The following is a 72,089-nucleotide window of genomic DNA, read 5'->3' as shown; positions in this document are numbered from 1 at the left end:
AACAATTTTTTTGTCCATCTGTTTATATTTTAAAGAATGAAGTTGTTGTGTTGTCAAGCATATTTTGGTAAATTTCAGAATTTATTTTAGCATTTATGAAGACTATATCAGTCTTAGTTCTCGCATCGAAACCTACCATATCATAACAGAGCAACCTCTTTGAACGCGTTAATGTCTTAAATCATGACAAAACTATCTTTACCCTAAAAGAATAGATAATTTAACATTTCTTCGTCGAATTTTACGCCGTAAATTTGGCCTAACACCTTTTTAAAAAGCGAATTTTAAATGTTCTTTAATGCGTCATTTTGACAGCTTTAGTTTTACTTTTAATTTAGAAGATTTTAAAGAATTTTAATTTAGAAAACTTTTTTACGACATTCCATACTGTTCTGAATGAAACAGGAAGTGAGGATGTAATTGCTACTGGAGCTGCAAATTCTTTAATCACTGCTGTAATAATTCGACGTTGAGAAACAGAAGTTAGCCTCTGGACGTATGCTCTTTTATTTCTTCCTGTAGGTAACCTATTGAATTCGACAAAAAAAAAAATGGCTTAAAACGATCTAAGACATAATAATTCTACTATTAATCGTCTTTCACTTAAAAGCCGCATTTAGAAAAAACAACAATTTTTGATTTTTTCTTCCTCCATCAAATCTCTGATTCTGTCTACTATTAACAAAAATCTAACCTAATATTAAAAACAACAAAAAATGCACAGTAAAATTTTCGAATAAACTAAGTAAGAGGTAATTTTAAGTTTTTTGAGGCGGATCACATTTGAATATTTATCTCCTTTGATTCTTATTAGTTTAAAAAAAAATGGTCTCAAGTATTTTTTAATAATTCAATTAACAGTTTTTGTTTTAATTTTTTTTTAAAAAAATGCTTTGATGAAATTTTTTTAACTATCACACAATGAAAAAAAATCACAATGACATTGTTCTAGATCTTAATAAAGAGTTAGTTATTATTAATATAATAGGGGACGCTGATCCCTACTCGCTTAGCTCACCAATACCCACAGTTGCTGCAATCGTTTTTTGTTTCGAAACGATGAGCAGATTGTTATATGTTTAATAACCATTAAATATTCAATTTAACGGTTACAAACTATTTTATTGTATCAATGCTAACATGGATGCACTGATTTATTTTCCAAAACTTTAAACCTGATCGTTTTCGTTGGTTACTATTGCAACTTCATCTACTTTTTTTTTTATTTTCTTCAATATTCTTATTTAATTTTTGCTATTTAAGAAAACTCTTCAAATATTTTTCGCTATGGAGACAAATTAGCAATAATGCAAAAAGTTTTCTTAATAATGTTTGACAATTTTGTATTTTATTTTAATTGCACTTGTTAAATGGGCACAGATTCTCCTAAAGCCTGCGATAAAAATAAATATCACTTATGTAGAGTAAACCATTAATTAATTTAGATGCCAATATGTATCTCAGCCGTGATGGCTAATGGGATAGAGCGTTCGCTTTCCAATGAGAGGAAACTGGTTCGAATCCCAGCGATGGCTGGTCGATACGAATTCTGAATTCGGCCTGCACCGACCACAATGCTAACATAAAAATATGTTATTATACTCAGTGGTAGACGGATCATGGGTTAGAGCAGGGGCGGATCCAGAAATTTTTCCTGGGGGAGTCGTAGACTTAGATTCCCGCTCCTCCCACGATTAATTTTTTTCATACAAAAAATTTTTTTTAATGTTTTTTTTTAGAAAAAAAAAACTGGGGTTTTTAATGCTAGTCTTCTTACTTATTTTTTTCATAATGAGCAATAGAACAATACATAAATAATTCAAGTATTCAAAATCTTTAAATTGTAAATGAAATGCGTTTTTTAGAAACTTTGGCAAATCTGTCAATGATTTTCTCAACATCCAAATCAATTTATCGATGAATGTTTAATAATGCGAGTCCATTTCATCGTTCTTGATTTTGACTTGCTCTAAGCCAAGTTTTGAGACGTCCAAGAGTTGAAAAGGAACGTTCTGCTGTTGCTGCACTAACTGACAAAGTTATTAAAATTCTCAACAACATATTGATTGATGGGTACACATCGATATCACGTGCATTAATAATCTTGGAAAGATCGTTGGGCTCTTAAGTCCTGGTTCTGTTTCACGCTGTCATTTTGCCACCCAAAGACGAAATTCTGTTTCGAAAATACTTTTATCTTTTAAATAATAAAAGTAATGATATAAAAAAAATTTGTTCACACAAGGACCACTCAAATATATATAAATTGTACTCAATTCACTGTTTAATTTGTATTTAGGCTATTTATTGTAAATTCAGAATATACATTTTTTAGATACTTAGTACTTAACATTATGATAGTACTTACCATTATGAATGTGACGGCTTCACGTGAGGAAGGGAAACTTCCCATACTATCAATGCTGAATCGTAACGATCTTTCCCCTCACCTTTGGCGCTGAAGATGTAATGCAGGAAAGCTACCGTCAAGAGCGCCTGAAGAACACTCGCAGATCATATTTCTCCGTTAATTATAATCGGATTCGATTTTGCTTTTAAATTTTCTTCAATTCTCAAATTTCTTTTGTAAACTATTAAAAAAATTATTATTTATTATATTATCTCCCAATACTTGATCCCTTGTCTTCTGGGTTGGGTTAAAAATTAAAAGACTACGGAGTTGAACACTAGTAGTCGTAAACCCAAATAATTGGGTCAACTGTTCAACGACGGTTATAAAAAAATGTTTCTTAACTTATTAAACGTTATGTTTATCAGAGCAATATGTTTAGCGATTTGCTTACCAAAGTATATCTTAGTGATATTTTATCAGAAAATACTGTGTGTTAAGATATCTTATTAATTACTAAATACAAAACACTGATTTTAGTTGTGAAAATGCAATTTAGAATTTAAGGAAAAAAAAGAAATAATAGCAGATAATACCAAGATAAAAAAATGTTAAATAAATATTACTGGTTATTACCCTTAAATTTTCAAAGAAATATTTTGCAATTTTAATAATTTTTATTAATTTTATTCTGATGACTAACACGTAATCTGGATCTTCATGTGCAAAAACAGAATCATGCTCTGTGATTTTTCTGGCCAATAAGAATGCACCTTGCAAAAATGGAAAAAGATTTGTGGCAATCAGGTTGTATGATATTAATTGAAGAAAACACAATTCATTTCTATAAACGAGGCACAAGTTTGCTTCTTTTAAGTTTTATTCAGCATCTTATGATAAATTCTTAAGGACTAGGTTTCTCTTTCTTATTTTTATCAACGTCTTGGGGTTTGTCCATCCGGCCGTAGTTTTGCTAGCAGTTATATTATGAAGAATCCACGCATTTTCGTTGACTCCCGCTATTTAATTGTGCACAGAAACTGAACAGCTCCTTATCTCGTTCCCTTCAACATATTTAGTAGAAAAAAGATTTAGTTCAGTCATTCATCTTCTCACAAAACAAGGAATTAGGTAGGACATTTGCTTCAAAGGAGACCTGCGCTTAAATCTAACGAACAAAAAGCTTTTTATTCAAGCTTTTACGAAATCCACCAGGCACAAGGCAATCATTGAAGAGGTAAAAATAAACAAGTCAGTTTCAAAATTTTCATCTTTTTTCTTCAAATTCTAGTTAACGTTTTCAATTCTTCCAGATAACATTAAAAAATTCATTTTAAAAAATGTATTCTTCTTTTGATTATTTCGTTTCAAATATTACCTCATTTAAAAAAAATGAAAAGGTACACATTTTTTTAAAAAATTTCAAAAGTGACTGGATAAAACTGCTACATTATTTACTTTTTAAGTTGTTAATATGAATTAAAATCAGAAATAATTTAGCACATTTTCAGTATTATTAAGAGATGCTCGCTAGCGACAATGCATGGTCTTTTTTTCAAGCAAAAAAAAGGGGCTATATGCATTAGTCAAACCCTAGAGGGGGGCGATGGGCCACAAAAGGTTGGGAACCAATGATGTGCCCCAGGTCCGAATCTCAGTGATGGCTGGTTGATGCGAATTCTGCTCCCAGCTCGCACCGACCACAGTGCTGACGTAAAATATTCTCAGTGGTAAACGGATCGTCGGTTAGATTCTCCTTGTCGTAGGGCTAACCGATTGAAGGTTTCGTGGTGTATCGCAAATACTAGTTAGTAACATCGAAAAGTCCTCAACGAAGCCCAATGTATGAGCCAGGAGTTCCCTTGTCTTCTGGATTGGGTTAAAAATTACTATGCTACAGAATTAAACATTCATAGTCATAATCTCAGAATTCGGTTTGCTGTTCAACTCTAGTTTTATATAAAAAATATATATATATATTTTAGTACATAAAAGCGAAACCCAGGACATAAAAGCAAAAAGCTGTTACTGTAGTTTTCACTTTTTAGCATGCTGGCCCCTGAAAATTTGGTTCTGGCTCGCAGAAGTTGATGGATTAATTTAAGATGGAAATCCAAGAAGGTCTACTTGCAACCGAGAAGTTGGCAACTGAACTAGACAGGCACAAATTGTACTAGAGGACATTGCCAATTAGTTTTTATGAACTTGGCTACTGTAAAAAGATAAAAAATAAACAGAATAATTAACATGTTCATTGCAATAAATAAATACTAAATAGAAAAGCTTTCCATGCAGAAATAAGGCGCGAAATCCCTTCGTCTAATAAGTTTAAATGTAAAAAAATGAAGTGGGCAATTGAATTAGACTGCAACTGTTTGTACTGTTTGAAGGTATAAGGGTAAGGTTAAAGGTAAGGCGTATAAAGGTAACTACTAAAGGTAGTAGTATAAGGTAATTAGTTCAGCATGCCAGCATCATTACAGCAAAGTACAACAAAAGTAAAAGTATAATTTATTGTACTGAAGGGAATTGGAATATTTTGTTTGTTTGTTTAAATGTGACAAAAATGAAGTTGACAATTGAGTTAGACTGAGACTGACTATACTGTTTAAAAGTATAAAGATAAGGTTAAAGGTAAGGCGTGTAAAGGTAACTACTAAAGGTAGTATAAGGTAATAAGTCCAACAACAGTACAGCAGAGTACAACAAAAGTAAAAGTATAATTCATGGTACTGAAGGGGATTGGGATTTTTCTTTTTTTATTTATTTTTTGTTTGAATGTGAGCAAAATGAAGCTGACAATTGAGTTAGATTGAAACTGACTATACTATTTAAAGGTATAAAGGTAAGGCTTTACACGCCTTACCGGTAACTACTAAAGGTAGTATACGGTAATAAGTCCAACAACAGTACAGCAAAGTACGACAAAAGTAAATGCATAATTGATTGTACTGAAGGGCATTGGAATTTTTTTTTGTTCGAATGTGAAAAAAAAATGAAGCTGACAATTGAGTTAGACTGAAATTGACTGTACTGTCGAAAGGTATAAATGTAAGGTTAAAGGTAAGGCGTGTAAAGAAAACTACTAAAGATAGTATAAGGTAAGTCCAACAACAGTACAGCAAAAGTAAAAGTATCATTGATTGTACTGAAGGGCATTGGGATTTTTTTATGCATTTGTTGGTTAAAGTATAAAGGTGACAAAGGTGCATTAGAACTACCTCAATGAAAAAAAAAATTAAGGGAGAAAAAGGGTGCGGAACCGCCTTAAGTGCGAAAAAACAAATAACATGAATAAATAGAAAATTTTCCTCGCATCATGGAAGACATGTGGAAAAGATAAACACATTTTCCTCGTCGTCAAAGTGGTCGATTCTTGATTTAGAATCATTCTGGTCTTAATCTGAGATGGGTAGGAGGCGCTTGACTGCACACTCGTGGCTGCAAAGCTGGGGCAATGCTCTAGGGGAAAAGGGAAAAAAAAAAGTTTTTTCAAAGGAAGAAAAAGTGCTTTTTCTGGTGGCATACAATCCGGTCCCTAACAAAAGTGAAATTTCGTCGCTTTATTTAAGGTCAGTGTTACTGTCTCGTGATTGGGTCTCTCTCACAGAAAGCCATCCTAACAAATGTAAGCTTTTTCCTGACGTCAGTCTCGTCAGGGTTCACATACACCAGTTGTTTTTCCGCGTGTAGACTTTAAAGACAACACCCAGCGAGTTATTCCATTCACTTTGCCTTTGTTTTCATTCTTCTTCCACCAGCGATGGCTTTCACCAGATTTCTAGTTTTCTTTGCGGGTAAGTTTCTGTTTCATCTCCTTCCTTCGTACCCTTCGGCTTTCTCTCTGTGGATGTTGAGGTGAAAGTAATAGAAACGATCTCAAAGATGGAAGCTAATTTTAAATATTAAAGCCCGGCTTTCTATATTATAGTGTTTTGAAAAGTGCCTTAATGATAGGCTTTGGATATTTGAATATAAGTGGTAACTAGTCATTGAAAAAAATTATTTTAACAGAGTGTGCAACCAGAATTTTCAACAAAAAATAAGCACCTTTTAAATACTTTTGAAACACTCAAAAAATATTTTTAAACAAAAAAAATTCATAATTAGGATCTGTGCAGTAATAAAATTTTTTTTTCCTCTGTCGCTTAAAGTTCTTTATTTATAAACATAAAATCAATAAAATTTAGAAACAGTTTCAAAAACTTTACATAATCATCATAAAATAACTCGTTTCTGATTTAAATTGCAGAGAAAATTGTGAAAATCATGCATTTTTTGCAATTTAAAACAACAATCGATACGGTAAAGAAAAAATTTCTTTTTAAAAGATAGAAAATTAAGCACTTTTTACAAACCCCGAATTAAAAAAGCACCTTTAAGGGCCTTTAAAAAACGTAAATAATCACCTTTAAGAACTTTTTTGAAACGCTACGCACCCTGTTTAATTTTCTCACAAAATAATATACTTGCCAACTCCGCTCCCAATTTTGGCGGGAGAGTTTTCTTGAGTATTCCAAGTGGTTGCAAATTTTATCTAAACCACTATATCTAAACAATTTAAACCTATTAAAGTATTAATTATAGTAAATATAAGACCTGTTAACCATGTACTGAAACTTTTAACCCATTATTGCCCAACTACTAAAAGTGGTTTATATATGAAGCACATCAATATGAAGAGAAAAAAATGGTCGTACAGAGTTGTTTACATCAAATGGATATTTCTTTTTGTTGTTTATCAATACTTATCACTTTAATAAAGCACTATGTCTTAACATAAATCCTAAGGATAAGACACTTTTTCTTTTTTTGAAAGTAAAATGAAATCATCGTTTCAAATGGAAGCTAGGCACAAAGGAGTTCAGCTCGGGAAAAATTAAGAAGAAAAGTTAAGCATAATCTTTGCTATTACTTTATTATAAGGAGCTGGAACTTTGGGTTAGCAAGAATAAGCATAAGCTGAGAAAATCAGAGATGTATCAATTTTTTCAGCTGTTAAAAAATCATGAAGCAACTTTGTCCCCTTTAAGTACTAAAAAAAATAATATTGTGCTAACATTTTAGGAGAACTTTTGTTGCCGCATCATCTTACAAAAAATTAATGTGTGCTAATGTACTCTAAACGAACCAAGATTTTAATTTAAAGCCTACCAAATACAGACATTTCACTTTATTTTAAGAACAACGTTGTGACCAGTTTTAGAGCTAGATATTATAACGCATATTTTTGAATAAGATATTTTAACTACGGTGAATGGTTAACATTACGCCGTAGTTAAAATATCTCATTCAGAAATATGCAAAAAATAGAAATTGGTAGAATTCCTATAATTTTTTTTTTATTTCTTGAAAGAGGCTGCTATAATTTTCAACACCAACTCCTGCCCTATGAGAATAATCACAGTATAATAATGTAGCTAAGTCTGATAAGTAAAAAATTTTCATTTTGCTAGCGTTTAATTTTTTGAAAATCACGCCTGCTTGACATTCAAATTCAAATTTTTCAATTATAAGCATAAAGTTAAAGAACACAAAAATCATACTTAGCAATGATATATGCTAACGATGTGCTATCAGATTTTATCTCAAATATAAAAGAATACGTTTTTTTCTTCTTTTTTTCCCCCTGTGGTCTGATAATTGAAGTAGTAACTAAATGTATTCCAGGGTTTTTTAAATTATCGGGCTAAACTCCCAAGACGGCGCGTACTTCTTCAGGTAATCTATTAAGGAATAAAATTCGATAAAGGAAAATATTTATAATATGTAATTTTTATAATATCTAACTCTTAACTTAAAATTCTGCATTAAATGATTCTTTAAAATTAAAGTCGAGGTTGAAGCGAAAACTAATCAATAAATTTAATCAAAATTTCGTCATTCTTTATTTTAATATTTTATTTCGAGAGTTGCCATTGTTTTACGAGAAATATTTCATATCACTTATGGGAAAGGAATAATGATAGACATAAATTTTTGTTTTTCTTTCTTCTAGAAAAAAGCTATCTTTAAAATAATTAAGTTAACAGTTTTTATAATTTTTTTAAAATTTTTTGTCTCAATTATTGATTTTATATAATTAAAGCTACCTTGATTGTAATTTTTGATAATTTTCTCTTTTTTTTTAAACATTAGTTATTCAAAAATATTCATTTTTGCTGAAAAAATACTTTTATTTGAAAGTTTATTTAAAAATATAATATTGGTGTTAATCAGATTGGCTGCGTATCAAAATAAAAACAGGATATTCGGAAATTATCATTCCATAATGTATAACTATAGATTCCGAGTCAAAAATAAAATTAAAAATATATATACTCACTAAAAGTTTCAGATTAATATTTTAGTGAAGAAATCTGTGCTAAATCATTAGTGACGAAAGCGGAATGAAAAATTTTTAAAACCGCTTTTGTTAGTCTTCTAATAATCTCATTTCAATTCCTCTCTGTCTCCTCCTGCAATCAAACAAGTTTTCTATTTCTTTCTTCCCATTTGTGATTCTTTAGATTTCGATAGAGTTTTTCTTTTTTCCTTGCTTGGATATTGATCTGGGACTTCTAATATGTACTAGACCAATATGTACTAATACTTTATTTTCTAAAAATATATTTTAAGCGTGGGGATTACGAAACACCACTACATAATTAAACAAGGTGCGCGGCGTTTTTAAAAAGTGCTTAAAGGTGCTTATTTTCGAAAATTTGTTTTTAAAATGTGCCTCATTTTCCCTTATCGAAAATGGGATTTTTTTCTTCTTTACTATATCGATTTTCGTTACGTATTATGCAAAAACACAGTTTTCACATTGTACTATTCAACATTTTCACAATTCATTCAAACACAATGCATTTTGGCGTACTGTCGGTCCGCATGAGCGTCTACTGAGCTGGTTTCAGTGGAAAGGATTATTGCCCTCCCATGTGCAGCTCTGCTGCATTTTGCAAGATATTCTCCATTTCAGGCTTCATTTTCTACCCTCCGAAATGAGCCGAAAGATCTCCCGATCTTTTCATGGTGGCTAATATGATCAAAAAAACGAGTTCTTTGTCAGAAACTATAGTTATTTTATTATGATCATGTAAAGTCTTTGAAAATTATTTCGCATTTTGTTAATATATATAGTGCTCAAAAATATTTTTAAGTGCTTCAAAAGTACTTAAAAGGAGCTTATTTTCTGTTGAAAGATTTGGCTACGCACCCTGTAAAAGCTTAGTAATTTTTGTTTCCTACTGTTGCTTTAATAAATCAAGCTGCAATTATTTCATTGGTGTCATACGATATTGGTAACCAAAATATTTGTGCCATTACTTTTAATTTTCTTTCTAACAAATATCATTATAATGTGATTTATTTCTATCCACTGATAAAAAAATATTTTTATCACTTAGCTGTTATCGTCGCTGCTCTTGGCCAGACCCACCTTCAACATCAGTATGAACAGCAACAGCAGCAGCAACAACAGCAACAGCAGTGCAATATTGAAGAGTGTCTCTTGAAGCTTCGTGACCCTGACCCTGTCAACGAGGGCGACATCAAAATATTTTGCGCGTAAGTACGGTGCAAATTTAACAGGATTTAATTAAGAATTCTTTATGCGAATTTATGAAAGTTATTTCAGGGGTTTTATTATGGAAATAACTATCATGTTTATCTCTTAGTACTCGAGATCCTTCTGGAAAAAAAAGAAAAAAAACGAGCGTAACCACAAAAAATTTAGTGGGCGTACCCTATAATACCTGGAGACTATAAAATAAAGTGGTCACTAAGCATTAAGAAGTAAAAATTTTAACGTTTTCGAGTGCAAAGGGTGAGAAAGTGTAGTAAAAGCATAAATAATGTATAATTAATAGTAAAAATACGACTATGATTAATTACGCAGAATTATTTTTGCTGTTGAACTTCCGTCAGATAATTATTTCCATGGTATTACTTGTTTTTTTTTAAAATTATAAACTACAATTTTTTTCCATTAAATTATTATCTGTAACAAACTATGATAATCTTGTTGGTAAGTAATTTACAGGCGACAGTCTTTTCGAGTGCAAAGGGTGAAAAAGGGTAGTAAAAGCATAAATAATTAGGTAAAAATACGACTATGACTAATTACATAGAATTACTTTTGTTGTTGATATTCCGCCAGATAATTATTTCCATGGTATTCCTTGTTTGTTTGTTTTTTAAATTAAAAACTATAATTTTTTTTCCAATAAATTACTATTTGTAGCGAATTATAATAATCTTGATGGAATTAATAATCCCAAGAAAACTGAACGGAAAGATATATGAAGATGAAATTTCATACGATACGTAACGAAGATAATTTTTCTATAGTCTTAATAAACGATTTACTAAATTTACGCAACATCCCGTACGTTCACGTACGGACGTTTTGCGATTGAATGTGCTAAACGACGTTGAAATGCTGAATCTCTATAAAAAGTTTCTGGCTGTACATTTACAGCATCATTAAGGACTTTTACGGCATCATTAGCTCATTTGAGGAAATATTTCAGTGTGGAAAAATTTCTTTTGCTCAGATAAAATAAATATATCGATACTAGGGCTAAGCTCCCTGCTCACTGACGCACACCAATGATTGATTGATTTCTTGCTCATTTTTTCTAAGTAATCATTTTTTGAAAAAACATTTAAAACTAAAAGTATATTGTTATAACAAATTTGGTGAGTTCACAACTGTAATTTAATATTTTTGCTTATCAAACGGACGGATGTATATTTTAAATTCAATTTATTGCATTCATCACTTTGAGCATGAAGCTGAAAGTTAAGTTCAGAATCATTAAATGTCTTTAACCGTTATTCATACTAACATATTAATGTAATTTGCACCAAAAAATAATAATTGTAAAACGGTTAATAAGATCAGGCACCGATTTAAATTACTTTACCTTAAAATGTAACATAGAATTAAGTTATTCTAATAAGAATAAAAATAATTCTCTTAAACTTTTAATTTTGAAAACAATCAAAATTAAAAACACAATAATAACAGTACAGGTAAATACCTTCACAGTAGGGATACAAAAGTATTTATAGGAAAACAATACCTTTAAGAATTATATCAATTTTATGCTGATGACAACCAAACCAATATGAAAATTAATGTACTGGAAAAAAAATTTTTAATTTAGGAACTCTCTGATCTGAGATTTGATTTATCTACGGCACCACATTTTGCAACCTTTTGATCAGTTTTATATTTTTTCAGTATCGTCGTACCTGTACTTCGGGAAATATTGCCCATCTAGTAGATCTTTCCCAAAGATTCAGGATTTAATCCTGATTAGCATTATGATGGGAATATACCCGGTCACTTAATCCAGTGCAAAAGAAAGCGGGGACGTAACGTAAACTAGACTGAAGGCGGTATGTCCTGTCATAGTCTGAAAAGGAAAACAGAAGCTGCTCAAAAGCGTGTCTTCTTTGGAAGAGACAACACTTTTAGCTCATTTTCTTCAAAATTTTAAATTACATGAGCAATATGATGGTATCCCGTTTTTAATAATTATTAAAATGCGTTTCTCGACTCTAAATTAATTTAATATATTCAACTGCATTTGTATTTTTGGAAAATGAGGAAAAGCATTTATTTTTATTGTAGCACAAGTCAAAAGCTGTAATCGACCCAATTACGACTTAAAAGAATCGCACGTGTTGATCAGGACATGACAAACACTTCCCAATGATACTAAATAACACAATTTGTGTTACAATAATCCAAAATTTTATTGGATTATTATTATTCGAAGTTTTAAATTATTATGGCCATATTAGGATATTATTCAAAGCATGAAATTATCTTCAACAATATGCTTAAAGTATCATGCTTTTAATAACAATTATCATGCGTTCCATGACTCTAGATTAATTTAATACATTCAGCAGGATTTTTATTGTTGGCAAACTAGGAAAAATTTATAATCTCTTGCCATCCAAGCCAAGAGCAGTAATCGATCCAAAATACGACTTAAAAGAATCATAAGTGTTGATAAGAACAGGACAAACACTTCCCAATGATACTAAATAACACAATTTGTGTTACAATAATCCATAATTTCATTGTTCCACAGCCGAAATAAGCTGTTACGGTTAAATTATCTTGCGTCTTTAAGACAACAAAATTCGCAGTGATGAACGATTCTGGCATAGATTTGTCTGGTTCTGGCATAGACTTCTCCAGGTAAAAAAAAAATTGACTCGTTTTCTTTTCAAGCAAATTAATTTTAGAAAAACTACTCATCGGGAAATAATGAGGGACGCAAACTTTCCTCTCCCCCATTTCTACTTCGAAAACTGTCAAATTTCGGCTTTATAGATAATCATTCATTGACGCAAATAACTTTTTCGCTGTCACCAAACTGATTAATTGCCTCTGAGAAGCGAAGTTAGTTTCTTGCTTCACTGCACGTTGAGGTTGTAAATAAGATGATGACAATTTGTTGTACTTTATTTGTGCTTGTGTTGTGAACATGGATGATGATTCACACTCCATACTTCTGATTCATTTGGGCCACTATATTAGTTCATACGCCTAGTTAAGTTCTTCTTAAAAGTTACAGTTCAATGATTCTATGATTTATGATTGAACCCTTCCCTCCCCTCAAAAAAATAATAACAAATGAACAAGTAAATAATAAAGGCCATCGTGCTAAATTTTATTAGTTCTGGTTTAAATAATAAACGAGATGATTATCGTTTGTACTGATTTGTAAATTAATTATGTATATAGAGGCTTATTAAATCATAACCACCTCATTTAATCACGCTGCTAAATGCAATGGTAATAAAATGAAATAAATAAATAAAGTAAAATAAAAACTCTAAAATATGGGAAGCTAGCAAGTTTTACGAAGTCTAATGATAACAAACGTTCTCTATTTGTCTGTTTCGTGTTTTTGATAACTGTTTAATACATTGAATCAATTATTGAATGGTTAAGAATAGTAGAGTAAATAGTTGCCACTATTTTTGTTCGCGAGGCAAACTAAATGCATTTTTTAGTACAGAACTGTAGATATCATGCAAAAAATTACATTAAATCGACAAAATAGCAATTGTTTGAAAGAAAAATGTGCTTGTTTTTCTTAACATAATATTTTTACAATGATGCTTTAAATTGATTCTAATGAGCCTGGAATGATGCGTTGTCAATAAACAAACCCACAAAAAATGAATAAATTGAAAATTAAAACCATAACAGTTAAGAAAGTAAATAAGAAATGTAACTAAATTTTCACCGTAAAAAATTTTAATTTTCTTTAACTTGTTTACGTTCGTGTATCAATTAGTTAACATTGTAATGCAATACGTTAAAAAAATACTATATTAACGCAAATAAGAAGTACACAAAAAAATTCTCCTAAGTAAAAACCCATTACATTTGTGTTTAAATATAAAAGTATTGCATATTAACTCGTGCAAAACATGTCAGTATTAAAACACTACAGTGTGTCGAATAATTTGGTCTAATTATTATAATATACTAACGTAATACCTGATATAATAAATATTCCATATTTATATAATATATCATCTAATTTATCCAATCGTCTAATTTACATCATATATCGTCTAATTTAATTAATTGATACACAAACGTAAACAAGTGCAAACCGGTATGAGTCGCGTAAAAGCAATAAAGCTGCAAAGTATCACCTGATAATTAAGATTTTATATAGAATCTTATAGTGCATCTATTGCCCTTTATGGGTGATATTTTACGTAAGGAAAATGCGGATGATTCATCTGCTGCTATGTGATTTATGTCTGCGCAAGACTGAAAACCAACAGAATTCATGAACTGAAACTGAGCCATGGTTTGAGTGTAATATCATAGTGTAAGCTACTCCTTTTGCGCTTTTCTACCTGTTCCTGTCAGACAGGATCGCATTTCGTAGATGTCATATATGAGTATAATCGAACTTTCTAATTGTTAAACATTTATGCCATCAGTTGAAATGTGCTCTTTTTCTTTTTTACCATTTCATAGACGAACTGCTGAGGGCCTAGGTTGTTTGGACCGTTGTCTGGATTCACCCCTCTACCAAGCCACCAGTCCTTTCGTGATGGGAGGTGTCAAGCAATTGCTATCTGAGATTTGTGCACCAGGATCAAGTCTCGGAAAACGTGAGTATCCTTATTTTGATAGATTAAAAGCCATTGGAACGGCGGCGGAGGACGGGGAGAAAAGCATTGACACTAAAACCATGTCATTTCTTGCTTTTACTCCTGATAATCTAGACTAGAAATAGGGATAATCTAGACTTAACAGTTATTACATATGTATTACATGTGAAATTTCTTTCTGCCGTGTGAAATTAAACTTCTAAAGTTTCGTCTGATTTTATTTATAACACATCAGAAATGTGATAAAACATACAGTCTTGTTTATAAACATACAAGAAACAGACAAGTTAAATCTTTCATTAAATTTTAGTAGTTATGGCTATTTCACTTTCCCCGAAAACAAGCCAGGAAAGAAATTGTTATACTACTATTTTTTTCGTACTTAAAGTTTGAATTTTTAAATTTATATTTGATAGGTAGGTACTTTATTTGCGTTACACTAGAGCTGCACGAAGGGCTATTGGCAACGGTCTGGGAAACATCCATAAGGATGATCCGAAGACCTACCATCACAATTTTGATCCTCTGCAGAGGGGATGGCTCCCCTGTTTGGTAGCCCGACTACCTGAGCGCGAAGTACTTTACGGTAGAACAGTTTACCGAGGACCAGAACCTCACACCCTCGGTCTCTACGCAGGCTGATCAAAGTGGTCACCCACCCACTTACTGACAGCAGCCAGTGATGCTCGACTTCGGCATTCTACTGAGAACCATGTCTTTACGATCAATCCACTGCGGGACAAATTTATATTTGAATTTACTGTTTTAGCCACCATAACAAATCAATAGTTCAAACATATCAATAAAAACTGTTGTTTAGGCAGATATACTTTTAAGTATTAAAGAAGTAGCTTAGTAATCAGAAAAATGTTCCTTCTTTGATTAGTATGCTTTTCCCAATGACAGTAGAAGTTGGCAGCCATGGAAATGAAAATTATATTATATTGTGGCGTAACTACCACTACAAATATTAAATACCAAATTTCTAGTATATAACACATGTTAACTTGGTTATATTATGAGGTACCGTTTGATAGATTAAAGTAGACATAGTAGATGATTAAAATCCCTTCAATATCACGGCTACATATTTATTTAGACTTATATTTGCAACATCATATACAGTTTTATGATATGATTTATCAGAATAATGAATGTAAGCACCATTTTTATTTATTCCGCAATAGGCTACTTGCAAGAATCTAAATGCCTCAATCACCAGAACACTACCGTAATGGATTGCGCTGCTTCAATGATTGATAAATATCCCGCTCTCATCCAAAGACCTGATCCAGACTCAATCATCAAAGTTTTCTGTTGGTAAGCATGTAATCTCATACATATAAATAATGCATGCAGGGAACTGGGACAATAGAATGATAAGCCACATTTTGAAATTGCTTGGTGATTAGTTTAAGTTCAAAACACCATGAATTTGTAAAATACGTATCAGGAAACAATACGAAAAGTTTAAAGCAAAAAGGTCAACTTAAAAAATATAAGACACATCACTATATTGCTTCAAGCCCTGTATATTAAAAATCATTTTGAAATGTGATGCGAAATGATTAAAAAACGAGTTTAAATCAAAAAGATTATTAAATAATAATTGCTGACATCCGTAACTTAAAAAACTAAGTATTCGATTAAAAATTTCTTTGATACAAATTAAATTTATAAACACGTTTATTAATTTTGAGGTTTGGATTTCTTAAATGAAAGGAGTTTTTCGCTTTGAAAATGATATTAATTTCGCAAGGTTTTGTTATAAAGAATAAGAATTCAATTATTTTTAAGTCTATAAAGACAATGTTTTTATACTACTAAATTTTTAAAATATCATCAAAAGCGGAGTTATTCATTAAAATGATTTATGCACTAAAACGTTTAGTATGAAAAAAATTTAAAGAAATAAAGTAATCGTTAAAAGAGTAATACAATTTAAAAATTACATAAATAACCAGAAACAAAGGAGAAAGTTGTGGGATCTTAGAACTTTTTAAGAGACCGCTAACTGGCATAACGAACTTTTTTCTTTTTCTACATTTCTAAATCTTGTTCTTCTGGTTCTATTAACATAAAATAAAAAATATAAAAAAAAAAAAAACGATTTCTCAACACTATATTCGTCTAACAGAACAGGGTTTCGAAACTATTTAACTTTCCTTTATATATAAAAAAAGATTCGACCCGAGTTCTTATTTCGTTTTGACTAAAGAATGAAATGATTTTAAATTGTTAGACGTGCATAATATAATTATGTAATCGAACCAAGAGCCATAAGGAAATATTTTCTTTTTAAACAAAATCATTAAACGAAATTTGATAATTTAAGAAAATATTTTTCATCAACAAAAATATCTAACATTTATAAAAATACACATGTTTGCGAAACTTTTCATCAACTTTAATAAATCAATCTAAGTTTGTATTTTTTTCACATTCATTAAAATAATCTTAAAGAATATTATTCTAAAATAAATAAAATCTGCATTTAAGATAATATGACCCCCCCCCCCCCCCCCNGCCCCCCCCCCCCGCAACTAAAATGATATCTAACCAAAAGGTATCATGGTAGAACTATATTTTAACCCTTATCATTCCAAGAGCTAAATGAAATGATTTTTAAGCAACTTCATAAGTTAAATAACAGGTTAAATATTTTTCTCTATTTATTTTAAGGAAGGAAATAAAGTTTCCTTGACTATCACAGCTGTTTTAAACATATATAACTATACATTACAAACATTTATACTTTTTATAACACGAAAAAAAAATGGCAGTCATTGATTTCTTTTATCCGAAAAAACAAGTAATTAAAAAAAAAAAACATTTAAAGCCAATTCCTACTAAGGTCAACAGAGAAAAACTTTATTTCAGTTACTTTTTATTAAATAATTACAATTTTTTCACCCATATAAAACTAAAATTAGTTAATTAAATTTAATTAATGAATTAATTTTTGAAAAAACTGCATTAACATCAAGTGTCATCCACTACAAGTTCAAAAAAATGTATTTGAACTTGAGTGTATGAATAGAAAGTATTTTATTAACGATTGAAAATTTGAACAAGATATATATAGAGAGTGTGAACTAATAGTTGGAATTGAATAAAGGATAAACTATTTTTTCTACAAGTTTTCTTTTTTTAAATTCTCCTTAACGTGACAGTTTCACTGGGTAGTATTACTATCGGATGAAATAATAAAGGTAGATACATAAATAAAAATCTCATTATAATAGGAATTTCTGTGTAATACAACTTTTTTTTCATCTCATTCTTTTAGTTCCATTGATCGAACCGGTGAGTGTATCTCTGAACGAGTTCACAAAGACTGTGGCAGAAGTGCCTCAAAACTTGTCTCTGAAATGATGGGAAAAGCCTTTTATCCTATCAATCAAGTGATCTGCTATTACAACGATCCATCCAAATGCCCACAATTCTAAGAGCAAAAGAAGAACACTTCAATGCAGAACAGTATTAATCATGCTCTATTTTCACAGTAAAATCACACTATTCCCAAGCATCAAATTCATGAAATATCACCCTACCAAAAAATCATCGTTGTAAAAATGTTACGCAACATTTAATAATTTCGATGGAACATTACCTCACGTATCATCTACGTCAAAATTCTAAATAATTAAAACCTTCAATGATTAAAAAAATATCATTACGCTAATAAAAAATCTTCGTAAATATTCTATACAAGTAAAATTTTTAACGATTAGTGGAACATCTCCACACGATTAAAATATAGCAAAAATTCTAAAAATTTAAATTTCCAGTGATTAAAAAATATGAGCATTGGAATTAAGAACAACATTCACATTTCTTATTAAATTATAATTGAATGCTGTCGTTGCAATTCTAACTAGTAATAAACATTCAGTAACAGTAACTATAAAACAAAATCTATCATAGCTCTACAAATTAACATCGATATTAACCGAGACATATTCAGAAGTATTAAATTTGAGCTAAAAATTTAATTTTTAGTAATTGAACACATAAAATTCTTTACCAAACCCAAATTGTAACTTTAAACAGTATTTTGTCGCATAATTAACGAAATAGTAAGCAAACAAGGCATATTTAAATCTTTACTCATGCAATATAGAATACCCAGCATTTCTTTAACTGAATTCGCTTTTACTTTCTTTTTAAAGCAAGCGTCATTTTATTGTCTGAGGATTCGATCTCAATTACTAAATATGTATGAATCATAGTATAAAAAAAACACCAATTTTTTTCTTCAAAAATGTAAAATTTGTTTCTATAAATAAAAAAATATTTCTTAAGAAAGTGCTACTAAAACTAAATAGGTCACGCAATTTAAAATAATATTGCAGGATTTTTAATAACTAAAACGCAATAAATCAAATAATTTCAAGAATTTAGTACTCTGATAAATTTGTTATTTACCAAAATTAATATTTAATTTAGATCAATATTAAAATCGCAAAGAAATTTCGCGAGATTTTATTGTTCTTAAAAAACAAAACAAAAAGCAAATTGATCTCATCTATGTATTATATTTTTTCATCTAAGTCCATCCTTCTAAGTCGGAAAATTCATCATGAGTCGTTTACCAGGATTGATCCTGTTTTAGATTCATTTGTAAACATCTTGTAAATAAAGATTCCTTTTGTATTTCTTTCATTGATGTCTTTATTTCATTAAACGAAATTGTAATATTTTTAAGATACGAAGTGTTCTGCTGACCATTGCTTGATGTTGTATTATTAATATATATTATTCTCAAGCAACAGTTTTACCTTGGCCCCGTTGGGCTCAATATGGCTCTTATATGAACATGCACCGATAGATCAATATTAGGTTATCTAGATTTTTTAATATTGGTCCTCTACAGGTTCAATATCGGCTTATATTGGCTGAATAATGAATATAAAATATGGGGAGAATCTACCTATTCTATAGAGGGCCGATATTGGATATAAAGTGGCTGTAAAGTATCGGAGGAATAGGTCAATTCTATATAGGCCCAATATCGGAAGAATAACGGGCCCTTGTTGAGCCAAGATTCGTGAATATTGGATGAGGCCCCAAGTTATTTCGCTGCTAGGGATTTGGTTAATGTGGAAAAAGGGACCACGCTGAATAACTTTTGATCTTAATGATAGAATCTTTACTTTCTAGGATTCAATAGTTGGAGGGAATGCATCAAATATGCTGAGTAATTAGTGCAAACGATATTTTAAGTTACGAAGTCTGGCACAAAACCCTACTTTCTCTGAATAGAATTACCTTTTCTTTTTTTTGTTGTTGTTGATGGATTCGGATTTCTGACCTCTGAAATATAGGGGGTACCTTCAATGTGGGAAGTAATTATGCTCGAGCGAGGAATAAGCACCCACTCAAATCATTAATAGTGAGTCCTAGAGCATGAAGATCCAATAATTGGACCAAAAGTTATTCAGGGTAGTGCTTTTTTTTTCTGCGCACTGAAGATTATTATTACACTGACATAAAAATATTGTGGGAGTGAACCTTAACTTAAAGAGAAAATATAAATGAGAAGAGACAAAATTTAATTTCCTGTAATATCGCATAAAATTAAAATAACGCTTTTTTTCTCAATAATATGCTATGTTCAAAATCTGCTGTGAGTTTGGAATAGTTATTCATAACTGTTCGGTCAAGTTCAGCCTATCTTTAAGCAGTGTCCTCTATGATGCTATATCTGAAAATGGAGTTAAACGTCAACATAAAGAAAAGTCGCAGTTTTGTGGAGAAAAAAAGAGTTAGCGAACTCTTATTTTCCGAGTTTTTTGATTTTTTTTAACGTTTAGAGAGTTACTCCGTCACTAAATTACTTTGGCTCATATAAATTCGTCAAAATTGAGACTCATTCGTATTTTTTGATAAATTTGATCTAGTCGGATAAAGACTCACTAAATAGCCGGTTTTTGAAAGAAGTTTAATAATTTTTAAAATGTTTCAGTTATTTGTTGGTTCTGAAGCCGAGATAAATTTTTTTGACACGATGATATTACTAATTTAAAACTACAGCTTTACCTCACATGTAAGGCACATAAACTTTGACATTTTTTCCCTTGTTGAAAGAGCTTCGATAAACACTGCTAATATTAGACGCCTATAGCAGTCAGTGACGTAGCGTTGGTACCTCGATCCTGATTGGTTGATGAAACGTGGTATTTGTTTAGTTAGCAACTGTTCTTTCCATTCTATTTCGAGTAAGTCAAGTCGTTAAGTATCAATTCTCTTAAGGGACAGATTCTAAATTCTGTCACAAAGATTTTTTCTCAAAGATTTCAATTATTTCACTATATATACAGCAGGTACGAAGCCATGTGGAACATAAACTAATCATGCATCGAAGTTGCTAGGTACACAAAACAAAAATATATCCCGGTTACAGTAAAAATACATAAGCAAATAATAAATCTAAGTTAAGAAGAAAAAAAAGTAAATGAGAAAGAATTATATTTCAACTAATCAGATGTGCAATACGGCTTTGTATATAATTAACTTATTGTAAATTAACATTCTAAATTATGTTGAGAAACTTAGCTCAACTTTAATACACCTATGCTGGTGAAGATTAGCTAGCGCTGACGTTATAAATCACATATGTGAGTATGGGAGGGCTTCTTCTTGAAGTGCTAGTACTAATTGACCAAATTCTTATGAGCTGAGCTGACAGCTTTGAATCAGTTATGTTACCTTCAACAGTATTTGAGCTCTTAGTTAGACCTTTCGGAATCACTGCCCTACAACTCCTTAATAACTTCTTTCAAACCATTCTTTTTTCAAAACGTGATTACACATTATATTCAAATATTAATTGCGATAAAAATTACAACAGCGAAAATAATATAAATTATTTTTTAATTTCTCCAGAAATTTTTTCCTAGTAAATGTCTTAATTATGGATGGGTGGTCTAATGTAAACAATAACAAGCGTCCTTAAACCGGAAGAAATTTAGAAAATTTCCGGTGTATCCCTCCGCTTATGTTATGACTACGAGGCGATGTGTGAACAAGCCTAATATTCTATGCAGTTTAGTTATTGTAATTTGGGTTCAAATCTAAACATAATTGTACTATTCATAAGAGCTTTCAGAAATGTATTGATTCTCAGAGGTCGTAAGGCCAAAAAAAATTTTGGAAAGTTAATATCTCATTGTGAATAATTCTTAAGGTTTGCCATGTTTTGTATTTTATCCCTTATTTGGCTACATTTGAATAAAATGTCGCCAAAAATATCTTTTTAAGTTAGCCTAATTAGAAAATATTCTAATGATTATAATATTAATATGATAATGCTGAAGTTTAAAGGCTGAAAGAAAGAACTCGGTACATGTGAAATACTGCAAAAGATATGATGCAATAATATGATGGCGCGTTTTTTCAATCTGCGGCGTAAAAATATATCGGAAGCAGTAACCCGGAAGTCTTGAAAGAGCAATTTTACCACTAGCGCCACCACCCTTAGCTTTACACGATCACCCATCCATTTGCAGAGTTCCTACCAGTCTTAAAAAATGGCCATTACATTTACTACTAATAAGAGAGATTCCCCATTGCTGAATTTATCATATATAACCCTTTAGGAAGTATAAGTAAGAATAAAAAAAAATACAGTACTCAGCTATGTTTGCACAAAATATAGGCTTGAAATAATTTACTTTGATATGCAAGAAGTCTAAAGTTAAAATATTTGAAAGTGGATTGAATTATTGAAATAAACTGCAAACATAAATGCTTTAAAGCAATCTTTAAAATTTGATAGTTAAGAGCGAATGATCCACATAGCAGCGTTAAAATTACTAAATTGTTATTATTACTTACTGTAATTACCTCGTTACAGAATAAATCATACGACTTTTGTTCACATGTAACAAATAAGCGTGCAACAATTATGCTACAAAAACAATATAAAACTTATTTAATACTCTTAACATTATATACATATTAGAATATAATTTGAACTCAGAAAAATACGTCATGAAAAAACAAAAATGCAGAAAAGTAATTATCTTTTATAAATCGTTTTACTTTTCATAGAAAAAGGAAGAAAACAAATATTTTGCTTTCAACAGAAAAAATATTTATTCTTAGCTCTTTTTTAATTAGACTAATATATGAAGTATTGAGGAAATGCGTTTTAGCAAAAGTTGTAAAAAGTAATTAATAAAAAATTCTGATTCATCTTATCAACATTTATAGATCAAATATACATTCTTTCTAAAAAAATTTTTAAAAGTGAAAAATCGTTTGCTTTTTCTCTTTGATTATTAACTAAATTTAACTGGTATTATTTACTATTAAAATTGTTACTTTTAAAAATATAATAATTGGGTAGTGCAACTTGAGAAGAAGAGAAGTAATTATGCCTAACCATGTGATTTAATGGATACCTGTAAGAGATGTCATGCATGTGTGTCAAACCATAGCCTTACTATGATTTCTCTGTTTTTTCACCTTCAGTTTATGAACTTGTTTTATGATTCTCATCATCACTACATGTATCTTAAACGATATTCACATTTTAAGGAGTTCGTAAAGTCCTTAAGAAACTGAAATGGCGGCAAGTAAAAATAAAACGCATTCTTTTTTTCCCCGTTTACATTCACCACAATATTCAATTTCATTTACTTCAAGTATTTGGTTTCAAGATTTAATTTTAAGGAAGATAACTTCATGTTGTTGTTGCTGTTGTCATTTGACAAGTGCAGAAAAGTTAAAGTACAAGTCAAATGGGATCGAAGGCATGGAGCACAGCCCTGGCCACATCTCCGACTTTTTCGGTATAAAGGGTGTCATGGCAGCAGTTGAGGTATATGCTGAAGAGGGTCGAGGCAACAGAGATACAGTTGAAGAAATGCCTCGGATCCAGCTGAGCACCCGGAGATAACTTTATAATTGCACTATTGATGCTACGGTTATCTTTTTTAATGACTGTATGAACACTGTTAAAATATTAAAATACAGAAGCTTACTTCTTCGAGTTTAAAATTTTAATCAAAATAATGATCAAGACCTAAATTTAACACAGTATAATTCCGGATAAAAACTTCATTAGCTTAAAAAATCATGAAGATCAAAATAAATATCGATATGTTTCGCATGCTCAAAAATAAGCACCCATTCTCAAAACTTATTAAGAATGATTAACTTGTGACGTCAATTTTTAAGCCATAAAATAAATCTACTTTTATTGTCATCTTCATTTTTTTTTAAATTTAAATTATTTTTAATCCTTTCGCTTTAGTTTCTTAACACAGTATATTAAATTACTTATCGCGATATTAAAATAAGTTTTACATAAGAGGCTCTTAAATTGAAAAAATAATAATTAATCGCAATTTTCTTTAAAAAAAATCAATGCAGTACAATTGTTTTTACTGCTAGCCTTAAAAATAATATTAAGGGAGTCAAAACAAGTCCGCTTGGAATTGAAATTTCAAAAGTCGAATGAGAAAATGAAATGCCCCCTTGCACCAAGAATCAAAGTTAAATAGTTACAAAGGCAGTTATTTCAAACAAGTTAACGTTCTCGTCACACTCGAAATAGTTTGAAAATGTGTTTTATATTTATAGATCCAAACTTTATTCTTTGTATATTTTAAGGTATACTTTAGGCGTACTTCTACAGAGATATTTTTTACACCCTTATTTGCTTAAAATTAAATAATTTGCTTAAAATAAACTACTCAAGACATATGATTTAATACACCCATAGTATAATGGTAAACTGGGTTTCCAACGCATATCCTTATCCTTGACACCACTATCAATAAATTAATGGTATAAGCATAAATAAATAATAATAGTTTAATTATTTCTCGTTTCAGCTTTCAAGCAATAATATGCTTCGTTCAAACAGATTTCAATTCTGGAAATAACGAAATTATCGAGAAGGTTCCTTGGGTCAACATCATTCTTATATCCTCTTATGACGAAATATAGGAATAATTTGTATTTATTGCAAAAAATATGTAAAAAGTTGTTATCAGTTTTAATTAATTCTGTAATAACTGAATCAATTTCGGAAAAAAATATGTTAACTCTTCATTGCGTACTTTTCTTTTTACCAAAATAAGTTCAAAATTTGCGCATTTTTTATTACACATCTCAAATAAAATTATGGTTTTAAAAATAGTATGGATTTGGAATCTTTTTACAATGATCCATTTTTAGTACTTGCTGTTTAACAAAATAGGGCATTTTCCTAAAATTATACTGTAATAATATATTCTGAATTGAGCAATTGTTGAAAAATAATTTTAACAAAAGTAAAGTTTTCCAACCCCTTTTTCTTTAAAGAGCAGCTTTTTTAAAGTTTACTGTGTAATATATTAGCTTAAACGTCAAAATAAAATTGCGGTTCAAACTTGTTCATTTAAAAAACAAATCAAACAGTTGTGATTTCTTAAGTTGCACTAATATGTATTTCTTTTTCACAAATCAAAAAAATAAGAAACAAAAAGGTAAATGAATAATTAATTTGTTTGTTCATTCTTAGAAGTTATTTAACCCTGTGCTTATTATGAGTGGACCAGAATGGCTTCATCATGCTAATATAGCACGTGCCATAAGCAGGATGAGGGACTGATAGAAAGATTCAGAGAAGGACATCACACAGAATACATCCAGGCAGGGCCGTCTTAATAGCATGCAAGGTCCCCGGGCACAAAAATGTTCTAGACCCCTAGAACACGCCATAATGTTTAAAAACGAACTAAAAAACTTCACATACATAAAATAAATCATTTTTAAGATATGATGCAATAATTTCAACAAATTTAAACTATTTTTTATTACTCAAAAACTCAAATAAAACATTTTTAAACTATGTATAATTTTTTAAAAAAATTGAGAAGCTAACCAGTAGCAATCCTTAAATAATAAAATAATTTTCAAAATTTTGGAAGTTAATTAAAATAATTAAATTAAATAAACATAAGGGTATAACAAATTAAAATAAATTCAAAAGATATGAATTATTTTTTCAAACTAAACAGTTATTGAAACATCTTTTAATGCCCAAGTAACTAAAATTTTCATTGGAACGTAGAAAAATAGATTTTTGGTTGCCTTTTTTCAGTTTTCTTGTTGACAAACTATTCAAATTATTAGTGTTTGCATGCTAATCAGTCAATATTTGTAGAAAAATACACTTTATGTAATTGAATATATTTATTTTAAAAAGTATATATAGCAATGTTTATTCTAAGCTTTTTTTTAAACACAATTTATAAAAAGTAAGATTTTCAAGGGCCCCTTGAGTTCCTGGGGCCCCCGGGCACTGCCCAGGTGTGCCCATGCGTAAAGACGGTACTGCATCCAGGACTACGGTGGGATGGGATTCAAACCCGCTTTGCACAGTGTTTGGCGTGCGATACCGCTCGGTCAGGGAGGCCCATACAGTTTAAAAAGTAATAAAATTTTCATGCTTTTCTGATTGCCATTGAGGGAGAACTGATAACTACAGTGAACTTAGATTTAAGATAAAACGTCATGAAAATTTTAAAACATATTTTTGACAAGTAAATACGAAAAATATTAAGAAATGGGAAAATACTGTAGTGCATTTCTACAGGGGCAAAGAAGAGGGGGAGGGTAAATACATGGAACCGGTCTTCTCCTCAGATGGCGTATTCGAGCGTTGCGAAAGCTTTTGGCCACAGGCTTATAAGCCTTAATTGAGCACAGAAGTCAGCAAATGTATGTGGTAACAATAAAATAATAATTTTTTTAATCTTCATCGTTATCGAAATTTTGTAAATAAACATGGCTCCTATTTTGACGAAGAAGCCGGTCAATCCAATCCCAGTTGCTGTTGAACCTGCCGTGGAAGTAATATATTTTCGGTTAAAAGTTACTAATTTTCTATAAAATAAATGCTTTTTTATATTTCTTCTGTTGCATGTTATATTTGTTCTGTTGCATATCATGTTTTTTTCTTCTTATATAACTTTATAGTACTAACACATTCAATAGGGCTTTCAGTTATATTCATTTATTTTTTTACATTTTTGTAAATTAGTTTTACAAAAGCTTAAAGCTTTTTTTTCTTTCTAAATTCACTTTGATAATTTGAATGTTTAGCCTTACTGTCATCATGAATACTTAGATTTGAATTTAGCATTAGCAAGAACTTCTTTTAAGTTTTGTTAATAGTGTTGGAATTTGGTAATTGGAATTAAATTTAGTGATTTCTAGAGTAGCACTATGGGTAAACCTACACTGAAAAAAATATTGTTTTAATCTGTCAGCTACTAAGCTTTACTATTTTTTTCAACGATAAGTTATTTTGTGCTAGCAAGAACCTGAAGGCTATGAAATCTGTATTTTTCAGTTCAATCATCTTTTAGAAAATATATAGCATCTTTCAGTTTAGATTATAATTTATTTAACAGCACTGAGGAAGGATCTTGTTAATAGAGCTGAAACTATAGCTTGTCAACTTATGTCTCTTTATTTTTGCTTAATTCACGTTTTTTGCTTTAAAATGTATTTAATTTTATAAATTTATTTATAACACAATTTGAAACTTTTATTATGTAAACATGCTTATGGTAACACATAATGCTTCTATGAGTTCTATGCATTTTTTAGCTATGCATTAGTAATTTACTATCGTTGTAATCTCATGATACTATGATCATGAATCAATTCTAAATAAATATAAAAGCTGCTATAATAAGTCTTTTCTTATTAATATATTTTAGAATTTCTCTTTAGTTTATTTATTTTTCTCATAATAATTTATTTATATCCTGTTATAAATATATTCTAAAATGCAAATGATTACACTTTTCAGAAATAATTATCATAAAAAGTTTTTCCTTAAGGAATTGCTTGACCTGAAAGAGGAGAATAATTTATTATAATTTTCATATCATTTGTAGGAATTCTCTTGGTTAGTAGTAACACAGATACTTTACATATATATAGATAATTACATATATTGCACAGATAATTTACATATATTTTTTTTTCGATAGTTATTATTACAGTTTTTTTTATTTTAAATATTGGCATATGTTTTTTTTTCTTCTAGTAAGCATGAACTAGATTTTTTCTGGAAACTATTTTTTCTTTTAGTCAATTTTGTTTGTATGATAAGACAGTGTTGTAGTTCAGATTTTATGCTGTTGTAAGGCTTTGAAGTTTCAAGAAATTAGTCTGCTAAACATAAAAACAAAGCAAAAATATTTATAGTTTGTTAATATGAAAACTAAAACAATAATTACACAATATATTTTTGATTTCATGGAGCCTATTTAAAATTTTCTTGAAAATAGCATAACAATAAATCAAGATATTGTAAGGTTGCCTTCAAAAACTGATTATAGATAAATAGTTATTAAAATTTCTGTGCTAGTGCTTTTTAATGTCAACTACCTTTGCCAAGTTGCTAAAAAAGTTTTTTACTTTTGGAGTAATTTACCCAGGGATTGCTCTGAGTTATACTTTCTCAAGTTGGTCTCTTTCTGTAATGTTTTAGTTTTTCATGTGCCATTGTCTAGTTTTTTCCGAAATTGGATAACTTTTCTAAGGCATGTACCAATACGAAGATCTTTCCGAATTACTTATTTAATTAATTTAGAATAACTAAATGAAAATTTTAGTTCTCTTAATGTTCATCATTTTTATAACAGAATGTTACAATATTATTGTTAAAATAAATATTTCTCATTGTAAATGTGTATTTTATATTTAATTTTTTAGCCAATTCAACCATCATCAGTAATTGTGATCCATCCTGGATCAATGTACTTAAGAATTGGAAGAGCTTCAGAATCATATCCCAAAGTTATTCCCCACGTAATTGCCCGGCGTAATAGATTGGGGCCATCTCCTATTCACCGAGATCCAACTTTGGTGCCACTTATTAATTTGGTAGTTTTACTTCTTGAATATTTTTAGATTAATATTTTCTATTGTTTGAAAAAAATAAAAATTTAAATAATTTCATAAATTTATTGTTTATTATTTATAGTATGGCACTACACTACCCTGAATGGTGCTTAGATCTTATAATGATAGTTTACAATTTTCTTTCAAGGTAGTAAGTTAAATGATGTTTGTATTGATTTAATGAATTAGGTATTAAATGCTTTTGAGTTACTTTTACTTTTGGAATCAGGAATGCAAAAAGCTTGCGGCGCGTTTTACCCAGTAAATACCACCCGGTTTTACTGGTTTTTTTAAAAAATTAATTTCTTTTTTTTTCTTTGTTATATTAAAGAGCTATTCTATTGAAATATATATGTAGTCTAGTCTAAAAAAATGAACCAATATTGAAAAAACTAATGATAATCTGAAAAGAAAAAATATTTGAGTAATTCATGAAGAAAAATGTATTGGTTTCATATGAAAAATAGAATAATTTGAGTATAAATCAAAGTACAATAGAAGTTATTTCATAACGATTTTAATTCAAAATAAACACAAACAGAGGAAATACATTATAAATTGGCCAGTTGTCAGTGTTATAGATCTAGAATTGGTGTTATAGATCTAGAAATGGTGTTATAGATAGATATGGACCAGCAATCTAGATTTGACTGTATGGCCATTGATTAGTCAGTGCCTTTGCTTTACTTTCTATGCACACAAAAAAAAAGAAATCAAATATTTTTTAAGATCAAAATATAAATATAAAGTAATCCTGTGTTAAAATAAGTTTCAAATGTGTGATATATGTGAGTACTTATAACATTTTGTATCGTGATGTCAGAAGAAACTTTTTTCAGACAATTAATTGTATTAATTACACTTTAATTGCCTATATGTTAAGTCCATTAATTAAATTAAACTTATTTATTAATATTAGATTATTTTTTTTAAAGAAGGTAATTATCCCTGCCCTCTCTTTTGAAAAAAACCCCAATAAAACACGAAAAACCCAAAAGGGCTCAATAAAACTCAGAAAAACTGACCGGGGTTGGGTTTTGCAAAACTCACCCGGATTTTTGCAACATTGCTTTGAATTGTATTATTCAGTGGTATTTTTGATTTTGTTAAATATATTTCTGCTTTACCAATTACAATAAAATATTTTTATTTGGAGTGAGTGATGATGGTTGTGAACTCATCCTCTTCCTAACATTTGGCACTTTGACAAACTAATTGTTATAGCTCTAACAGTGCCAATAACTGCAACTGCTTTTAAAAGAGATTTTATTGCTGAAAATGAAAATAAAATCTAAAAGCTTTGGAGCGATTGGATGACCTTTCAATATTGTGTTAGTTTTGCCACCAACAAAGATGTCAATTCGAAAAAAAATTCAAGTGTACTGTTAAGTGCCTAAAACAAAACAAAAGAAATTTAAAATCCATATATTTTATTTAAAATCTTTTTTAAAAAAAAACTTTAGCCAAATTAATTTAGAAATAATGAAAAAAAAAGTTAAGAATAATGTGGAATAATGTTTTTTGTTTATAATATTTTATACTCTAGCAATAATTTTACTGTGTTTATTTTATGTAATTTATCTCTGTATAGTTAGAATCTTGTAGCTACTAATACCTAGTCAAATCAAGTATGTTTCATCACTGATTGTGGTTTTTTACAGTCTCAAGAATTGAAGTCCCAGCTCCACAACTATCAAGTCACTTTAGGTTCGATTTTGGCATCATGTATGACAAGTGATGGTAGACTTAGAAATTCCATTCCTTTAAATATTGTAATTTTATATTTATTTAGTAATTTTATTATTATTTATTTAAAAGTTAGTTTTTATTTTATTGTTTGAAATATATTCTGTAGTAAAAATTTAATTTTTAGTATGCACAGGATATCAGTGCATCTGAAAAGTCATTGAAAATCATGGGAATTCATTGATTTTAACCTTGATTGAAAATTATCATGGAAAATCATTAAAAATTCATGGACACTCCCTGTTCGTCATGGATTTGAGCTCTCGAAGCCCTTAATCTTGTCTGGCGATTAGAAAATCCTTGATCGCGATTTGTATTAACATGATTTAAGAATAGCACATTGCAATCTGCATCTGCGTGATTTAAAAATCGAACATCGTATTTGTGCAATTTAAAAACCGCACATCGTGCATCGCATTCGTGCAATTGAAAAATCCCTCATCGTGATCCATATTTGTGCAAATTCATAATCTCGCATCGCAATTTTTATTCACGTGATTTTAAAAAAAGACACAGCATCTTCGGTATTTCCTTGATTTAAAAATTTCACATTGCAATCGATATCCATTTGATTTAAAAATCACATATCATGATCCACATTCTTGTGATTTAAAAATCAAGCATCATGATAGATCCTTATTTGTGCAAATCTATAATCACACATCGTGATTTATATTTACATGATTTAAAAAATACACCATGTGATCTATACTCACGTTATTTACAATTCTTTATCACAATCTGCATTTCTTCGAGCTATAAAAATCTTATGGTGATTCGTATTTGTGTGATTTAAAAATCGCACATTAGGATTTGTATTCATGTGATTTAATATCTTCACAGTATGATACATATTTGTGCAATTTAAAAATCACCCACCTGGATATCACAGGACGTTATTTATATTGCATGATTTAAATATAAACATCATAATTCGTATTTCTTATTTACGTGATATAAAAGTCTATTATATGAACAATTTATTATCGAATTTTTAACAGTGCTGGTTTTGGCTTAAAAATTTTTCAAGTTAATATTTTTTTCTGTTAAGAAAAGAATTAAATATTTAAAGCAATTAAAAAGAATATTTCCAGTGGAAAAGTGCACCAAGCAGCAGAGAATCCGAAAGGAATTGAAACAAAAGAAACAGTGAAATATGGAAAAAATTTAAAAACAGTTGTCATATTTATCCATTTTTTCCATATTTCATTGTTTCTTTTTATTTTTTTCTGTTTAAGATTTAAAATGTATTTTTTAAAATTTAATTTGTAATTTATTTTGATTTCATTTGTCATTTTTTTCAGTTTATTTTTATTCAGAATTCTCTTTTTAAACTAATTAAAAAAAATTTTTTTTAGCTATCAATAATGAATTATTTCTTTATTAGTAATCAAAATTATGAGTTAACATAATAAAAAACATTTAAAATCTCAGTAAATTTTATGTCAATCATAAATGGAAAATATTGCAGATCATTTATAGTGCTTACTGTAATAAAATTTTTGTATTTTGGATTACAATAAAAATCCCTAAAATTCCCTATGTATGGGGAATATTTTACATATAATTAAAATATTTAGTATATTATGCGACAGTTATCAAAAAATTTATATTTTGTAAAGCCAACTGAATTTTTTCCTATTCATGTCGGCAGCTATGCATATATTGTGTGGTAGTGTCAAAGAAAATAATTGTTTAAATAATTTGTTTGAATTTTCCTTATTCAAATGACTAAATTTCGGTTGCTATATTAGAATGAACAGTTCATTTATACGGCATTGAAATAACATTATATCAAGGAAATAGCAAATGTTGCATTAGGCATTGGTCGTTATGATAAGGGGGAATTGAGTAAAGAGCGTAGTCTGTATTCTGAATTCTCTAGTTGAAATCAAACCAGTAGTAAAGCCTGCTTTGAATATTTTAACCCTTTAATTATAAATGTTGTCCTGTCTTTGTTTTTCCTAGAGATTATAATAAAACAATAATGCGATTGAGCTTCAAGTTTTCCCCATAATTAATACAATCTTAATTGTTTTATTTGACCTACAAATTATGAATTCAATTTCATGTTTATTATTTATCATTTAAATAATCATTTGTAATATTTAAGATTTAAATTCTATTGTCTCGATTTTTATTTATATTTTACTTGAAATTGTTATCTAAATTTTAATCTTATTATCTTAAATATTTACTTGGATTGAGAGATTGTAGTTTTTTAGGTAACAGAATATAATTCTAAAGTGAAACCTCAAGTAATAAGTGGGAAAAGTGATATCCCTTGGACAAAAGTTGATGATCAACACGATATTTTCATTGGAGAAGATGTGAGTATGTGATAAAATGTAAACATTAATGTAATACCATTTTTCATACTGTGTATACTTTCTTTTTGTAATATTTTGATTACTTTTTACTTTTTTTTTTAGTACTGATAATCTGTATTTAACATACAGGTATTAATTTTTTTTTCTTGTAATTTTAAGAGTCTTTTTTTCAACACTTTATAAGCACAATAAAATAATTTTTGAAACATGTTTTTTAACAATGCATTTTTTTTGAAAAAAAAGCATGTGTTTCAATTGCATTGTCTGCAATTTCTATTTAATTTTGCTCAGTTATAGTACTTAGTTATAACTTAAGTACCATAGTTTTTTTATTTATAAATCAGTATGTGAAAATATTAATATTAGTTCTTAAAAACATTTTTTTTCTATAATCTGGCATATTTTATAAGAAGAAAATATTGGTGTCTATTTCAAAAAAGAAGAAATTTACCAGTTGACGATTGTTAATTTATTGTGTGCTTTTAATTTTGACACAGAATCATACTTATGACATGCAATATTCACACTTATGATAATACCAGAAAAAAAACCAATATTTCTTAGAAACCAGATGTTGTGGTAGACACACTACAGTCACCAATGTGGGCATTGTAGTTATCAGCATTGACGACTTTCATCTATGAAAAGGTACCTAAACATAGAATCGAGTTAACATGTCATATATACTGGTGAATTGGAATTGTCTTTTGGAGTGATAGATCAGATCACCAGATCATGCTTTTTTTATTAAAAAAAATTAAGCATCTAATTTCTTGTTCATATTTGTAAAATTAGTTAAGGCATCAACTTATGGGGTGTTACTTTTTTATGGGGCCTCCTGGGATGTGAAATTACTCTTACTTTTTTGGTAAACTTCTCAGTTCACCACGGCTCACAAGAAACTGTTGTAAAAACATTTTGGTTTTTTTTTTAGAATTTTTTGTTATGATTTATATAATTTTTTTTTTCGTTTTTAGGCACTACGGTTACAACCTGGAGAAAACTTCAACATACATTGGCCAATTAGAAGAGGTCAGTTTAACTTACATTCTGGTGTTGGCGGATCGATGACTTCTGTTTTATCCGACTTAGAAGCTATATGGAGCACAGCATGTCAAAAATTACTGGATATTAGTCCTAAAGATTTAAAGGTATTATTTTTATGTTGTTATGTTTGAATTTATAGAGATTGGAAAATTTAAGAAAGCATTGTTGAATTTTATCAATCTAGAAAAGTCAGGGAATTTTTAAACAAATATTTCCAAGCATCAACTAAGTGAAAAATCAACAGTGGAAAGTGGTGGTCCCATGTGAATTTATGCTGACATTTTTGTCAGTTATTGCTGTGGATTTTCTTAGTCTTAGGTTATTACATTGATATTTCAAATATGTGGGATATTTTGAATCTCCCATTTGTAGAATTACTTTTTGATGCATTAATTTTAAATATGTACTATTTTTTATTATTTTATTTGGCAATAGTCCAAAAAATTTTGGTGCACAATTTTCTTTGTAATTTTAAAGTATCTAATTTTATGTAACAGTTCCTGAAAAATTGAATTTTAAAAAAGTTGTATTTTTAAAATTTGATTCCACAAAAACTTTTCAACTGATTTTGTTCTAATTTTATATTTTGCCATGTAAAATTAGATTCTTTAAAATTATGTAAAAATTTATATACGTCACAGTTCAAAAATTTTATGACTGCTATATAAAATAACAAAAAATAGTAAATATGTACTAAAATTAATTTTTTGCATGTAATTATCTTTGGATAAACGAATTTCATTATTCTGTGCAAAGATTTTTCAATTCGCTTTAAAACTTCTCGAGATATGGCAAAATACGCAAAAAATAAAATTAACATTAGGGGGTCTAAACTTTGGATCTCTCTCCTGAGCAATCTATGGGGAACATATTTCCCAGATTGTGACTACCCTCTTTATATTGGGAGTCAAAAATTCGAATCTGTCAAAAAAAAGGTATATTCATTCAGAGAGAGTACTTTTTTTGTCTGATTTCATAACTTAAAATATCGTCTGCGCTAATTAATTAACATATTTGAGGTCACCCCTTTGAACCATTAAAATGAAGTCTTAGAACTTGAAGATCCCATCATTTAGATCAAAAGTTATTTCTGGTGGTCCGTGTTTTTTTGGTGCACTGTTCATGAGTTGATCTTAGGTCTTCCACTTTACTGTTTAACCTTGGGAAACATAATCCTAGGCATTTCTCAGTTTAAATATTTCTGGTATTTTTAAAATATGGCTGATCCATCTCCACTTTTGCTTTTAATTTTCTCAACAACTAGCTTTTTTTTGCTCACGTTAAGCAGCGTTTCATGTTTTACATTATCAAATAATTTTATGTTTCAAATTTTTTGGTGACATGTACTTATAAATTTTTGGATTCTATTAATGAATTTATATGCACAATGCCAAATCTCAGTCTCATATGAAGTTTTAACATTAGCTTATAAATCATTGATGCTTTTAAAAAAAAATGATTAACTAGACTATGTGAATTTTGGTGATGAAATTCGTACATATAAATTGCCATTTTAAGAAGTAAAAACTTAAATGCTTTATTGCAAATCTAAGTGTTGTATTGCTGTAAAAACCATGGTTAAATTTAAAAAATATTTGCTGAAAAAATTATTGAAAAGTCATATAGGTTAAGGATTGAATCTAACACTTTATTCATAATATTGCATACCTGCTAAGTCTCCTGTTTTTTAACAAAGACTCCTGTATTTTTCTCTGTATTTGCAAAAGAAATTGAATAAAAAAAATTTTGGCGATAAAATATCTGCTGGTGGCAAAAATACCTGCCGAGTCTTTTGTTTTTTAACGAAGACTCCTGTATTTTATGACTATCTCCTGTTTACTCATATATTCTAAAAAGAAATTTAAAAGAAAAATTGGTGGTAAAATATGCATTGATGGCAAAAATACTTCTCTTATTCCTCAACAGATGTTGCTATTGCCAGTACTATAGTATGTTGAATGTTAATAGTTTAAGTAATTATAAATAATGGTTTAAAGAAACCTTTTTTAGATTAAGATTTATATACAAATTTTTTACTTCGCTAAATGTATGCGTTTATATTATTTCCAATTTTGAATTTCTCATTTTGACTTACATGATTATGCGTGACGTATCAAAAATTTACTCGTAGCCTAAAAGATTTTACTAGTAAAATCTCTGTTATTTTATTTCTCCGATGTTGGCGGGTATGATATTGGAGCTTCAATTTCAAAAACTTTATTTCTATTAGTTAAAGTAAGCTATCAAAAATTCAGAAATTTCCAAAATGTTCACATTTTGAATCAATTTGGTAATCTGACTAATTGCAGTTATACTGTAGTAGGTATAGAGAATACATTTTATATTTTGAAAATATTTTCTGGATGGAAAAGGTTATTGAAAGGTCTGATAGGTTAAGATGTGCATATATAGCAGTATTGTTCATTTTTTTTATCACTTAATGAAAAGATCAAATATATAATTGTTTTAAATCTTTTTTAATATGTTTATAACATAAGTAGAATTTGTTTTAGACCTGTACAATCAATTAAACATTTTTTCTATATTTTATTTCTTTTGAAAAATTTATCAATAGGGATTTGTCAGATATTTTAACATGGACACCTCATGTTAATTAATAAGTGATGTATATAGTTTTTGTTTGTAATTTTACTTGAATTCTCATGATTTTATTTCAGTCTTTCAGAGCTGTTCTTGTTATTTCTGATGTGTATAAAAGAGAACATGTTCGCGAAATGGTTAATCTTCTGCTGACTAGGCTTGGGTTTATGAGCTGCTTTGTCCATTTGGTAAATATCACGTCTTCAGTCCTTATATAAATAAAATCCATTATATAATTTAAATGGAATTAATTTATATATTGATATTTTACATGTTATGAAAATGACCAAATATCTCACGAAATTTTGATTCTCACACAATGTTTTCAATGATATCCCACCTCACCCAATGAGGGTTAAGTAAGCTCAAAATCTGAAAACTCCCTGTTTCTTAAATTGCAGATTTAAATTTTCCAGGAAAAAAGTATTCCAGCTTGTCATGATTTGAGGTTCGCATATCACAAAATGAAAATGTGATTAAGATTCTTTTTAACGGAGAGATCTGAGAAAAGTAAAAATGAATCTAATTGATATTTTGAAAGACCTCATGCCACCAAATACTCTTGGCAGACTGGTCTTGACATATGCTTTTTAAGCTTGGACAATATTTGAGAGAAAGATTTTGTAGAGTAAGTGATTGGTGGTGTAAATGAAAGCAATAACTGGAGAATTAGATTTAACTTTGAACTGTACAAGATTTATAAACAACCTGATATTATTAAATACATAAACATAAGTAGAATGAATTGGATGGCCAAAGTTATTCGAATGAGTGAGGACAACACAATAAAAAAGATATTGCTTTTTAGACCCACTGAAACAAGAAAGTAGGGCAGTTGAGATGGATTGATTTGGTGGATTTTCAGGCTATTAATGAAAGGAATTGAGGATCAAAGATGAATCATAAGTTGTTATGTAGAAATCTTCAGAGGAAGGCATTGGGTGTCCGGACAACTTTGATGATGATGATGACTACGACAAAGTTTATCTCAACCTACAGCTGGCACTAGAGTGACTCTCTGGGTTTGGGGTCATTAAATGCATCCTATGAAAGCATTTAATGCCTGTATTTTTAAATTAATGATCCAATGCATTTTTTTCAAAATATTTGACTGTTATGGACACCCTGTTTTTTGACTTAATGTTACTGAGTGAATAACTTATGTATATAAATAAAAATGAAAAAGTATATTTCATTAGGAATCTGTGTGTGCAACATTTGGTGCGGGGGTTAGTTTTGCTTGTGTTGTTGATGTTGGTGATCAGAAAACTGCAGTTTCTTGTGTAGAAGATGGAATATCACACAAAAATACTAGGTTAGTTTTCTAAGAGATTTCTATAACTTTTTTTATTCAATGATTCTTAATTTATAATCTAATGTTCATTAAGTAATCAATGGACGCTCTAAATGTTTTGATTGTCTGGATTTGTGTAGAAGATGGAATATCACATGAAAGTACTAGAATTTTAATTTTTTTTTTTGGTTTTTCAATAAATTTCAATGATTTTTTTTATTTAATGATTCTTAATTTATAATCTAATGATCATTAAGTAATCAATGAATGTTTAAATGTTTTGATTATCTGGATTTGTGTGGAAGATGGAATATCACATAAAAATACTAGTTTTTTTTTTCATTCTGGTTTTCTAATATATTTCTATGACTTTTTTTATTTAATGATTCTACTTTTTATAATAAAATGATCTTTAAGTAATCAATGAACATTCTAAATGTTTTTCGACTCCTCAAGGGTGCCACTCTTCAGTCCAAGGGACTGGAATCAGTCTTGAGAAAAATCGGTAGACTNTTTTTTTTTTTTTTTTTTTTTTTTTTTTTTTTTTTTTTTTTTTTTTTTTTTTTTTACATTCGAATATCCCTTTTTTCTTAATTTAGCAGAAATTTTCTGATAAAAGTAAAATAATACATTTTAATTAATTTTTTTTTTATTTTTCTTAATTATTGCGAAATGAAATATCAAGTAATGATGTCACACCAAAGGGAAAAAATGAGATTAATGCTTCTATTACAAAAATATTCAAAGACGTAAGAGTTATGTAAAAAATGAGGGTCTGTAAAAAAAAAATGCTTCAGTGCTTGCTTTAAAATTTTTACTATTGTTGTGTCTAAATTTGCTTTAGTTTTCATTTTACCACAATGTTTTGAAATGCTGATCAAAATTAAATTAAAAAAAATTTTAAAGAAATTTTTAGAGATAAGAAGAAAAATAATGCTGAAGCAAAAAATAACTAGAGATATAAATAGCTTTATGAAAAATTTGGTGTTTTGTTATTTTGGTATAAAAGGATGCATAGAGGTAGCTGTTATTTTTATCTTTATTGCTGCAAAAAAATAAATTAATAAAATGAAAAAATTTTTTAGAAAAATATTTAAATCATTAATTTAATATATGTGCCATTATCGTGAAAGGTTCATTTTCGAGTCAGTGACAGGGTTCCCACGGTCCTTGAGAGTCCTTGAATTTTTTTTTGCTAAATTTAGGTCCTTGAAAGTGCTTGAAAAACGTCTTAGGTCCTTGAAAAACTTGATAGGTCCTTGAATTTGTCCAATACTGCCGGCGGCCCTTTTTATAAAACACCCGCGGATCTTTCTCGTTCTTTCTGTTTTGTTCCCGAGCTCTCTCACGTGGTTTTTAACGCCACCGTTTCTAACCGGGCCTAGCGTCTTGGTGTCTGCCAAGCGCGCGGAGCACAGCAGACAATCAATGCGTTCGGGGCGAGACTCCACTTCATCTTCTGTCGCATATGCTTAGATCTTCTTTTTTCTTATCGAAACTGGAATACTCTCGAATTTCGTAACAATATGTACCTTGTAGTTTTCAATAAATTTGCCGTTTTACCATCCGCACTTGTCCTTACGTTTGCGTCATTTCAAAACTTTATTGTAAAGCGTATTCGCAAAGGCACGGCTTCGTATTTGTGTTATGTAGTTTAGACTAGTTATGCCTGGGAAGTGCTATTTTAATCCCCAATGGATGGATAATCAAGCTTATAAAGAATGGATTTTATCGATGCCCGAAAAGAAGTTCAGAGCCAAGTGCCGATTATGCATGAAGGAGATCGATATCGCGAAAATGGAAGAATCTGCTCTGAAATCACACATGAAAGAAAGGTAAAACAAAAAAGCAGTCTCATGCCCTGAGTTCTCTTTTTCCAAAGACATCAACATCTAATTCATCTGGTGTAAATACTCCTTCAACATCGTGTGCCCCATGTGAAACAGAAACTTTAGTGGCCGAGGTAACATTGTCTTCTTATCTGGTCAAAAGGAATGTGCTTGATGCTGAAATTCTCTGGAGTCTGAAGTGCATCACTAGTAATTATTCATGTAACTCCTGTGAAGGGATTAGTAAATTGTTCTCCAAAATGTTTGCTGATAGCTGTATAGCGAGACAATTTTTTTGTAGTGCCACAAAGTGAGCCTATTTGGGCTCCTTTGGATTGGCACTATACTTCAAAGGGATTCTTATAAATGAGCTGAAGAATGTTGATTGCTACACTGTACTCTTTGATGAGACGTTAAATCAGTCTCTACAATCTAAGCAGATGGACATTATGGTAAGGAATTGATAATAAAGTTTGCACTAAGTATCTTACCTCCCAATTTATGGGTCATGGAACTGCAGAAAATATTTTGTCCTCTTTTTACAAATGCATGGATGATGGTTAAAAGCTCTCTAAAATACTTCAATTATCCATGGATGGACCCTATGTCAATTGGAAATTCTATTAGAAGCTTCAGTGTGAATTAAAAGAGAAATATTCCCACCAGGTCATATTCATTGGCAGTTGTGGATTACACATAACGAATAATGCTTTTAAACATGGTGAAAATGGGATATGTTCCTTCTAATTTTTATTTTCAGAAAGAATTGTTGCTGCATAACATTTAGAGAAGGTTGTGTAAATTATGGATGAATAATTTCAGAAACGATGTTTAATAGAGGAGAGGAGGGGGTTATGGAATAGTCATGGAATATGGAATACCTAAGATTTAGCTCTGTCTTTCATGCAGCCTTCACATGGAAATACACAGGATTAAAGGATTTCACCATTAACACCTCATTACCATTAGTTATAGATTGTGCTGAAAATGATTTTGTGAATTAATATGTAAAACCAGTAGGGTTGTTTTTAAAAAAATATAAATTTTAGTCCATAATACATATACTCTCTTCTCTCTATATAGGCAAAGCATTTAGGTATTATATTTGAAATTAATTATTGCCACAACAAGCATTGTTGCTTCTAGTAAAATAGAAGAGAATAATTTTTAAAATTGGTCTTAGATTAAGGTCCTTGAAAATTTTGTTGAGGTCCTTGAAAAGTCCTGGAAAGTCCTTGAATTTCAATCTCGTCATAGAGTGGGAACCCTGAGTGAGCTATAAATTTCCGAAAATTCTGGTAAGCAATGTTAGATGATGTTAATTGGTAAAAAAAAAATTTTTTTTTTAGAGGGGTGAACTCAAGTGTTGTTTTCTAATTGTTTTCTAATTGTTAATTTCTAATTGTTGTTTTCTAATTCTCTAATTGTAAATGTATGTCACAATAGGATTTAAATACATAGGTCAGGTGCAGGTAATTTGAATTTTCAAATGTGACATCTTGGAGGTCATTCACTAATTAATTTTTGTTATTAATGTTGTAATGCTACATTTTGCAATTAAATTGAGCTTTTTATTGTTGATTTTGCTATCAAAGTCTCAAATTTATTTCAATAGTTTTATTTTTAGATAGCTATATCAATAGTTATATTTGATTAAAATGTCATATTGTTATCTTTTCATTATTCCTGGATAATCAATGTGAATAATTATTTTGATAATAATAATAAATACTTTAATTTTAATAAATAATACTTACAAATAATTAGTAATAAATACATTTAGTTAAAACTTCCTGATCAACATTTCAATATTCCATGTTAATTTGAGCATTTTTCAAATGCATACTGATCTGAAATAAATGGATACTCTTATTAAAAGTTATAAAATGTTGCTATAAATCAGTATTATATTGTTTTAAAGAATATGTTAGTTTTTATTCAGCTATTTTTCTAACGACTTTCATTTTTCATTGATTTTTAACTTTTTAATTAATGATCATTTTCAATTTCTGATATATCACTTACCGAGTATTTTATCATTATTAGTTTATTTAAACTTACTCCACTCATTTGTTAAAGGCCTGCTTTCTCCTATGCAATATTACTTTGTGTGAAAAAAAGAAAAGCCTACATAGGGTTGGTGGATTCTAAAATCCACTACATATAAGCTCCTTTTTTTTTTTTTTTAAGCGTTTGAAATTTTTTGTATAACCTTTTATAAGGTTATGAGAATTATATTGCTGTCCAACTTCATTAATTTTAAAATGTTGATTGAAAGCTATTTTCTCTGCTATAATTTGTGTAGCCATCTGCTGATAACTTTAGGAAATGCAACAAGACAGCAAGCAATGCTAATTTTACAAAAATATGGGCAACAGTGAAGGTTTTATGGGATTAAAAAAAGAGGCCAAGACTAAGGAGTACTCGTGTGCACTATATTTTAATAATTTTCTCATTTATCATTGAATTTATTTGTTGTTATGAGCTTAGAATTTATTAATTTGGTTGTTTGTAAGCACAGAAATTCAAGTCAATCTTCAAGTCAATTCAAGAAATTCAAGTCAAGACCAAATCTTTACATTAATTAAAATTTTAAATATCCCATCCCACAAAAAAGAAAAAAAAGTTTAAGAATTCAAATTAATTGTAGATAGGAGCTGAATGAATTTCTTTTTATGAACCAATCTCAAAAAATAATGCTACTAATGCTACATAAGCTGCCAGCTCTACTGGCTGCCAACTTTACAGTGGACTATTGGATTTTTGCCAGTTTCTCCTGATCTTCCTGTTTTAACAAATATTCTTTTAGTTTTTGTACATTTTGGAAAATTTCCTAAAATTGAACTTTAAAAAAAAAATCCCTATTGAAATAGTATATTTTTCTCAGATTTTTGCTTGGTTAAATATTTAAATAAGTATTACTAATACATAATGAAGCAAGCCTTATTTATAGAAATCAGTTTAAAACTTTTTTTTTTGCTCTAAAATGTAAAGTTTATTTTTACTCAGAACTCCCTTTTTAAATTAATTAAAAAGCATTTTATCTGTCTTTGATGAATTAAGTGCTTATTACTATTTAAATTTATGAGAAACAAAATACGTAACATTTAAAGTATATTTATTTAATGTCAATCATAACTGGAGAAAATTGTAGTTTTTCTATTTTGATGACTATGAAAATCCATAAAATTCCCTTTGTGAAAAATAATTAATACATTATGCAACAATTATCATGAAATTTATATTATTTTGTAAAATCTACTGAATTTCTTTCTATCCATGTTGGTAGCTATGTTACTGGAAAAATGGACCTATAAAGGGTTAATAAAGGTTAAAAAGTGGAATTGTGATGTTCCTTCATATCTGTGTGACCTTATACAAAAACAGGGTGCATAGCATTTTTAACAAGTGCTTAAAGGTGCTTATTTTTGATTTACATTTCTTAAAAGCCCTTAAAAGGGCTTTTTTTACTCAGGGTTTGTAAAAAGTGCTTAATTTTCTATATTTAAAAAAGAGATTTTTTCTTTGCCGTGTCGATTGTCATTCTAAATTACAAAAAATGCATGATTTTCAGAATTACATCTGCAATATTTCTAAAAACTACTTATTTTATCATGATCATATAAAATTTTTGAATTTTATTGATTTTATGTTTATAAATTTAGAACTTTACACCATAGAAAAAAATAATTTTTATTACTGCACAAATCCTAATTAGGATTTTTTTCTGGAAAGTGAGTAAAAATATTTTTCAAGTGCTTTAGAAGTACTTAAAAAGTGCTTATTTTTTTTTGAAAAATCTAGCTATGCACCCTGAAAAAATTTATAAATATTACACTGTATCACCAAGATGGGATGTTATCAACTTTTTATTACACATATCTTATTATTTTTCACCTTAATCTAAATAGGTTATAGTGGTTATTAGCAAATAAATAATTTTTAGTTCATGTTACAGTAAAAGCACTTGACGCTTGTAATGAATATTAAATTAAAAAATGTTTAAATAAAAAAAATATTAAAATTAATTGTTTTGAATTTCAATATAAATATAAGTTTTATTTGAATAGGCTCAACATTAATTATGGAGGAAATGACATAACACGTTTATTCCACTGGTTTTTAGGAAAGTTAAGTTTCCCTTACAAATGTTCTCCAGAACTTCCATTAGACTGTTTAACTGTACAGGAGTTAAAAGAACAACTTTGTCATGTAAATTTGGTAAGTACTAATATACCTGCCGAGTCTTTTGTTTTTTAACGAAGACTCCTGTATTTTATGACTATCTCCTGTCTACTCATATATTCTCAAATTTCTCTGTATTTGTAAAAGAAATTTAAAAGAAAAATTGGTGGTAAAATATGCATTGATGGCAAAAATACGCCTCTTATTCCTCAACAGATGGTGCTATTAACAGTACTACAGTATGTTGAGTGTTAATAGTTTAAGTCGAGCCGTGGTGGCTCAGGGCATAGAGCGTTTGCCTTCCAATGAGGTGAACTGGATTTGAATCCCAATAATGACTGGTCAATACGAATTCCGCATCCAGTTTGCACTGACTACAGTGCTGACATAAAATATCCTTAATCGTTTAACTTTTATCTGTGTTTTTCGAGTTATTTACTGTGCAGCTAATATCTTTTTGTGTGTCGCAATTATTGTGCAAAATGAATTGTTAAGATATACATCATCCTAATTTTCTCTATTTTATGTTATTTTTTTCTTTGTAAAATTCGCGATATTGATAAGTTTAAGAAATAAATTGATGCTGAAACGTTGTTTAAAACTTTTTTGTTTATTATTGTTTTGATTTGAGTTTATACTTAATCTTGATCAACCTATAAGTCAAAAATTAGATGGTTGAAGTAATTAATTTTAAGTTTTCCTTTTTTATTAAGCCAGTTTATACTTACAATGGTACCATCAAGAATTATTAGCATAATCAAAAATTATCAGTACATTTAAAAGTTATCAGCACAAGATAAAAAAGGCCAATAGAACAACTGTTAAGTAGAAATCTTTATTTATCAATAATTATTAATTTTAATGAATAACTTAGTGATTCTTTATATACATCCAGTTACATAAGAACAATACTAATTTAAATATAACAAAATATGTATACGTTTATAAAATGTATATTCTCAATGTGAAAAATGTGTGTAAACTGTAAATATTTGGAAAGTAGAAAGTAAAAGACCTGCACACATTTTTTTTTTAAATAAGAAAATGTGTATATATAGCAGGTTTGTTACTTTTATCATTGTTATCTTAGCTACTGTACGTAAATAACCACTGTTTTTAAATATAGTTTTAGATTTTTATTTACTTTGGAAACATTTTGATCAAAGAAAATTTCCTTCAAATCTTTTCACAATCATAATTACCTTCACATTTTAGAATATTAATGTTAACATTATTTTACAGTTTATACTTCTATAATTTGTGCATTTTTTTAAAAAACTTATGAAATGAGTAAACAAATTGTACTGTTTTTTATTTGTTATGTGGGTTTCTGATTATTATTATCAGGAACCCACTTTATTTTGTGAACATTATAGTTCACAAAAAAAAGGTCATCCCCGAATAACTTTCGATCTAATGATCGGAGTTTCACTTTCTAGGACTCTGTCTTAATGGCTCAAAAGGGTGACCTCAAATATGCTATGTAATAAGCACAGACAACATTCGATGTTACGAAATCTGTCACAAAGCGTACTTTCTCTGAATATCCATGAATTTTTTTTTCTGACAGATTCAGATTTGTGTCCCTCAAAATATAGGGAGGACCCGCAATCTGGGAAATATGGTCCCAATAATTTGGTTAGGAGAGCGCTCCAAAGCTTGGACCCCATAATGTTAATTTTACTATTTGTGTATTTTGCTATAATTGTAGAACTTTTTAAGAGAATTGAAAAAATCTTGCACATAATTATAAAATTCATTTATCCGAAGATAATTCCATGCAAAAAGTTACTTTTAGTAAATATTTATTATTTTATTTCATAATGGTTGAAAATTTTTGAATTGTAAGCCATACAATTTTTGCATCATTTTAAGGAGTATACTTTGGCAGAATACAAAATTAAAGCAAAATCGGTTGAATAGTTCCTGAGAAATCGAATTTTTATTATCTGACTTCTTTGAAATTCAATTTCTCAGGAACTATTCATTTGATTTTGCTCGAATTTTGTAATTTGTCGTGTACATGCACTCTTAAACATGCACTCTTATTGTTATGATTTTTTAAATTACATTTGATGATATATCCAGATTATAATATCTATTTTGAGTGGATTTTAAATATTTATATTTTTACATATTTTAATAATGTGTATTTGAAATTAGGACATCTATGGAGTTCAAGACAAGTACTTTACCATTAAACGTCCAAGTGTACCAGTTTTACGCTATGGTATAAAGGTAAATTGTTTTTCTATATGAATTTCAAGTTGTAAATGTTTGAATTTGTATGGAACAGTCTCTTTTTCCAATCTCCATTTTTCTCAAAAGTTAAGTGAAGAAACAAAACTTGTAAAACTCATTCCAAATAATGAAATAAATTTTTTTTTATCTCCTTGTAATTTGTAATATTTAAATTTCTATTTCATTAGTGATATCCATGAAACATTTAAATTTTTTATTTTTACATAATTAATTCATGAAACATTCTTTTCCTCCTGTCGAACAAGTTTTGTCTCTTTTGTTTACTTTTCTCAAAAGTAAACACAAGAAACAAAACATGTCATGTTAATTTAAAATAAAGGGAAAAAATTTGCCTTTCTATAAATCAAGATTTTTAAATTTCTATTTCATGAGTGATACCTTTATAAAAGTATAATTTAATCCATGAAACATTCTTTTTTCATTTTCACATAACTTATCCATAAAATAGACTACTGGAGTTTGTCAGTTTTCCCTGGTATACTGATTTAATAAAAATTCGCCTGGATTTTTGAAAATTGAGTAAATTTTATCTAAAAGAAAACCTGTTCAAAAAAAATTTCACACATTTTATTACATGTTTAAATAAGTCATCAGGAATAGTAATAAATTTAAAGCTTTTTCTCTTTTTTTTTCGGTTAAAAATTTTTTAGCTTTTTTTTTTATTCTGAACTTCCTTCTTTAATGAATTAAATGTCTATTACTATTCAAAATTGTGAGTAATCAGAAATGGAAAATGTTGCAGACAAATTTTAGTTTATTAGTGTATTGTATTTGAATGACTTAAAGAATCTATAAAATTCTCTGTGTGTACAATATTTGATATATAATGCAACAGTTATTATCAAATTTATATTATTACGTAAAATTTACCGAATTTTTTTCTGATCCATGTTGGTACTATGATCATACTTTTCTTGTTTGATATTTGTATTCACTCTTCAAGGGTCCTCTTGTTAGTCCTCTTGTGTGGTTTATTTTAGAGTTTAAACATGTCGGCAGCTATCTTGATGCATGTTATTTATCAATACATCCAGGCAGACCAGGACCAGCATATTATTTTTAACACATTTTTACTTAAAGTATCATATTAATGAGTATTTTGAAGTACATGCAATATCCAAAAAAAATCTAGTTATTACCAATTTTTAGTTATTTACCAAATTTTTATAAAACTAAAGCATCATTTTGATAAAATTTATCAAGTATATTTTTGCTGCGAATTAACATTTATGGTATTTTTTATGCCCTAACGATATGATGACCCCTCATTTTAACGTTCACTTTCGGCGAACCATGAGGGTCGTTATATTGAGCATAATCTGTATTGACATTATTGTGTATATTTCTTGTCTATATAAAAAGTAATGAGAGATTTGCTGAGGTTAAAAAATTTTATGATTTTAACAATTCAAAAAATTTTGAGTTTTATGCATTTTCATCTTTATTGTTTTCCCCCCTAAGGTAGGCGATGAATGTTTGATTGCTCCACTAGCTTTATTTCACCCAGAGTTGTTTGGCATCACAGGTCCTAAAAAGGTTCAAACTCACACTCGAAATGAAGGATTGCCAGACGATCCTTATGATGAACAGTATCTTATTCAAACTCAAGTATGTATTCTTCCCATTAGATAATAGTATTTGATTCTCTCCATATTCATAAAATATCTATACATTTTTCTAAAATTTCTGTACATTTCCGAATGTAAGTCGATCTGTGTATTAGCCAAAGAGTACACTTTCTATTTTGAAATTCAACCAAAATTCAAACTTTGTATATAAGCTGCCATGCGCAAAAAAAAAAAAAGGCATGCTACGCTTGGAAATAAAAATATTCCACCTCTCTTGTAGTAATGGTTACACTTTGGCCAAAAGAACCTCCCATTATCGTAGTTATATTTTTTAAGCAATGTTGCTTCACATTAACTTAACTGTAGGGATGAAATCATTTAGTCTATGAAGAGACAAGTTAAGATAAAGGCACCCGGAATCTGCAAATTTGAAATGGAATTTATTTGATTTTAGAGTTTTTTTCTTTTTGTTTATGTGTTGTCAGTCACCTAAACAAAGGTAAGCAAGAAGATTAAAAAAAACAATAGTATTTATGTTCCACCTCCCTTGTAGTAAGAGAAGAGAATCTCTTGTAATCATAATTAGCTCTTTTTAAACAAAGCCATGTTTTTGCTTTCAACATTCACCAATAACAAAGGCCGTAGGAAGCTTGATATTTAGCTTGAAGTTGCAATAATAGGGAGCCACTTAAAGTAAATATTCTTTAAATACTGTTAAAGATTTAGATTGTTTTACAAAATTGCAACTTTTTTTCTCTTCTTTAAATTTTTTTAAAACCTCAAACATGGTGCTCATTCACTTAAGACCCCCTACCCAGGCATGGTGGAAGATAAAACAATGTTTTTGTTATTATTCATGCTTGGTGGGTGCTTCATTATGAGTACTCAAAACAAATTGACTTCCTTTAATACAAATGCTTTCATTGACAAGTATATATTGCTGTTTCATTTTAAAATTGACGTAATTTCGTTGTTTCAGAGACGTGGTGTGAAGGACGTAGCTGATGGTCATCCTGACCAATCTGCTCTGGATGAATCTCATTTGAATGCTAGTCTATTGGAAGAAGACATGGATTCAGCTGATCCACCCACTAATCCAAATGCTAAAGAAATGGAAGATATCAGCTGTGATCAATTATTTGGAGTTGATCAAGCTATCCTTCAAAGCATTGAACGTTGTGGTATGCTTTTATATGAACATACTTTTTTTTAAAAAAATTTTATGATCTGTTATTGTTATGATAATTTTAAATTTAAAAAGAAACGGAAGCATTTAACTGTGAGAAGTATGACTGCTTTGATTTGAGTACAAAATATGTACAGGGTGATCCTACGAGATCATGGGATAAACTTGGAGGGGTGGTTGATTATGCAGAAACATGTTTTTCGTTTAGGAATGTATGGTTTAAAATGACGTGTTAATGTACAAACATAAAAAAATCACGCTTGTGGAAAAATGTGTTTATTTATAAAATCAACGCTAAGTACTTCTTGGCCACAATAAATGCTCTGATCACTATTAAAAAAGCAAACTGCAATCGGCAGCTAGAAAATGATGGTAGGTTGGAAGATTGTAATTTGCTACTGTGATTTTGCCCATAGTTGGTGAGTATGTATTTAGGGTTGCCACTCCACAGGGAAAATCTGGAAAATTTAAAAATCGCCTAAAATAACAGGGAATTTTGTTCTTATTTTCGTCTTTCAAAAAATGGTGGCCACTTGAAGTGTCTATGAGAGATTTCAGGATATTTCAGCCATACTAAACTATTTAATTTACTATAACTTTATTTGTTTAAAATATGTTCAGTGGTACCTTTTTTCTCTAAGTTCCTCCACTAATTAAATTTAGTATAGTTAGAACAGCACACAAAAGCTCAGTGATAGTGTGTTTCCTCTTAAAATATTTTGAATAATATGTAAAGGGTATAGGTAGGAACTTTTTTGTCCAGATTTTTGAGTAGCGACTCTGATTGTATTTTTTTCCCCTCTGCTAGTTAGTAAAGCGATAGCTTTGAAAGCTATCGCTTTACCAAATTTTTCAAGCTATCTGCGACAGGACTATAATCTTTTTGCAAGATACTTTTAATAATAACTTACCAATTTAAAATAACAAAAGCACAGTGTTCATGAAATATTATATATATATATATATATATATATACTATTTTTTTGAATGAACATGTAATGATTTTTTATTCTAATATTATCGGTGATATTCTCACATTTTGTTGGAGAGGGGAGAAGCACAAAAATTATTTTCTTCTTCGCTTGATTGAGTAATTGCTGAGAAACGATCGCCAACGAATTCGCACAAATCGGACTTCTCGAATGTGTGCGTTTCGTTTGGGGATTAGATTGTTGTAATAAAAAATATTGGATTTATAAAACAAGAAATCAATAGCAATATTATTAGAAAGTAATTAAAATCAAATGCACAATTCGAATTTTCCATATTGTTTGAAATATATTGGGATATTTTAAATCCACGTGAAAATCAATAGCTGACAAAATACAATCGATATATGATACTATCGGCCAAAAGTAATTATTATCTAAAGGTATGATTCAAATATTGCATTCTGTTGAGAAGAAATGTAATTTTTTTTACTTTTTGATAGAAAAATCTTCCCGCAAGAACTTTGAAACGTTCTGCGACAATATATTTATAGGTTCAATATGCATTGTCAACCTTATACAAGCAGTATCTTTTTGCTTTATGACTCATAATTGCACTTTTCCTCCTAAAATGTCCCCTGAACTTCATCTATTTTCCACTCCCAAACTTTTTTTTTTCCTAAAAAAGAAAAAAAAAGTTTTTAACATATTATGATGATTTGGGAAAATTACAGCTCTTTTTACTTGCGTTTTACCATATGATTATAATGTAGGATGTGGTTTAAAAAGTTTTTAACAAATTTCATTAAAGATTGCCAAAACCCCAACATTTTATTATGTTTACCATTAGACGCCATGTGAATAAGTTCGATGTAAAGACATATTGATTTATTATAATATTTATTAATCAAGATTATCTATCAAGCTTTTAACAGCTAAACCCGATGTTGTCAATTTTTATCTTCCCTTAAACTTGAAACAATTTTCTTTATCCTTGTTTAGATTCTGAAGAAGTGAAGAGAAAAATGTATAGCTGTATCTTATTTGTTGGTGGAGGCATGATGTTCCAAGGAATTCATTCATGGTTTCACAACAAATTCAGGACTCTAGTTCCGAGAATGTACAGGGCAGATCCCTATGACATAATCACCAGGCCTAAAGTAAGTTAAAAAAATTTTGATAGTCAAAATCAATAGTTCCAAACCTTTTTTAGTGGTGCAAACCACCACTGGTTCTGTAAATCTACAAACAGACATCTATCATAGCTGCCAACAAAGATAGGAAAAAATCCCGTAGATTTTAGTAAATTATTTAAAAATTGCATGATGTACTAAATATTTTACACATAGGGAATTTATGGTCATTAATTAGTAAAAATGCTTTATATTTACTCAATATTAAAGATTTTTCAGTTTAATTGAAAAAGGGAGTTCTGTATAAATATAAACATGAACATTTTAGAACAAAGTTTTACATTTATTTTTATAAATGAGCTTTCATCATTATGTGTTACTTATTTAAATAGATTCAAGCAAGCTTATAATCTGTGAAAAGATTCTATTTCAGTAGGGATTTGTTTTAGAAAACTTACTCAATTTTAGGGAATTTTCATTAAACCTGTAGTATATAGTAGAGTTGACATCTATATAAAAATTACTGTTCAAATAGAATTAATAAATTGAACTCATTTAATAGCTAAAACCAAATACCTTTATTCACCTTCAAAGTAACATCAGTTAGTGGCATGCACTTTTGACATCATCAATGAAGTGAATGATTCCTTTTTTTTTGTGTGGAGTCAATCAAAATACTAATGTCACATCTTCTATGAGTGCATCACAAAATCGAAACAGATTTTGGGGTTGGTTGGGCAGTTCCAAAGAGTACGGTACATCGACCAAAGGTCTATTGCTCATAAACTCTAAATCGTGATTAGCAAAAAAAGTCTTCTAGCTAAAACAAAGCTCAGCAAATACCTGATAGGAATATCTTGTAATTACCAGATCTTAATGCAGTGTTGCCCATAATGCTCGAATATTTGAGCAGAATAGACCTCACAATCACACAGTATATGTCGTGAAGTCTCCTCCTCAAGATGACGACTTCCACAAAGAGAATCAGATTCAATACCCATAATGTAGAGGTGTCTCTGTCCTGTGAGAAGACCAATGATCTTCCTCAAGTTATTCCTGTTGAGCTGAGGAAGCTCTTTTTGATGCAAGCTAGGCAGCCACGATTCATCTCTTTAGCTTGTCTTTGACCATCCGAGTTATGCCATTGCGCATGTGCTGTAGAGCTTGAATATAGATTTCTTGAAGGATGTGAGAGAAATTCCCAAGGCTGGTTCAGGGCTCTAGAAAATCCCACTAGAGCCAGCTCATAACTTTTTTTATTTGCGCTTACTCAAGTCTTTTGCGAATTAAGGTTGTACATTTATTCCCAATTTCGATTTTGAACAGCATCTGTTGTCTCTACATTATAGGTATTGCATCACAGGTTGTTGGATGTTTTTTGCCTCGTCTGCTTAGATTCAACAGTCAACCCAAACTGTGTTCTTCAACTGTGTTTTCTTTTTCACCCTAAAAACACTCAAGCAAAATTTAAACAACTTTTAAATTCATTTTCGACTAGCGTGTTCTTTACTCCTTAACAAACACTTGTTGATGTTTACCAACAAAACATGGTCATTTTATGAATGCTGTAGAACAGCCTAATGTTCAACTCCATAGGCTTGTCATTTTGAACCCAATCCAGGAGACAAGAAAACTCCTGGATTAAGTATTGGGAGAAATTTGCCTTTGGGAGGACTTTTTGATGGAACTAACCCGCATTTGTGCTACATGGAAAGGAAGACCAAGAGAACCTCCCACAATTAGCCTGATGGCAAGGGGACTAACACATTATACGTCTACCACTGAGGATATTTTCCGTCAGCATTGTTGTCAATGCAAGCCGGATGTGGAATTCGTATCAATCAGCCATCACTGGGATATGAACCCTGTTCACCTCATTGGAAGCCAAACGCTCTATCTTCTAAGCCATCACTGCTCAAAAGATATACTTTGGAAATTCTGGACAATGCTGTTCTCCCAACTCTATGGCAATATTTTTTAGGGGAAGGCTTATTTCTCTTACAGCTGGATAACTGCTCCATTCACACATTGACAAGGTTTCACAAAATGGGTGTTCAAAAACTGTACTGGCCTTCTCAGAGCTCTAAATTTCATTGAACATCTTTGCTGTGAATTAAAAAAAATCAATTATCCTCATTGCCAGCTGGGAAGGACATCTAGAAGTAAATTCCTATACTACTCACCAAACACAGATAGTAAGTCTCCTTAGTCCTGGGAGGGAGTCATGGTGGCTCAGAGGATAGAGCATTCTCTCTCCATTTGCATAAAATATCATCAGTAGTTGATGGATCATGGGTTAAAGTCTCCTTGCCATCAGACTGACTGTGGGAGGTTTTCCTCTCCATGTAACACAAATGCAGGAAGGCAAATTTCTCCCAATACTTGATCCAAGAGTTCCCTTGTCTTCTGGATTGGGTTGAAAATTACAGCTATGGATTTGAATACTAGTAGTCAGAAACCCAAAAATTAGGTCAACTGTTCAACGACGGTTTTAAAATTTAATGAAACATCCTATTAATTTGTGTCTCACGACTATCTGAATGTTTACCCCTAGGCTATTTAACGAAGTTGCTAAATCCGGATTAAAAGTTCGTTATATGGAAAAAATTTTAAACAAAAAATCACCTTCGAAGTACTTAAGCAACATAAAGCAGGTTTTAAATTCATATACACTAGACATAATTGAAATGGCAATTGATACACCTTTATCTTGTGAACTTGTATCTACTAATTATAAAAGAAATCATTATCCAGTGTTACACTAGCATGCTACATATATTTTCAACTAAAAAGAAAGCTAAATTTATGTATTAAATTATAGCTGCATTTATTATAAAAGTATTGGTAAGCATAAATTACCACATGCGTTTTTAAGTTTAATTGCTATTGATAAAAATCTGTTAATTTTATCTGAATTTTTCGTTTGAAATGCAAACAAAAAGGGAAAGGGATTTTACTGCTTTCTCTATAAGTTAAGTGACTACTGAAATCAATTCAAGGTCATTTCCTCCATGAAATTCTCTGAAGTATTTTGGGAAAGTGGATCGCAAAGAAAAGTTCGTTAAATAGAAAATTCACTTCTCGATTTGGAAGTTATTTTACGAAGAAATTTCCAAAATGTTTTTGGTTCCTCGAAAAAAAATTGCAAAATGGGAAGTTGTTTAAATAGAAGTCCAACTGTACTAAAATTTTTAGAATATTAAATTTTGTTATTTAAATGCAACCTGTGCAATGAAAATATGTGAATACAGTCGGACTTCTATTTAACGAACTTCCATTTTGCGATTTTTTTTGAGGAACCAAAAACATTTTGGATATTTCTTTGTAAAATAATTTCCAAATCGAGAAGTGAATTTTTAACGAACTTTTCTTTGAGATCTACTTCCTCTATTTCTCAAAATATTTCAAACTTGTTAACGCATTTTATGGGCGAATCGACCTTAAATCGATTTTCGCAGACACTTAACTTTTAGAGTAAGCAGGAAAATCCCTTTTCCTTTTTGTTTGCATTTCATACAGGAAATTTAGCTTTCATTAGTTGAAAATGTATGTAGCATGGTAGTGTAACACTGGATAATGTTTTGTTCTATTTTATGGTTAAGATTTATGAAATTATTCGTAGATAATAATTCACAATTACTATTTCAATTATGTCTAGTGTTTCTGAATTTAAAACTTATTTTGCGTTGTTTAAGTATTTCAAATGGTGCTTTTCTATTTAACGAATTTTTCATATAGCGAACTTTTTATCAAGATTTAGCGACTTCGTTAAATAGAGGTCCTACTGTAAATACTTTTACTTTGAAACAGGACATGGACCCTCGAGTTACTGTATGGAAAGGAGCAGCATTGATGAGTTGTTTAGATACTGCACAAGAACTCTGGATTAAAAAGAAAGAGTGGATGAAGTATAATGTAAAAATATTGAGAGAAAAGGCTCCATTCATATGGTGAATTCTATAGGAATTTTTTGTGTATAAACTGTACAGAATTTTAATAAATTTTTTTTTATGCAAAATTAGAGTAATGTTGCTTCTTTAGCAATTTTGACCAGACTTTTGCAGCATCAAAATTCAAGTATGAAAAGCAGTTTATATTAATACTGACATATCAAAATAAGTATACTATGTGTTTAAAGTGTTCCACTTTTCCTGGAAATCTCCTGGGACAATATGTCCCAATCGTCTTGAACATTGCAAAAATATCAGAATGAATAATGAAAATATTACCAGAAGTTATAGGAACCAGAAGTTACAGTTATAAAATAATCAAAACAGAAACTAAAATTTTGTTTCATGATATTTTTTATCACTAACGGGATTTATTGTCTCAATGGTAAGTATGATTGGGACAATATATCCCACAAAACAAAATGTCTACTTTTGATACTAAACAGGTACAATTATTACTAAATAAGTACAAACATAACTATTTTACACAAAATATGGCAAAAAGATAGTTGTACTTGCCTAAAAATTCAGAAAATATACGTAAATTAAAATGAGATTGACTGGCATGCTCTCAAACAGGAGTCTGTCACTTTGAATATGAGAGTGTCGCCAAGTTCATTTAGTTATATTTTTATTCCCTAATGCCTAAAGAACCCTGAAAATATAAAATCCCATGCAAAATGGGGATCTGTTTATTCATTAGGGAATAAAGTTTAACCTATTTGACTTATAATATATCCTATTTGGGTTGAAAGGCTATAAAATTATACTTTCACTCTACCAAGGCAAGTATGTAATAAAAAATTTGAACTAAATTAATTTCTTAAACCAATATGAATTATATACATAGTGTTTTCTTATAAAAGACTTTAATATAAATTTTTTTAAATCCTTGTAAAAAAAAGTATCCTGTTCATACAGATAAAGAATTTTCCTTTGTGTTAACCAACAGAGAATTATGAGTATGGAATTTCAGTCTTTATTCAATAACTATTTCATATATTAGAATACTTTTTGTTACATTTTATTCATTAACACGTTGACTGCAAAACGCGTTTACAGTGAAATCTCCTTCAGGCCACGAGTACCACAGTACGAAGCGTATTCTGCTAAGTACTCCCTCCGATATTTTAATAATGTCAGTCTCGGATGGTCACAAGAATAATTCCCCGCTCCGTTTGTTTCCATGGTATCATGTCTGTTAATCTGTGTCCATCGCATCTGTTTCTAATCTCGCCACTTTGCTTGATCAGGTTGAATCTTTGCCGAGAAAAGAGGAGTAAAACTTAAAATCTTTACCCTAATTCGTTGAAATTTCGAAAAGAAAAATAGAAAACTTATTTCTTAGTGAGTCAAATAGCAGTGAACAAGAACGCTTTTACGAGACATACAATAATTTTCTTTATAAATCATTTTTTTATTACTTTTATAACAATTCAATAGTTTAGTTATTTCCTGTGAAATATCTTTTCAGATACATACTGATATCCTTCGCAAGTAGTCAAATAAGCGTCACCCCAATACGGGTGACACGGCCCGATCAGAAACTTTGCTGTCACCCGAATATGGGTGACACGGCAGTCAACGTGTTAAAAATGTGTTCTTAGTTACAAAATTTTAAGTGCTTTGCTTAAAGTTTTAAAAATACTTGCAAGCTTAAGATTTGGTAACAAAGTCAATATAATGTATTTCTAAATATCAAATGAATTAAAAATTATTCAAAAATATTTGTTAGTTACTGAATAAATGAAGAAATTCTTGATACATAATTATTCTCTGTGCGTGAGCATAGAGGAAGTAAAATCCTTTTTCAGTCATCCTTTCAGAGAGGAAAACACAAATATGCTATTGAAATGTAATAAATCACTACCGAGGAAAGTGGAAACATCAATGCCAGAAGATGTTGATTACCACTCGAAATACCTCCAATTTTCGTAATAAAATAATCTATACATATCCTGAAATCATCCAATTACATCCATTTTACGTTCCTATTTATTACCCAAGATTTTATTTTAAATAAATTAGACAACCCTGTTTCTTGTCAAACGAAAAATGACAATAAGATATAAATGGATTTAATAATTCAATTTTTTTTATGTTAAAAAAAGAAACTCAAAATAGTTTGAAAAAAAGAAAATTTTTTTTTTCAGTTTTAAGATTTCATATCTGGCAAAATTTTGTTTTTCTGCCCTTAGTTTTTCTTTTTTTATCAAAAAACCGTCAAATTTATATACTAATGTAATAATTATTAGCTTCAAAAAATCATAATTCACTTCAATACATTTGAGTAGGCGGCCTAATATATATATATAGATTGATATAAAACAACAAAACGTGCAAAATTTCCATTTTTTTTTTAAAACAATAAATTTTGCATTTATGAAGGTGTTAAGGACGGTGAAAATTTTCTGAACGACAATCGTTTTTCACGGTAAAAAGTTATAAATAGAATTTTTTTTTTTAATGATTATCTTACTATAAACGGTCTAAGAAATATGATTGTTTACTTTATTTTGTAAAAACAAATCGGGCTAAAGTTTCAAAATAAAGTTTTGAAATTTTCAGAAAAAAAAAAGATGTTTTGAATCTTTTTAAACCCTAAAAATGCTATTATTAGTTTTAAAAAATGCGGATGAAACCTCGTTAAAATCTAAATATGGTTTGCATAATATTAGGAAAAATGAATAATTCTGCTCTTTGAATCCCGTTAGAACTACAAAATAATGTACGCGTGTTTACCAAAATGGCGAATATATGTTACCGTGAATGACCGAAATCAAGAGAATGTCGACTTTTACCGCTGAATGTCAACAATCACATAGTCGCTCTGGTCATTGTCCCAAATATTTGTTATATTTGATTTGATATTAATTTATTCGTTGATATTATTATATTTATTCGATACTTTAATATGTGCTGAGGATAAATTAGGAGAAACATCAATATTCGGAGTACCGGTTAGATGCATACTGGGCAGTGGTACTTAACTTTAAAAACAGAACAATGTAGGGTATACCGGGCAGGGGCACTGAACCTTAAAAAAACATTGGTGTGAGGTATACCGGGTTCAAATTTTAGCAAATGTAAATCCATACGAATTCAATTCACGAATGTTGTTCGTGGCTGAAACCGACCACTGTGCTGACGTAAAATATAATCAATGGTAGACAGATCATTGGTTTGGGCTAACCATGAGAGGGTTTTGTGGTATTTCCCAAAATGGTAAATGGTTCCCCGGAATATAGGTAACTTCCTTCAAAAAGGCCGTTGTTTTCAATGTATGATCCAGGAGGTCTTCTGGATAAGGTTCAAAATACAAAGCTACGGAGTAGAACATTGATAGTCATAAACCTAAAAATGTGCAGGCTGTTAAACGCCGGTTATAAAATAAAATTTGGCTGAATCATAACGTTACATTTTTAATCGTTTTTAGCATATTTCACAGATCGTAACCCTTGTGCGAAATAATAAAAAAAAAAGGTTAAAATATAAAATTCACGCCACATAAGCGAATATAATCATAAATATTTTTCACGAAAACACATCCAGTCAATTAGCAACATTGACCCCGATTACTTTCTTCAAGGTGTGGATTATTCAAAGATCTAGATTCTCATTCAACACGCTCAAGGGAAAAGAAATTTTGATGAATCAAAAAAGTGTGATGCAATGCAAGATAATCGCTTCCGTGTTTCAAATTTTACTTTTTATAATAAATTGTTTAATTTTTGAAGTCTAAACTAAAATTTTGTTTCATGNCCCCCCCCCCAAAAAAAAAATTGTGCTCAAGAAGATGCCTCGTAAAAAGTTTCTAAAAATTGCTAGTATTGTTGTGTAAACTTGAAAAATTGCTACAACATTGATAAGTATTTGTCTTAAAATCAAAACCAATAACTTTCCAATTGACCCTTTGGAGCAGAATTTTTATTAAACATATTTTTCATATTTTCTCCTTATTTTGTATTGATTTAGGTCAAAATAAATGAAAAATATTCTATTTAGCATTTTAATAATTTATGGTTATTAAATATAGCATGAAACGCGAAGTTTTTTTTTTCTGCGTTAAAGGTAAAGTCTTTTAAATACGGCTCAATTCCAAACAATTATTTCTCAAATTTGCAGTTATTTAAATCTAATAGAAATGAAATAGTTATTAATCTCTGAAATTTCTTTAATTTACAAAATCAATTATGGCTAAATTTTTTTAAATATGAATGAAAAAAAATTCTCAATTTTTTTTATTTTATATTTTAGTACAAAAATTTTTCCGATAATGTAACAGAATTTTTTAGTAACTATTACTGTTTTTTGTAATTAAAAAATACCAAAATATATTTTTGCTTGCAATTACAACGTCAGGAGGAGACAAAAAAGGACACCGGTGTCCCAGCTGCATTAAAGGGTTAAAGAATAATGTAAATGAGTATTGGGATAAGGTAAATAAGATACAGACAGGAAAACATAAATATAAGACTGAATGCATATTAGTAAGGATAAGTGAGCATGAATAAAAGAGCTAGAAAATTTAAATAAGGATGTAAAGACAGGCATAATACAAATAGAGAAGAATATCAACACAGGAATAATGAAAATAGGGTGCAGCAATGCTCCGTACACATTTTCACTGGTCACTTTATATGTAAGAGTTTTTTTTTAAAGAAAAATTACTGAAGTTGATTTAAATAAAAATTTAAAAAACACAGAATGTAAATGTTACAATTATGATGATTTATGCCCTTTTGCGATAAAAACACACAACATCATAATACCCCTTCGAATCGATTGTTGGTTGGGGGACTACTAATTATCAAGTTATGGTGGTCCGCGTGTGATTTTAACGCTCTTAAATGAGCGAACCACTGTTATTTTCAAAATATGGGTTACAGGGCAGCAATAATATAACAATAAAGCAACGTGAAAAAAGTAATGAGGCAAACATATAAAAACATGAATTTAAGTAAAAATTTAAAATATACAGAATGTAAATGTCACAATTATGATGATTTATGCCCTTTTGCGATAAAAACACGCAACATCATAATACCCTTTCGAATCAATTATTGGTTGGGAGACCACTCATACTAAAGTTTTGGTGGTTCGCGTGTGATTTTAATGTTTTCAAACGAACGAACCACTCATTTTCAAATCCATGGTTACAGGACAGCAATAATATAACAAAGCAACATGATTGATTGATTGAATGTAGAGGTTTTATGGCACAAGATCCAAAGGAGGATATGCTGCGCCAAACAATTTGTTGAGTCAGATCTAATGGTAAATTACACACAATTATTTCATTGTCATAAATTGAATGAGATTAATAAAATTGTTTATCTCAAGACACGTATTTTGAAAAAGTTCATCAAAATCGATAAATAGCGTAATTCTATAAAATACACATTTAAAGTAAAACGGTTCATGAATAAGAAATAAGAGTGAATAAAATCAGATAAAACAGTTATATACAATTTAAAATGCCAATAACTCGCAGAAATGCGAAAATGTTAGGATGATGAATTTCACCTAACAAATTCTTCATACATAAAGTAGTGCTGTTAAAAAGGGTAAGACGATGTCGGTTAAAACAAGGACAAATGGTTAAAATGTGATGAACCGTAAGTAAAACATTACAAGAGTAGCATTTGAGAGGAGATTCTCCAAACAACAGATGAATATGCGTAAGTCGAGTGTGGCCGATTCTNAAGCTTTACATCTGCATTACGTAAACGTAATACAGGTAAGGGGTCTATATATGGTTTGATGTTATGAAGTTTATTTTGAGTTTGAAGGTCCCAATGCTGTTGCCAAAGGGACGAGATGAGCTGTCGAACATGTAGTTTAATGTCTGAGAATGGTACAGATATTGTTAATTCAGTAGTTGCAGATCGTGCTGCAGAATCAGCCTACTCATTCCCTGGTATACCGACGTGACTTGGTATCCAGCAAAATGAAATATCAAATCCCTTCTTGTGAAGAGCGATTAATAAATGATTAATGAAGCATAAGATTGGATGAATATCGCTGCGAAAATTTTCTAACTGGCTCAAAACGCTCTTACTATTCGAGTATATCAAATACTTTCGTTCGGAGCGTGAAGAAATCAGCCGCAATGCCAAAAGGATGGCAACAGATTCAGCAGTGAAGACGGAACAAATATCTGGGATCTTGTAACTATGAGTATCGTCAGCGATGATGACACCACAGCCTACGTACCCCGCCGATTTTGATCCGTCAGTATATACAGGCACATACTCAAAATATTGATGACGATGAGAATTGAATATTTGTTAATAAATGACGGATGCAACATTAGATTTACTGTACAACATAAATGGGGAATAAAATTGATATGGTGCGATGATCCAGGGTGGTATAAGAAGGTAATCTACTGATTGTGCTGTTATGTCACAAATGTCAAATGTTCGTATGATTGAGCGCACGCGAGCATGAAATGGACGGACGTGTGAAGGTCTAGCGTCAACAAAGCAACATGAGAAAAGTAATGAGGCAAACATATAAGAACATGAATAAAATAATAATTGTACATTTTGACAAAAAAAAGTAGACTAAAAATGCCATTTAAAAATAATCTGTAGCCTTTAGGAGAAAAACTGATTTAAGACTTAAAAACCTCACACCTGAATCAGGCAAAATCAAATAATTGTATTCATGCAACAAAAAATATTTTCCCCAGTACAATCATCTGTACAAAATTGAAGAATTTTCGTTTGGTAAGATTTACATTTAGCAACATCTTATCTCTCTTCTTTCATTTTTTTTATTTTCGACTGTAATTCAAGAACGAGCTTACAAAATAAAGATCGTTAGATATAAATAGAATTCCCAACAAATATTCATTATTATTATAAAATTATATAAAAATTTCCTATAAATAGTCATTATTTAAAGCAAAAGAAGTGAAAAAAAACTTGCAAAAAAGCGCTTAAAATTGCAATAAGTCTACATTTTGATGGTAAAAACTTCTTAGATCTGTTGGTGATATATACTTTACTGGAGTCCCTTGATGTCATTTCAGAAAATTCTAAAACAAAAAAGGTAATTTGATCTACTAAAGAAATTTACTTTTTGCAGATGTTTGTATTTATCAATTTAGGAAATTTTGATGGAAACTAAATACAACTTTTGATGTAAAAAAAAAAAAAAAAAAAAGATTTGCTAGTCAAATTAACTGAAGTATTTTTCAATTTAGAAAATTTTGATAGAAGCAAAATCTACTCTTTGATTTAGATCTGCTGATAAAATATATTTTACTAGATACCCCATACCCCATGTACTTATCAATTTAGGAAATGAAATAAATCTATTTAGAATTTTCGCGAGAAGGTAAAAGCCAAATTCCTACAGGGAAAGCGTTCATCGAAAGTTGGATGGCTTTCCCCGTCCGACACGTGTCAAAATTTAAAGGAAAGAAAGAAGCATTTTTTTCACCTAAATTGGGGATTGGGTTTGTAGATTAGCAGGTCTAATTTCATCTCTTTATGGAAATCTGAACAGGAGAAATAGAAGAAAAGGGGATTTCTAGCTCGCAGACGATGGCAGAAAAAGAACAATGTCGCGACGATAATATTCGGCGGAGTGAAATCGAGATCAAAAAAGTTAAATGCTCTAGATTTGAATATTCAACACATTTGTGACGCACACCACTAAGAATAAATAGAAGAAAAATTTTTAATTTCTGCTTCACTTTCCGTCAGTGGCAATAATGAGCTGATCTAGTTTTTCTTTTTCTAAATTTATTCGAAGTATGTCAACTGTTTTAAAGGATATTTTCACTTTTTTGTTTTAATTGTTCTGATTTTACTAACACTTTTCTCACTGCAAAGGCTTGGTTTAGTAAGGACTCAATACAAATCCGATTACAAAAATAGTCCTAGTTGATTTTGAAATTAAAACGTAATTAGCAATCCTCTTAAAAGAACAAGTATTTTTTTAAAAACGGAACAAAAAAAGGCTATAAATGAATATCGTAAAACAAATTAGTTACATTTTTCCAATGTAAATTTTTCATCAAACTGTCCCTTAGTGTTGCTTAAATATAGGTATTTTACAAGTTTCCGGAATTTTCCCTGGATGACACACATAATGGATATACACATAATGGATAAACACATAATGGATAAACACATAATGGATAAACACATAAAAAAGTAGCAATTTTCGAAAAAGGAAAAAAAACACGTTTTTTTTTAATTTCAAAAATGTAGCCTACTTTTTTAATATTCCTCACTAATTTGATTATTAGAATTAATATTTATTTAATATTTCACATTAATATATTATCAATATTTTATTTTTAAAATAACAAAGGCATAAACTTTTAGTAATTACCGTGTATCAACGCATAAATTACCATGAAACCTAGGTAGGGATGTGCACCCGTTGCCCGGTATTCTCAGCACTAATGCTTTTTTAAGATAAAGGGCTATTGATCTATATGCATTTGCTACACTAAAGTTTTTTTTTTTTTTTTGTAATTTGAAGGGCCATTGCTCAAAACACCTACTCCTAGTGATATTTTTGATTGGGTATTTCTAATAATTACCAAAAGCCAATAAAGTACAATTTGCGTTTCATGAAAATTTTATTTATGGAACAGAAGAAATACTTTTCTTTTGAAACTCAGTAATACTTTTTTTAATCAGAAAAAAAGAAAGCGATGGAAAAAATAATGCTTTGTTTCTTTCTCCGCAATTTACTTCCGTCAAATTATACTATCATTCTTTGCCTACAGAACATTAATCATTGTATAGAAAGCTTAGATGAAGTATATAGGGAATAATTTTCACGTTTCATAATCTTGCCTAAAATCGTCAAGCATTGTACACAATGTAACGCGAACATCGTGTACGTTGTTAGTAAGCGACATAAACAATTTTATTTTACTTTACAACCGGCGTTGAACAACTAAACCAATTCTGAGCTTTACAACTACTAATGTTCAACTCCTAATCCTTGTGATTTTGAATTCAACCCAGAAGACAAAGAAACTCTTAGATCAAGCATTAGAGCAAACAAGCCTTCGTGATGGGCTTTTAATTAAACTTTTGATTCGAGTTACATGAAGAGAAAAACCGTGAAAAACTCCTACGGTTAGCCGAATGGCAAGGGGATTCTAATCCATGATCCTGAGGATATTTTACGTCAGCACTGTGGTTAGTGCGAGCTGGGAGCAGAATTTGTATCAATCAGTATCAAGTGATAAAATTGTTCTTAATATGTTGTCCAAAATCGACGTTGGTCTCTGCTGGTTATTCAATTAACAATTTATGCTGTTATCAAGTAAACATATGAAATAATTTTATGACAAATTACATGTAAGAGAAAAAAAATATCTATAATTGAAACTAATATTTTTTCTAATTAGTAAAATTTTAGGAATAAATTATACCCAATAATATTTTTGCATCTAAATATTATTGGTTATGGTTTATTACGAACCAATAATATATATTGCTTCGTAAAGTCATAATGACAGTAAGAAAAGTAATCTTAAAGTGTTAGTTTTTCAAGTGATAAAATTGTACTTAATATGTTGTCCAAAATAGTCGTTGTGCAAAATCGACGTTGGTCTCTGCTGGTTATTCAATTAACAATTTATGCTGTTATCAAGTAAACATATGAAATAATTTTATGACAAATTATGTGCCAGGGGAAGAAATATCTATAATTAAAACTAATATTTTTTCTAATTAGTACAATTTTAGGAATAAATTATAACCAATAATATTTTTGCATAGACAATTGCTTCGTAAAGTCATAATAACAGTAAGAAAAGTAATCTTAAGATGTTAGTTTTTCAAGTGCACTTAATGTTGTCCAAAATGGACGTTGGTCTCTGCTGGTTATTCAATTAACGATTTATGCTCTTATCAAGTAAACATATAGAATAATTTGATGACAAATTACATGTCAGAGGAAAAAAATAAATATCTATAGTTAAAACTGATATGTTTTCTTAATTAGTAAAACTGTAGGAATAAGTTAACTTAGGTCACTAACGTTATCTGACATCATTAAATAAATTGATTCGATTAAAAAGTAAAAATTACTCAGTATTCCTAGGTTTAATCAATAAAAAATATACATACCGAAATTTATCATACTCGTATTATATATTATAATAAATATTACTAGCAGAGTTTGATTAGTTTGAACTTGAATATCAAATTTCTTAATTTTCAAACCATTTCTTTTAGTTTGAAGTGAGACTTCGTGCAGCAACATGAATTCCACTTCATCTGAGTCCCACAAAAAATCGAGTACAAAGAATTTGAAATTCCACACTTTTTAAAAGATTTTATAATAACTTTCGAAACGAATTTTTTCAGGGGGCGCGTCATAGCACTTTTATTTAAGGGTAGAATGTATCATAGCCAGAGAGAAAAATTTTTAATTTGAAAAAAATTCTTAGATTTAAAAAAAAAAAATTTTTAAATTTTTAAAATTTTTAGATTTGGGGTTCTACAGCGGTCGACTTAAATACCCGACACATCAGAAATTTTCAATCTCGTAATCAAAAATAGCGGGTTGACTTATATACTGGGATGCACGGTATTCAAAATGAATAGTTCTTTTGTCAAGCGAAGAAAAATTAGTCAAAAATTTAGCTAGGTTCATTTAACATCCGAATTTGTATTTTAATAATTAGTATTAATAAATTAGAATATTTGAGGTTAACGCTTTGAACCACTAAGATCGGCAGGCACTTGTTCGTGAAAATCCGATCATTATAGAGCAAAAGGTATTTATGACGATATTTTTACTTTTGGCTATACTCTACAGTAATATCTGTTGAACAATATCTGGACGCCTCATTTAGAAAATCTTTTCTAACAATAAAATATACACAAATTTTTTTACTTACTTTTACCACACTTCTTTTAAAACAATGCTTCTTTTAAAACAATGCAAGGTTCCAGGAATTCGGTATAAGCAAAGAATTAATTTGCTAACTTCAATCCTATCTTTTTTCCCCAACATTTTTTATGAGGATTTTAAATATACACATTGAGAATTGGAGCAGCTTTTTTTTTAAATATTTATAGAAAAAGAACAGACCAAATCTCTCTCTAAACATAGTGCTCAATAGGATTTAAGATAATTTACTTGTTTATTGCTTTATTGAAATTACATGCATTTTCAGTGCTCAATTTAGGCTAATAAGCATTTGTCAAATGGAAAGACAGATAGCACAATACAGAGAAGGACAGCACGAAGATACATTCATCGTAACAGCGGTATTCGAACCCGCTACCTCCAAGTTTTGAAAAGCGTTTGGCGGGTGAAATCGCTCGGACAGGGAGGTGTCATAATTTACTTGTTTATATTGTTACACATACATATGCAAGCTTGTGTACTCAGTACAAAGAATTTCTTATAAGATTTTGTGGTCCCGCAGTGAACTGATCGTAATAACACGGTTCCCAGTAGAACACTGAATTCAAGTATCACTGGCTGCGATCAGTAAGGCGGGTGGGTGATTACTTTGAGCAGCCTGCATAGGGTCCGAGGGTCCTCGTTAAACTATTTTGCTTTAAAGCTGGCTGGTCAATACGAATTCCGCATCCGGCTTGCACTGATCACAGTGCTGACGTAAAACATCCTCAGTGGCAGATGGATCATAGGTTAGAGTCCCCTTACCATCTCGCTAACAGTGGGAGGTTCTCGCGGTCTTCCTTCCTATGTAACGCAAATGCGGGTTAGTTCCATTAAAAAGTCCACCACAAAGACAAATTTCAACCAATACATGATTCAGGAGTTCCCTTGTCTTCTGGATTGTGTTTAAAATTACAAGACTAAGGAGTTGAACATTGATAGTCGCAAAACCAAAAGATTGGGTCGGCTGTTCAACGACTGTAATAAAATCAAACACTCAGTATTTACTCAACGAATCGAATTTCGGCAGAAGTTGTGGTAGGCGAAAACTAAACCAACCACATGGATCGGGTGGCCACGAATTTGTCACGAAATATTTTAAAAACATAAATAGATCAGTCTAATAATGTAATACTGAAATCTTTAGAGGGCAAATTTATTTAATAATCGATTTGCACAGTCGTTGCAGTAGATATAGGTTTCTAGTGCTTTGGCAGATAATCGATTTCCCATGTAAAAGCTGAGAGTCCAATCGGACCAAAATTTCTCCTATAAGTCCACACAATGCTATATGCTGGGAAGCATGATGCGGAGCCGGTTGATTTCTATCACAATTGGCTCTTCGATCTAAATTTAGGTTAAGTTGTAAGCGCATATGTCAGTATTGTCTTTGGGTCATCATCAAGGTTAAATTCTTAACCACTGCCAATATCTACTTTAGGAATCTACGTTATAGTGCGACGGACGTTGTACATTATTACGAATACTTCTTCTAGTTCATCAGCAGTAGAGCTGCATAATGGGCTATTGGCGACGGTCTGGGAAACCTCCCTGAGGATGATCCGAAGACATGCCATCACAATTTTGATCCTCTGCCGAGGGGGTGGCACCCCTGCTTTGATAGCCCGACGACCTGCATGCGAAGTCGAGCACTTTAAGGTAGAACAGTTTAACGAGGACCCATACCGCATCACCTCGGACCCTACGCAGACTGATCCAAGTTGTCACCCACCCGCACTCTGACCGCAGCCAGGGATGCTTGACTTTGGTGATCTGCTGGGAACCGTGTCTTAACGATCAGTCCTCTGCGGGATTATAACGAATAATTAAGCCGAACTATTTATAAAACCGTGAATTCATTGCTAAATTTCCAAAACCGCGAATTCATTACTTAGTTCCTGAAATGTAAAACGAATATTAAAATATATTTTTCTATTCAGAAAAAAAATTATAATATAAATAATTTTCAAGTACAGGTTCGCAAGTACTAATTGAATTAAATTATGGGCTTATGAGCAATTAATTAATAAAATGATTAATAACATCATACTTGTAATGATACAATTCATTAAGGAATGAAGAATAAAACTATGATTATTGGGAGAAAAAAAGAATGAAAAGATAATTATCCGAAGCAGTCCCACGTGTGAAAATGGTCACGCGTTGTTGTCTTGTTTACAATTGAAGATTTTTTTCGACCGTTTCCTGTGTCAGCCAGCCAAGAAGATATTTTCCAGGTCATTGTCAAAAAATTAAGGTTTTTCTGAAGGTTTACGTGATTTATTCCAGAGCGACGAAGGAATCAATGCTGTTGATTCTTCAGTCCTTGCAAAACGTGTCTTGCAAAAGTAGGAAAAACGAAAATCGTTTGAGGTTCATAGAGATACAAAAGTACGCGCGAGCTGTCCTTTAACCGTCAAACGATGAACTTCTCAAAAGTTAAAGAAATTTGGAACGCGCTGCAGAAGCTCTGTCTCGTGAAACAGTCCCGTTCACTTTGGATAAGGACAAGTATGATACAATTTATTTTTATAACCGTCGTTGAACAGTCAATCCAATTTTGGGCTTACGACTACTGATGATCAACTCCGTAGCCAATGTAATTTTGAACCCAATCCAGAAGACAAGGGGACTCAATGATCAAGTATTGGGAGAAATCTGCTTTGGTGGAGTACTTTTTGATGGAACTAACCCGCATTTGCGTTACATGGAGAGAAAAACCATTAAAACATCCCACGATTAGCCCGACGGCAAGGGCACTCTAACCCATGATCCGTCTACCACTGATAATATATTTTACGCCAGCACTGTGTTCGGTGTGAGCCGGGTGCGGAGTTCGTATTGACCAGCCACCGCTGGTATTCGAACTCGGTTCACCTCATTGGAAGGCAAACGCTCTATCCCTTGAGCCACCATGGTTCTAAGGACAGGTATTAGACGCTATGATTTTAAGCAGGAGCCGTAATGGTTCAGGGGACAGAGCACTCGCTTCCCAATGAAGTGACCCGGGGTGCAAATCCCAGAGATGGCCGGCTGATTCGAATTCCGCACCCGACTCGCACTGACCACAGTGCTGGTGTAAAATATCCTCAGTGGTAGACGGATCATGGGTTAGAATCCCCTTGCCGTCAGGCTAACCATGGGAGGTTTTCGTGGTTCGTTTCTCTTCTACGTAAGACAAACGCGGATTAGTTCCATCAAAAAAATCCTCCACGAAGGCAAATTTCTCCCAATACTTGATCCAGGAGTTACCTTGTCTATTGGATGGGGTTCAAAATTACAAGGATACGAAGTTGAACATTGATGGTCGTAAACTGAAAATTCAGTCGACTGTTCAACGACGGTTATAAAATAAAATAAAATATAGTATCAAGAAAGATCTTCAAAGGTTGAAATAGCATCAATAAGAAAAGACGCGTAAAACATTAACATAAATGAAGGCGTTTCTAAAGATGAAAACATCTGCTTAAAACAATTTCGATCACCCTCATTATAAATAACTTTTTTTTTTACTTTCCATTTCTCCCATATATAAATTAGACAAAAGAAAATTAAGTCCCTTCAATTTTATATTTGCTTAAAAAATTTTATCTCAAATTTGTAAAAGAGTCATTTTACTATTTTTAAAATTAACATGATAGTTGAATACAAGAAAATATTCACTTCATTTATCGATAAATTTAGTACCAATTTTGATTAATGTCAACAATACGATCGATAAAGCAAAACCAGGTTTAAAAAAGTCGTATATTTAAAATTAGATTTCTCAGGAACTATTCGACCCATTTCGTTAGAAATTTGTATTTCGCCATATGAAATTACATTATTTAAATAATGTAAAAATTTGTAAAATAAACAATTTTCAATATTTATTTTTTGAGTGGAATTATCTTTGGATAAAAGAATTTTATAATTGTGTGCAAAATTTTTCAAATCGCTTCAGAAGTTTCCGAGTTACAGCGAAATATGCAAAAAGTGGAATTAACATCCTAACATTCGACCGCTCTATTGGCAAAACTATTGGAACAGCATTTCTCAAATTGCGGCTACTCCCTTTATTTTGAAGGTCAGAAATCGTCGGAAAAATGAGAACACATGTTTTTGTGTAACTTTTAATATCGTCTGCACAAACTAATTAGCATATTTGAGGTCACCCTCTTGAACCATTGATATTGAGTATCTGATCAATAATTATTACACTAGCAAGCAATCCTTTCTTTTATGTAAGATTTTACGAAAATTTATTGTTTTAATTTTCTTTACCTTTATAAACATACATTTTTAATGGCATTTCGTGTTATATTTGTTCACCACAATAAATTCCCTGTAAAGTAAATGGTGACTAGTGCACGCTCAACCCTTTGGGCCACAAAGTCCTCCGTGTTCCCATAGCAAATTATACCTTTGGTCGTACTGAAGTGGAGATTAATTGAACTCTGGTTCGGGTCAAAATTACGATCTATGGAAGAGTGAATGGAAGTATGAATGGATCCACCCTATATACGGGTGTGACGTAATGGCAGAATTTTTGGCCATAGATGGCGCCACTGGAAAACAATATCAATCAAACCTCCTCTGCCTAAATGATCGACGACAACAACAACAAAAAAGTGTTCTTTGAGAGTTAATTTTTTTGAAATTAGAATTGTAATTAAGGTATTTTGTATACTTTTCTGATACCCAGCTGGTATCCAGCATATTGGACAATGCTTGATATCACTAAAAAATAGTATTATAAAATTTTATTATATGCTAGTACGCCTTTACAGAGCGATTGTTTATGTAAAAATAGATTAGTTTTTCCCTCAATAATCGGAATTTTTTGATCCCATCGAAAAATTATAAGGTCAGAAATTTGATTCAAATAAACTTTTGGACAGTTTTCGGGCACATAAATATCTTATTATTTATGTCTAGTGAATTTTGTTTCGTGACTAAACTGTTAAGCTAATTATCGTAGTAAAAGCTACTAAAAATTAAAATTAGTAATTTTTCATGCAAGAGTTACAAATAATTTAAAAACTTCGATTAATTTATTTTCATTAAGAATTTTTTCATCATATTTATAAATTATTTCCTCTTAAGCTACATATTTATAAGTAAAAATCACTTTTTTTGCCGTTTTTCAAAACTTGGACCCATTATTTAAATTTGTCATTTTTTTTTTCTAAGGAAGGAAAATAATTTTAAAGCTTTAATTAATTTTCACCTAAATTTCTTTTTACGCTTAATATTTTATTTTATAACCGTCGCTTTTTTTAACAGCCGACCCAATTATAAATTTACGTCTACCAATGTTCAACTCCGTAGCCTTGTAATTTGAAACCAATTCAGAAGACAAGGAATCAAGTACAATACCCGGATCAAGTAATGGGAGAAATTTGCTTTCGTAGAGGTCTTTTTGATGGAATTACCTCATTTGCGTTGCTTGGAGAGGAAAACCATGAAGACCTTCAACGTTTAGCCTGACGGCAAGGAGACTCTAACCCATGATCCCTCTACCACTGAGGATATTTTACGTCAGTACAGTGAGTCGGGTGTGGAGCGAGTATCGACTAGCGATCGTTGCAATCCGAAACCGGGCTACCTCATTGAAAGGTGAGCGCTCTATCTCTAGACCCATCAAGGCTCCATCACACTTATTATAATTTTATAACCGACGTTGAACAGCAGACCCATTTTTTGGGGTTTACGACTGCTAATGTTCAATTCCGCAGCCTTGTAATTTTGAGCACACTCCAGAAGACAAGAAAACTTCCGGATCAAGTATTGAGAGAAATTTGCCTTCATAAAAGACTTTTTGATGGAACTAACCCCCATTTGTGTTAAAAAATGCTTTTTCTACCATTCCTTACTTACTTTCACCCATTACTTAATTTCCCCACTTTTTGTGTAAAAAATGAAAATAGTTTTAGATTTTTAATTAATTAATTTTCGCCTTATTTTTTTTCATCACACTCATCAGTTACTTTCTAATAAGCCACAAATATTGGATTAAACCATTATTTATAGCTCGGGCACATTATTTAAGTTCGTCATTTTTAATGAATGGAATTAAAATAATTTTAAAACTTTAATTAATTAAATTACGCTTAGAAAATATTTTTTAATAATCTGCAAACTTCTGAGTAAAAATCTCATTTTCTATCATTACTTAAAGCTCGGAACTCTGTAGATTTAAGATAGTAGTAAAACCGGCACACAAAAAAATTAAGATTCTAGTATAAAAAAAAAAGAAAAAAACATTTGTTCACCGCCCTTTAAAACGAATGATATAATATCGCGGGTTCATATATGGTGAATGACTTACAGGCATTAGCACGATAAATTCTCTCCATTATTTATTATTTTTTTTAGTCGTTATAACCGTACATTCAGGATTAATTGCCTCAGGGCTATTACTTCTTTTAACCGATATACTATCCACAACATTTCGTCGCCAAGAACGCCAATAACCTATATTATCGCCAGGAATTCAAATCAAAGTTCACTCAGATCATATAGCATAAATTTCAATATCAACTGTAGTGGGTACCCGATAGTTAAACCCCTTATCGTTTAAGAGCGGAGTTGAATAATTCCTAATTCATTCTTACAAAACAGATATCAGGATGATATTAGGTACATTCACCAGAATCCAATGTTGATATTCGATCCAAGAAAATACAAATTAAAAAGTCAAATTTTGGATAAGTTCATTTCCCTGGTTATCA

The 72,089-nt window shown here is 30.2% G+C and overlaps 2 protein-coding genes across 2 annotated transcripts; both read left to right on the top strand.

Moving 5' to 3' along the window:
* The first annotated feature begins 5,870 nt into the window (after nt 1-5,870).
* Nucleotides 5,871-19,160, top strand: LOC107441022 (uncharacterized). The gene is made up of 5 exons (XM_016054149.3): nt 5,871-6,147; nt 9,742-9,901; nt 14,364-14,500; nt 15,688-15,820; nt 17,790-19,160. The coding sequence occupies exons 1-5, from the start codon at nt 6,114-6,116 to the stop codon at nt 17,947-17,949; spliced, it is 624 nt and encodes a 207-aa protein (XP_015909635.1). The 5' UTR covers nt 5,871-6,113; the 3' UTR covers nt 17,950-19,160.
* A 6,988-nt stretch (nt 19,161-26,148) lies between these two features.
* On the top strand, nt 26,149-54,545 carry LOC107441023 (Actin-related protein 8). Its single transcript, XM_016054151.3, has 13 exons — nt 26,149-26,350; nt 28,229-28,399; nt 30,079-30,189; nt 32,389-32,493; nt 33,471-33,644; nt 36,219-36,329; nt 37,341-37,456; nt 43,335-43,485; nt 45,613-45,687; nt 47,173-47,319; nt 48,259-48,460; nt 50,397-50,554; nt 54,338-54,545. Exons 1-13 carry the CDS (start codon nt 26,285-26,287, stop codon nt 54,479-54,481), a joined length of 1,731 nt encoding a protein of 576 aa, XP_015909637.1. The 5' UTR covers nt 26,149-26,284; the 3' UTR covers nt 54,482-54,545.
* Nucleotides 54,546-72,089: the final 17,544 nt, after the last annotated feature.

Source organism: Parasteatoda tepidariorum, chromosome 7 (assembly GCF_043381705.1).
Source record: "Parasteatoda tepidariorum isolate YZ-2023 chromosome 7, CAS_Ptep_4.0, whole genome shotgun sequence".
Lineage (NCBI taxonomy): Eukaryota > Metazoa > Arthropoda > Arachnida > Araneae > Theridiidae > Parasteatoda > Parasteatoda tepidariorum.
Note: the sequence above shows the minus strand (reverse complement) of the source record. Positions and strands in the feature narration are given on the sequence as shown.

Excerpts from the sequence above, each read along its gene's own strand:
- LOC107441022 (XM_016054149.3), top strand. The coding sequence starts at position 6,114 with ATGGCTTTCACCAGATTTCTAGTTTTCTTTGCGG. Across the intron at positions 6,148-9,741 it reads ATTTCTAGTTTTCTTTGCGG|CTGTTATCGTCGCTGCTCTT; the intron begins GTAAGTTTCTGT and ends TTTATCACTTAG. Across the intron at positions 15,821-17,789 it reads ATCATCAAAGTTTTCTGTTG|TTCCATTGATCGAACCGGTG; the intron begins GTAAGCATGTAA and ends TCATTCTTTTAG.
- LOC107441023 (XM_016054151.3), top strand. The coding sequence starts at position 26,285 with ATGGCTCCTATTTTGACGAAGAAGCCGGTCAATCCAATCCCAGTTGCT. Across the intron at positions 43,486-45,612 it reads AACTTTGTCATGTAAATTTG|GACATCTATGGAGTTCAAGA; the intron begins GTAAGTACTAAT and ends ATTTGAAATTAG. Across the intron at positions 45,688-47,172 it reads TTTTACGCTATGGTATAAAG|GTAGGCGATGAATGTTTGAT; the intron begins GTAAATTGTTTT and ends TTCCCCCCTAAG.